Genomic DNA, 72,089 nt, shown 5'->3' on the forward strand with positions numbered 1-72,089 from the left:
AATCCACCAATAATCATAACAGTCTTGAATCCCTTACTCACTTCCAGGAATACAAATCAATGTGGAGGTTTGAGCAAATTAATACTCGGGAAGTGGGTTCTAAACATGAAAAAAGAAAAACACGGTAATAAATTTAACAATTATAACATCACTAACACTTTACTAAGCCTCCATAAAATAAACACCAAATCGGTTACAATTCATACTGTTAAATGTTTCAATACTTTATCAAACTAACAACTAAAAAATTACATCATATCATCTACAAACCTAATACATGTAGATCTAGTATGACTATCATGCTTGATCCTTGATAATGGCTTCGTGAATGGATCAGTTGGATTCTCCTTTGATGATACTTTGTTCATGAGAATGTCTCCATTCTCGACGCATTTCCTTAATACTCGGGAAGTGGGTTCTAAACATAAAAAAAACAAAACACAATAATAAATATAATAGAAATTATAACATCGCTAACACTTTACTAAGTCTCCATAAAATAAACACCAAATCAGTTACAATTCATACTGTTAAATGTTTCAATACTTTATCAAAGTAACAAATAAACAATTACATAATATCATCAACAAATCTAATGCATGCAGATCTAGTATGACTATCAAGCTTGATCCTTGATAATGGCTTCGTGAATGGATCAACTGGTTCTCCTTTGACGATACTTTGTTCACGAGAATGTCTCCATCCTCGACGCGTTTCCTTACATAGTGGTATTTCCTGAGTATATGTCTTTAGTTACCATGGTAATTGGGTTCTTTAGTCAATGTGACTGCACCCTCGTTATCACATGAGATTTCCATAGGATCCTTGATGCTTGGAACGACACCAAGATCATGAATGAAAGTCTTTAACCATGTAGCTTCTTTTGTACCTTTACTAGTTGCTATATACTCTTAGGGGTCGTTTGATTTGCATTCTAACCGGGTCCAAAGTAGGACTGGGTCCTAATTTCTCAATTAACATGTTTGATTTACCATTTAAAACTTTGGATTCCATCCAAAATAGGGACTCGGTCCATTAAAGTTTGTTGGTTCGGTCCTTAACAAATATGTGAAGGACTGGGAACGAAATTTATGATCTCTATTTTGCCCCTATTTTGCTCTCTCTCTCTCTCTCTCTCTCTCTCTCTCTCTCTCTCTCGCTTTATTCAACGGTGATATGCCCCTGTATACTCTCGATCAAGAATCGTAACCACACCACCGCTTTCTTTACGTAAGTAGTTGCCCTGTTTCTTTCAGTCCCACAATAACCCTAAAATTTTCCTCCCATTCCATCTCTATAATGTTGGACGCACGTAGGAGCTATCTACCGGAGTAGTTATGGCTCTAGCGGCAACGAAATAGTTGAATACACCAGAATCTCCAACATGGGGATCCCAAACTGTTGACTATTTTGAGAAATTGGAACAGATCGGTGAAGGAGAGTATCGTTACCGAATCCAAAGACGTTAATACTCAACTCCAATGCAATCTCTGGTCAAATCCCAAATTTAATAGGAAGTCTTTCACATCCAGATACCCATCTAGCGCCATCATCCTTAACGACTGCAATAAGTAGCCACCATAAACACCACCGTGAACAGTGTTCCAAGTGCAAGTACCCACATTAAGAACTTGTTTCTCAGAGGAAATCCGGTGATCAAGATAACAATTCTGCCCAATGAAAAAATCATAGTGATTGTATTATACATCACGAAACTGTAGGACTGATCCATATCTACTTCCGTTTGAACTGCGTTTCCAAGAGAATACCGACCCTTTTGGGTGTTAGTAATTGCCCCTCCGAGAGGATTGATAGCGGAATGGTAAGCCATCGCCACCACCATCAAGGCGACAACTATGAGAATCCAATGTTGCTTTTCTAGCCATTGTTTGTCGTCATTCAATAGGAAGACTTTCGTATGTGTATAACAATCTGTTGACAAATCTTACAACTTTGAAAACTTTAAGGGGTGAGAACAACAAGTTGACACTACAACTGCAACCAAGTGTTAATGAAGACTGGGTTCCCTCTTTCAAACTAAACCTGTTGAGAATTGGGTCTTGGAATTTAGGACAAGGAACTAAGGATGTGATTCACCAATAAGTATCTACAAGTGACGTGCAATACATATTGTCATTAAATACTCTATCTTTTTTGGTACTTTTATAAAAAAAAATTAGGTGTAATTTTTGTTTTTTTTATAAAAATGTTGCTAGGATGTTGATTTTGCTTTTATGTATTTATGTGTTGGGTAAAAATGTAATGTTATAAATTAAATGGTAAATTATAAACGAATTATTATAAAAAAATGTTGTTTGAGGGTAATATAGTCATTTTGTATAGTCAGTCGAATGCAAAATCAAACAACAAGTTTCATTCAGAAGTTAACTCAGTCAGAACTTCTAACCCAGTCAGCTTCTAATCCAGTTAGCTCTAACCCAATTATCAACTATCAAACGACTTACTCGCAATTTGATAATCATTTCCAATAGAGAAAATTACAAAAACGGTCCTTGTGGTATGACATAATAGGCATCTATAGTCCAACTTCAATAAAATGGACAAACTTGGTCCTTGTGTTATTTTAATACTACAAACTTGGTCCCTTTGACGTTAACTCTAACTGCAGAGCGTGTTAAATACAATACAATTAAATTTTTACCCTCACCTTTTTTCATTTATATATTTGTCTTTTTTTAAGATGCCATATAATTACAAAAATGGTCCCTCTCACCCACATCCACCCCACTAATCAAACGACCTTCAAGTCAAAATTCCAGAATTCTTGCCCTAATTAGTCAATCAATGCTTTTTTAGCGTCCTCCCTCCACCATAATTCATCGGAAAATTTATGAATTTCCGATCACAAAACCTTAACTCGATAAATTGTTTGTGAATTCTGAAATTCGGATCACGTTTGTGCTTTTCTTATATATATCGAGTCATCTTTGGTCATCGCGGAGGATGATGTCCAGTGTTTGCGAGGTCTTCAGAATTGATCCACGAACCAGGATCGACGTTCTTTACGTGGAATTTTTCCAACATTGCTATAGGTTTCATCTACAGCTTCCTTGGTGTTACCTGCTGGAACGATTAGAAGAATCGTGTAATTACGCTCACACTTCATGAAATTGGACTTGTCAGATTAGTTCCTTCAAATTTACAGTTCTGTTAGAGCTTACAAACATGGATCTCTCCGGTAATAGTCGCATTGGTTTTATTCCTAGCAAAGTTTGTACCTGGTTGCCTTATTTAGTTAACCTATATTTATCAAACAACAAATTTACCGGAGAAATTCTAGCGAGTCTCAACAATTTCTCGTTTCTGAACACTATAATTCTTTTGGGAAATAAGTTACCTAGCAATATACTAGTTCAGTTCTCCAATTTAGGCAGGTTGAACAAGTTTTCAATTGTCGACAATGATCTTTATAGTTTGATTCCACCGAGGTTGTCAAATTTTGACTCCTCGAATTTTGATGGGAATAATGGACTCTGTGATAAGCCTCTTACCAAGTATGGTAATCTAAGCAAAAAGAATCTTGTAATTATCATTGCGGTCGATGCTTTGCACTTACAATCAAGAGGTTGAACACATGTAAGCTGCACGAGAGGCAATTTCATTGGAGTTGAACAGATTAGGTCGGCTTATACATCCTAATCTGAATCCTCTATTAGGTTATTGCATAGTTGAAGAAGAGAAACTCTTGGTTTACAAGTACTAGCCCAATGGAACTTTATCATCAACATTGCATAAAAATAGGAGCTTATTATTTCTTGCTTCTATGAAAGAATCAAGAGATGTTAAGAGAGGGCCGATAACAGACTGCAACTTATAATTTGTTGGAGGTGATGGTGATTGTCGAAATGCCGGAGGTGATGGTGGTTGCAATATATTTGAACTAGAGATGGTTGGATGAATGTGGGCGAGAGGGACCATTTTTGTAATTATAGGACATCTTAATAAAAGACAAATATATGAATAAAAAAGTGAGGGTAAAAAAGATAATTTTACTGTATTTAACAGACTTTGCAGTTAGAGTTAACGACTTAGGGACCAAGTTTGCAATATCCAAGTAATACATGGACCAAGTTTGTTCATTTTTATTGAATTTGGACTATAGATGCTTATTATGCATACTACACAAACCATTTTTGTAATTTTCACTTTCCAATATATCAATATTTAGGTTGTGCGCTATGGGCCAAAAAATGGTGTTGAGAGGCTGATGTGTCTTTGCTTAATGTCGCTAAGGCCATAGAGACACCACCCCGTCTCATTTGGTGTTAAGCTCCATTGCCCTCTCAACATTTCTCATCACAGGTTAAGAAAAAAAAAAACGACTTCACTTTTTTTTTTAAATAGTGTGGTGGGTAGTTCCTTGTAAAAAATAAAAATAGAATGATGTCAAGAATGACATGACAAATGATTAAAAAAAAATAATGTTAAGAAAAAGACCATACCCATAAGTCTTGTAAAATATCAACCAAAAAAAATGTTTTGGTCATAATACCAACTTGTTTTAGCCTGGCAACCAACATGAGTGTTTCATCGCCAATAGGCAAGGATGTCAACTTGTACACATAGATTGATTGTGTTAAAAAAATCAACCTTAAAAATTTTCTAACGAAAAAGAACAAAGTTTGTCTACTTTTTTTATATATAAAAAACATTGAGAGTGAACATGTTAAAAAACATTGGGAGTAAACTTGTAATAAAACATCGTCTACTCTTATATGAACAAAGTTTGTCTACTTTCATGTTGCACCCATCTCATGGTCACACGAGAGGTTACAACCATGGATCATCCACCAGAATCTTAGTAAATGTGGTAATGTGAAAACTAATTTGCATCTACATTAGCAATACAGTGGATGAGAAAACCGAGTCCAACTTATTTATTCAAGGACAAAAGTACGATTTTTGTTAAATGTAAAATCTAAAATTTTTAAATGATAGTGATTGTTTTGTATAAACACCATGATTTAAACTGTTTTTATTGTTTACCTTTTTTAATTGGCAATGTTGAAAAAAACCACACTTCACCTAAAAAAAAAAGAAAAAAAAAACCTAAAATACTATACGGATCAAACTTAGAGGGGCTTGATTTGCTAAGCTGATATACTTGAGGGACCTGAATAGTTCGACGTATCTTACGATAAGTAACATTGACGAAGACCAAATTGAACTATGGAAGTCAAGTCCTTAGACCTTGGGGTTAGTGATGGCGGATCAGTGTTCCTTTCGTCAAACTTGTTCACTATTATTATATGTTGAACGCACTGAATGAAGAAAAAATCAAACATTTTGAAGTGGTAAAAAAAGAAACTTCTCTGATGCCGACATATGAACTTTTTTCGTCTCTCTCCAACTTCAAGTCAAGTCTTCGTTCTTCAGTCTGGTACCTCATTGTCGATTATCTATTTGATATAGCCGCGTTAAAATTTTCCTACATCATGGCATTTTTAACTAAAACTTCACGCTTCATTTTCATGCAATTATAACGATTACATACTCTGTTTTGTTTTGGGGTAAGCTTCAATTTCGGACTCTTTGAAATGGTCGTTGCATCTTAGATTGCGACATCTTAATATTTTTCGTTTCCCTCAAAGTCAAGTCTCTATTCAATCTGGCACACTTAGTATTGTTTAATTTATTTAATCCAGTGTAGATTTGGTCTCCCTTTCACATTTGATTTTTCATGAAATTGGGAGGACTATATACTCTGTTTCATTTAATCTAAGCTTCAATTTCAGTATATAAGGTTTCTAGTTGAGAAATTTAATTAGATTAGCAAGATGGGTAGCATTTTAAGAAGTATATTACCGATTCGATCTTCAAAACAGGATGAAGATGACGATGAATTCAATCCGGAGTACTCGTTTGCCATGGAGTATACTGGTCCTCCAGTTTCTTACGATATTCCTAGAGCAGTTCCCGTTGATGTTGCGTATATTCCAACCGCTTCAGTTGTCTCCACACCTTTTACTTCTGGTAATCTGTCATTACCAGTTATTCATCCTGTTATTAAAAGAGAGCCTAAATCAATCTCCTCTGAAATCGAAGATACTTCTTTAGTATCTGGTTTGATTGTTCCTGATACACTACCAGAGGGAGAGGGAAGTTCTGCTTCATTAGGGTTTTCTGATAGTCAAGAGAATTCTCAAGAATTCTCCATGAGCTCAGAAGGCGATGGTTTGGATAACTATTGCCATGAGATTGTAGAGTTGTGTAATTCCAGTCAACAAGATGAAAACCAAAACGAAAGCCATGAGGAGATTTCAAGTTACGATAACAGAACTCAGGTTGTCACTTTCGGTGAACCCGAGTCCATTTCCATGGTTGAATCAGAAACTGATTACAGTCAATCTCAGACAGGAGTGGTGGTTCAAGAAAGGCGGCATGCAAGTTCTCAGGTCAAAAAGGGGTTATGCCACCGATGTCTTAAGGGCAACAGGTTCACCAGTAAAGAGTTTTGCATTGTTTGTGATGCGAAATATTGTAGTAAATGTGTGTTGAGAGTAATGGGGTCAATGCCAGAAGGTAGAAAGTGTATTTCTTGTATTGGGTACCCGATTGACGAGTCTAATCGAGGGCATATAGGGAAATGTTCAAAGGTCCTTAAGCAATTGCTCACAGATTTCCAAATTAAACAAGTAATGGATTTTGAAGAAGCCTGTCAGATAAACCAACTCCCGTATTGGCTTGTTATCGTTAATGGAAAACCTCTTTCTTTAGAAGAAGTTGTTCAATTACGATCATGCCCCTACCCACCACAAAGACTTAGACCAGGAAGCTATTGGTATGATAAACTGTCTGGCTATTGGGGAAAGGTAACTTTTTACAAAATCAGATATATGTATGTTCTACATTGTTGAATATGTTTTGGATTTTGGATTTATATTTATAATAATAAATTTGGTAAAATGATGAACAACAGGAAGGGCATAAGCCTAGCCAGATTATTACTCCTCAACTGTCACTTGGTGGTTCAATCATGGAAAATGCTAGCAATGGAAACACAAAAGTAAAGATAAACAATCGGGTGATCACTAAAACGGAGCTCAAAATGTTGAAGGTCAGTGTCCTTAAAAAAATGGTCAACCTTACTTATTCTTTGGTCAATATGTAACTTTCTTGAAATATGCAGTTTGTAGGGATCAATTACAAAGATTGCACTGATTTTTGGTTAGGTCCTGATGGATCAGTTCTAGAAGAGGGACAGAAACAAGTAAAAGGGAATATGTGGGAAAAGGTTTGTAGCTTTTATATAAATATTTAAGCTCTTTATACTTTTTTTTTTTTTTTTTTTTTTTTTTTGTTAAATTCGGATGCTGACTAGGACAAATTGGGTTTCAGCCAGGAATCAAGATGGTGTGTGGTATCTTGTCTTTGCCAATGCCACCCAAATCTTTTATGTCATCCGAGGACGAAACGGTCAACAATGGGAGTAAAATTATGCAGAAAAACATTGATATAAAACCACTAACTAAAATACTTCTAGTTGGTCAAGATCAATCTGGGACAAGTGCTATATATAAACAGGTAAAACAACAGTAAAAATAAATATTTTTTTAAGTATTTTGCATACCCTTTTCATGATAATTGAGTTCTTGAACATAAATATCAGGCCAAGACACTTTACAAAATCCCATTTTTGGAAAATGAGCGTGAAGAACTCAAGTCTTTGATACAAAGAAACTTGTATCTTTATATAAGTATTTTGCTCGAGGGGCTTATAAAATTTGAAGAAGAATATTCAATACAAATCAGGAACAAATTAGTTGATCAACCTTGTACTTCAGGTATGATGAGTGGAATTGATAAAAAAAAAAACATTCAAGAATTAAATATCTACTTCAAGTTTTTTATAATCTGAAGCTTCTTTATTCAGCTGCAGGGGGTTCGATTGAAAACATATATTCCTTAAGTACAAAACTGAAAATTTTCTCGGATTGGCTTCTTGAAATTGTGAAGTCAGGCAATCTAGGAACTGTTTTTCCTGCTGCAACTCGTGAGTATTCAGGGGTAGTTGAGGAATTATGGAAAGATAAAGCATTTCAAGCAGCTTATGCTAGAAGAAGTGAAGTTGGTGCATTCCCAATAGTTGCTGATTATTTCTTACCTCGGGTATATTTTACATTGACAAATCCAATTCAGAAAGATTGGGCTTGTTCAGAACAAAATTTCTAAATCATTGTATTTTTATTTTTTACTTTTTTAGGCTGTTGAAATATCGAGTGCAAATTATGAGCCTTCTGATGTGGACATTTTATATGCTGATGGCATTTCATCTTCAAATGGACTTACTTCAATGGAGTTTTCAGTTCCCTCTTCATTTACAAATACCTACATGGAGGTTACTGAGCACAACCACCCTCCACTGCAAAGGTTAGCAACTTACTTTCTTCAAAAAAAAATTATTATACTTTGATTTCTTCTTATTACACTTTAAAAATCCTAAAAAGAAAGTTGAAACGAAAGTAAATTGTTGTTTTTGCATTTTTACAGGTACGAATTGATCCGAGTGAACTCAAGCAACCTAGGAGATAATTGTAAATGGCTAAGCATGTTTGAAGACGTTGACTTAATCCTCTATTGTGTTGACCTTACTTCCTATGATGAATTTTACACAGACAACAATTTAATCTTGAAGAACAAGATGTTAGAAAGCAAAAGCCTCTTCAAAACCATGGTCACACATCCAAGATTCAAAGACAAAGCATTCCTTTTAATTCTCAACAAATTCGATCTTTTAGAAAACAAGATTAAAACAAGACCACTCACGGAATGTGAATGGTTTCATGATTTCAATCCGTTTATAAGCAACCATACAAACAATAACAATAACAGTAACAATAATAATGATTCGTGTGTAGCACAGTATGGATTTCAGTATGTGGCGGCTAAGTTTAAGAGGTTGTTTGGTGAGTTGACCGGGCGGAAATTGTATGTGACATCGGTGACCGGTTTGGAAGCGGATAGTGTTGATGTGGCGCTTAGGTATGGGGGTGAGGTTTTGAGATGGGTGGATGAAGAGAATAAACCAAAGTCTAGTAATAATGAGTGGTCTTCTGAAAGTGTAGAGACTAGTTCATAAGGAGGTGAGGTTGGTATCACATTTTTTGTTATGTAGATAATGTGATTTACCTATCATTGTATTTATTGTTTTGTTTTTGAAGTAATGGGAAATTGTAAAAAATGATTAATGATAATTTGATAAGTAATTGGTAAAGAAGACAATTTTAAGTTGAGCGGCTAACATGCATGGTTCGATGAATATGATGTATGTTTACTCTTTCGTCAAAAAAGATACGGTGTACAAGCATTCAATGCACAAAACATGCATTAATTGCTTGTCATTGTAGGTTTCTTATGAACCAACGTTTTTTTTACAATGTAATGTGGTGAATTTTGTTACAAAAAAGAAAAGCAAAAAAAAGGGTAAACCATAGGTTTCGTAAGAACCTACAGTATACAAGCAATTAATGCGCGTTTTATGCATTGACTGTTTGTACATCATAACTTTTTTGACGAAAATATAAATCATTTAATATCTACTCTTTGGGGAACCGTAAACTTGTCAGAGCAAACAGGAGACCATTTAGAGGTCTACGGTTTTGTATGTAAATTTGAAAAAAAAAATCTCATGTAGTAAAGGCTAAAAAAATCTCATATAGGAAATTGCTACTTTCTTGCATTATGTTAATAGTTTGTACATAGCGTATGCAAGAAACAAAAAAAAAAAAAAATACAAAAGGTTGTAGCTGCCTGCAAAACGATTGGAAAAAGTTTTAGTTATTGCAACAGGTTTGTGTCTGAGGGTGTTTACCACCAGCCGGAATAAAATTCATGCCACTCCCCTCAGACTCCAAAGTTGATGAATATAAGTAAGTTTGATCATTAAATTCCAATATACTAAATGAGTTATTTTGATCCATTTTTTAGAATCTTGCAACAACTGCAGTTTTTGTAGCCTCAATTGTCTTTCCCCTCTTACTTCCATTTAGATCAACAACAGAAAGCACTTCCTTCTTTATAGTCAATCATGTGAAAACATAAAAAATTAGCATGAAACCATCTAAAAAACAAAACTTAAAACTTAAAAAGCAACCTTTTGCTGTGATTTGCTGTGATCAGGCCTAGAAGTAAGTATAAAGAAAGCAAGCATCTCCCTTTAGTCAACACTAAAGGATGATGGAGATTGCTAAAGGACCCATCAAATGCAGGAGATTGCAAAAGGATCCACCAAATGCACTACTTGTAGAAACCTGAAACATGGTAAATGATCAATTTTAAATATTTTTCTAAGGTAAAATACTACTATTTAAACATGAGCTCATTTTTTCCATGCATAACATATTATAAACTTTAATTCAAGACTGTCATCCACATTTAATGACTTAAATAAATCATACTCATTAAAACAATTGAACAAACATATTACTTATGTTTATGTGTTACTAAGTAGCAACCAATTTCTAAATTTACCAATATTTTAAACATTTGTTTGCTTATCGCATTATGCATACCGTCCCATCTTTTCACCACTATTCATTCCTCACGTTCCATTCTAAATCTGAATAAAGTGATCCAAGAAACACAAAATGTAGTAAGATATTGAAGAACGCTAAATTTAGTTATTAAAATTGTCTATGAAAAACGAAATTATGCAAAAGTCTAATTTTATCCTAAGGTAAGTCAAGGTTACATGTAATAGACTATTTGCACTAGATTTGAAGTAGATAATTTAATTTTGAATGTTTAAAATTCTATCAACTTTCTCCACATTGTAGTAGAGTCAATGTTTTAATTGACGATGAGCTTATCAAAAACTAAGAGAATATTGAAAAAGAAATACCATCACAACGATTTGATGCGTAAACTTGACATAATGAAATGTAGAACCTGATATGAATAAGTTGACGCATCAAAGTGAGACCTCGTATTTACAAATTCCAAAACTTGAGGACAAGTTTTGAACTATTCAAAAACTTTTGGTATCCATAACTTATGAGTTTAATATAGGTTTTATGAAAAGACTCTTGGCATTCCATAACTTGAAGACAAGTTATGGAGTTCATAAAAGCATTTATGTAAAACACGGTTCAAGTTCCATAACTTGAGGACAAGTTATGGAAGAGTTAAAACCATTTTATGATGACATTTAAACTGAGACATTTCACTTTCCATAACTTGAGGACAAGTTATGGATTTCATAAAAAAACAATTAGATCAAAAATTCCAACTAACAAAGTCAAACAATTTCCCTATGATCTAATTATACTCATATGTTAAGATAATTCATATCGAACAAGTTTCAAGAAATTAGGCTAATCATATAAACTAATACAAATCATGAAACTTTGACAATTATCTATTATTTGAATGAGAATCATCATTACCATATCAACAAAATCAGATTTTATGAAGTAAAATATTTTGTGGTAATGATTCTAATCAAAAACAGGCCAAAAAACTCGAAAAACTGCTGTCTGGACAGCCAACTTGTCAATCCCCATACTGGACTCGACGTGTCCAAGACAAAATTCATCTTACTCGTCGAGTCCAAGCATGGACTCGTCGAGTAGGGCAGTCAGACAGGTTTTTTCAACTTTAAAAATAAACACATTGCATCAAATATAAAAGAAAACAACTCATGGCTCTGATACCACTGCTGGGTTTTGGTATACTACAACATCCTATGGTGCGCATACAACCCTAAAAGCTTTGGATCTATGTTTTCTCTAATTATACATGCAATATTGTTTCCAGGGCTTTAAGCCTACAACTAGCATGTAAATGATATAAGCAACATAAAAATGAGTTATAGAATTACCTCTTTGTTGTAGCTTGTAGAACTACTTGAGTTTGGCCTTTAAGAACTTAGTGCCCAAGTGTTACATCTCAAATGGAATCACAACACACCTAAGACAAATGATGACTTTTGAGAGGATATCTTAACACCGAATCGGCTCTATGATTCTCCAAGAATACTAGTGTGTCATTTTGGATGCTAAGGGCTTCTTATTTAGTATGGCAAGATTATGGTTATACCATGTAAACCTTAATGGTCATGACCTTTCATATTCCTTAGGCTCCATGAGTTTAAACCCCCATGGATCACCCATGGGTTGTAACATCGGTTTAGCCCAACCTAAAGAATCATGGATTATTGGCCCACACCATAAGAATGAATGATTTACTAATCAACCCCTTATATTTAATTAGTCTCTTTTGATCACAAAATTAATTCCAAATTAATTCTTGATCAATACTAATTAAATAATATGATTTCATATCAATATATTAGAACTTATAATATATTAATAAATCATAAATAACCTCTTCTCAAAAGTTCATCCTATCAAATTGTCCTGGTGATATTCAACCCCAATGGATCATGCTACTCTCGGTCAAGTACATACCAATTATAGTTATGAGCTTAGACACATAATCCAACAGTAACATCATTCCGAAATATTTCATCGGGTTCCAGACCATGTTCTTCGTTTTCTGGACTTACAGTACCATTCTTGAATCCCTACAAAACCTACTTCCAGACTAATATTACCGATCTGAAACACACTACAATATACTTACATGAGATTCATACACGTACATCGAGAAAAACATAAAAAAGGATAATTTGGATTCAATCATAGTATTCTGGAGTCGTTCCTCGTATTCCGAACCATTCCGGAATACGTAAATCCGTTTATAAAATCAAATGCAAAGTAACTTAAAGAGTAGAACTTACTTGACGAATCCATGCTAAAAATTAGGTCCGAAATGCGGATAGAACGTGCTTCAGATTTGAAAATTACAGAACACGTATTCCGGATTTTTATATATGAGACTCATATATATACCATTGGGGTACAATATTAGATTCGGATCCGTTTTTCATGTCCGAAATAACCCATTTCTGGACCAAATGGTTACCTTAAAAAAATGGTTATTATTATTGAAACACCATTAAAAAGTGATTAGATTACTTAATTTTCCTAAAACATAATTTGATGTGAAAATCAAAATTTTATGATAATACAGTGATTTTCTTGCTATTTGTCCAATTAAAAATTGTTGTTAATAATTGTGAATTTTAAAAAGAAGGCATTTTAGTTTCTATTAGCTGGTCAGCGAGGGAGGTAAATAACCCTTTAAAATATCTGTCCTTAAACAAATTTTTTGAAAATTTAATTCTGATTATGCAAAAAGCCATTGTGAACTTCAAAATAATTTTGAATTCAATAGTATGGAATTTTTTGTTAAGTTTTTTTTTCTGATTTTTATACCAATTTTATGAATTTAATATAGATTTTGAGCTGCTTTCTTCAAATTTGATGAATCGAACACCTAAATCATGAAGATATGTGCGAAACGATCCATCAAATAGAAACGAGATTCACATGAACAAGTTTTATACTAACATATAACACAATAAACACAAACATATACCATCAATATACAATTATACATGAGCAAGGAGGTAGACACTAGACAGTAATTAAGTTTCGCTAGCAAGGTGCGAAACGATCCATCAGCCAAAACACCGTCTCTTCTGATAACGAATCCTCCGTCGCCGGCGATTTCAACAACACTGAAGCAGGTTTTCCCGCCTCAACCAGAGTAAATCCTGATTGCTCTTGTTCTTCGATTCGATCATCAGATTCATTTTGAGATATTTTAGATCTGATGAAGAAACTATGCTGCTGCTGCTGCTGTTGATGATTTTTCTTCAACCGGATCTTATCGGTAAGCTTCGTCAACTCTCCCATCCATAGATTCACCGCCGTCGACATTTTTTCTTTTTCTCTCGGATTTTTTTTTCAAAAATACCTTGATTTTCTTACACGTAAGGTATGATGGATGAATAGAAAAAGGGAATCTATTTATAAAAAGATTAATGGAGAAGAGAAGATATTTCATCGGAGGGAAGGACCCTACGATCATGCGACCCGACGGTCTAGGAAGCGTGTTAGACAGGGACGGTGGCGGTGGTGGCCCATGTTTACGTAGGCGGCCGTAAAATAATGAATAATTTGCAATGCTGACTCTTAATCTGATCCTTATTTCTCCATGATTATCGCATGAATTATTTGTTCTTCTAATTTTATTTTATCTTAGAAAAATTGACGATTTAGGTAGGCAATCATCGTCACGATGATCGTTCTTTTTTTTTTTTCTTTATGTTTTAGATCTTTTCTATTAAATTATTATGGTTTGCATCTACAAGTATGATACTGTTTAAGAAGTTAAAGTTATTCAACTATCCATGTCGACAATAACTTCTTAGTACACACTAACAAGATACTATAAAAACAAAGGATTAGAAGTTCATACAAGGCTATTTAAGCCACTAATGACTTTAATCAACATCAAGTTATAATGAATATGTACAAATGAGACATTGTGAGTAAATTACTAAATTTGGAGTTTAGTTCATTTTGGTATGATATTTCTATCCCGATTCTATCTTATGATTACTATCATGCAAAACATAAAATATCATAGGCAGGATTCCAATCATGACAATCTTGATGCAAACCACTCAAGTTTTCACTGGTTAATTCAATCTGAAGTTTGATTCATGGGACTTTGAGAATACAAGATTAGTTTGATTCAAGGGATTTTGAGAATACAAGATTGTCTGAGTTCTTATCAAACTTCTCAAACCATATGCATGTGATATGTGTATATTAATAATTTTGGGTTATGTTCTCAAATAATAATTTTGGGTTATGTTATCACCGAATATATAATATAACTGATTAGTATTTTAGAGATGCATGAGGGTGTCACATTTTATTTAAGAGATTAATTCAAACTTCAATAGAGCCTCAGTCCATGTTTAAGAAGCGGAATTAGACTCCTGGTAGCAACGCTAAGCACCGAAGCGCAGCCTCACCTCCGGTGTTCACATTGCTTAATTAGGTCCTCGGTGATTACAAGTAGTTCTGGATTTTGAATCTCATATTGACAATAATGTTAAGCACCAATACAATTCATTGCGACTGTTCGCATTGATTCGCATCCAGTTGCAACCTGGATCCCTTTCGCACTCAAAATCTTATTCGCAATCAGGACCCAGACCCGGCTTGGAACTTAGACCAACTTCAGAATAGGAACTCATCTTGGACCGTAACTCAGATTCGTATCACCTACTATCCAAGTGAGATTTTGATTTAGATTTCATCATGTATCCTATTTGTGGATTAAAAATGGAGAACGTGTAGCATGTTATCTTTAGATGTGGTATTTAGATGAAACATCTCTTTATATTAGATCGACATTCTTTACGTATTTTAAACAACACACATATCTTTTAAAAAAATATGTCCTTGTTTTTGTTTTAAAGTTTTCAACTATTTGGATTATCAATAAGTTTTATTGTTAAAGTCTCTTAACTTACATTTTCAACACCACCATTGTTTCTTAAAAACACAATTGACAATTTGAGATCCGTTTGTTTCGTGGACCAATATTATGGGTAGAAATTTAAAGATAATATCTTAGTAATTATTTACCTAAACAAAAATGGGGGTGTAGCTCATATGGTAGAGCGCTCGCTTCGCATGCGAGAGGCACGGGGTTCGATTCCCCGCACCTCCATTTTTATCCCTAATTTTTCACTTTCTAGCACCAAATATATGACTCGTAATCCATAACGAGTTTATTTTTTCCTTAAATTTCCTATTGCTTTGATGATTAAATTAAAATTTTTAACAAAAGTGATTATATCTTTTGGGCCATTAGCTCATTTATAAAAAATAATAATACAATTCGTCGTTATACTAAAAGTTGGTCAAAATGTACAAGTGAGAAAGCAGATGTATAAATAATAGGTGCAAATGGTGAGAAAGGAAAGACCAATAGGTTGGCTTTTTGTGATCCACTTGGGCTCGAACCACGAACGTAAACGTAACCCCTGGTGTGGTCCATTTGGACGCGAGACGAACCTAAACCTAACCCTTGGTGTCGTTATTCGTCCACTTGTCTACTGTGTATACCTTATTTTTTGTTTTTGGGTTTAATGATAATATAATATATAAAAAAAAAAAAAAAAAAAAAAAAAAAAAAACGTGATTATCATTATTATATGTTTTTCGGCTCCAATGATTCTTCAATCACAAATTTATATTTTCAAAATCATATCCGTTGTATATTTATTTTCAACATTCAATGCATAAACTATCAAAGATTAAAAAGCTAATATTGTTTTAATATATTGGTCACAAACTTATACTCTTAAGGTATCGGACGTATCAAGTGCACATTTTCTTTCGATTTTGAATGTTAATATTCCTTTTTACAAAAAAAAATTTATTCTTATTTTGTTTAATATTATATACTTTTGATTAAAATTAAATATATTTTGAAAGAACTGACAGTAATATTTTTTAGGTTATTGTTAGAAAATTTTTATTATTCTGTCTTAGTTTATGGGAATGTCTCAACTATTATTTTTGAACAGAAATATCTTGATTATCTAATCTTACATGATAATCTGTCATTTACGGTTAAAAAACAAAATATGGATTTTCCGTTAATTTGCGCAAAATATTAGATAATCAATATTTTTTTTTTAAAATAACACCTTGTTTCTGAGTTTTATAAAAATAATAATAATAAAAGAATGGGGAAAATATAAGGAGAGAAAAGAAAAGAAGGGGAAGGAGAAGAAAAATATATTTTGTTTTGTAAGTTGAAGAGAATTGAAAAAAAAATCATTATTTCTTTTCAAATCGTTCCAAAGTAGAAAGAAACATTTTATTTTCTTTCGATTCTTTTCATTAAAAAAATATTTCTTTTCATTTTCATCCATTTTTTTCATTCCGCTTGTTGAACTCACGAATAATGTAAAAATTGGAAATTTTCTATAAACTATAACAAAATAATAAAACTTTTGTATGTGTATAAAAAAATTTATAATACAGTCCCATTCCCATTTTGATATTTAAAAAGGAGTGAGATATTTCTTAAAAGGGAATATAATATAAATATCTTGAGAGAGATGTCGATTCTAATTTAAATCAAAAAAAGTATGTATGATTGTTTGGAGTGAAAAAACAAAATTAGGGTGGAAGATCTTCCATTCTAGTGTCCAAATTAGTCCAATTGTGGGTCAGCAAAATTTAAGATTTATGGGCCTACGTGGAGATAACATTTTATATATAACTCATAAATTATCAGAACAAATGAATTTAGGGCTTGTTTGAGACACGGAGTATTTAAAAGTTTTAATTTTTACCGTTTAACAAAACGTTCCGTTTTGAATAGAAGTCACGTTTGGCGCTATAATTTCTAACATTTAGTTTAAACAAAACGTTTTAAATCCAAAAGTTACCACACGTATCGTTTAACAAAACGTTACCCACTACCCGCTAATTTTGTCGAACAGACTCTTAGAACCGCAAGTGTTGTCCAAAAAAATAGAACCACAAGTATTAAATAAATAAAATCATTATCACACGGTTGTCGGTTTATTTGGCACTTGTTTTTGATATGGCATGTTGATTTGTCTTAATTTGGTGACATTTGTCAAAAAATAATAATAAACTACAATAATTTTTATACAATTGGATATCATCATTAAAATAATAAAAATTCAACCAAAACAAATCATCAATGTAATTTTAAATGGTAAACAGTATACACTATAACAATAAATACATTACATATAGGAAGATCATAGTCTAGACGATATGTATGCAGTCTATCAAAAAGATACATTGATGATTTGTTTTGTTGAAATTTTCATTATTATTATAATGAGACCAAAATGCACAAAAGTCAATATATTTTGTATATCGCAAAAGTAACTATATTTCTGTTTTTCTTTTTCTCCGATTTTAACACTTAGAATATGATGTCATCAAATAGTGATACGTTAGTATGTCAGTCAACTGGCATCCGAAAGACCAGGTAATTGGTCAAGAGTGAAACAAATTAGAAAAATAAGTCTTCATTGAACCCAAAAACAAATTATCCAAAAAAAAAACATAATGACTTTTATGTAATTTACCCATTGATTTAAATATAATCTGATTAATCTAACTCATTCAACCAAGTTCATGAATTAATTTTTTAAGAACAATAGGAGTTGTATAAAAAGAAAAAAATGAACTTGTACAAAGCTAATGGGTTAATACAAAATCACACATAAATCAATATATCCATATAATATTCAAAAATAAGTATTTGCTTAAAGAATATGCTTTAATAAGCATATATATATATATATATATATATATATATATATATATATATATATATATATACCGGATTCACATATAAATATTACTTGAATACTAAGGGTGAACAGTTAGTACTAAATCTCGATCATGTATCGATAACGAATTGAACATATAGGATGATTCTTAAAACTCTAAAATCACAAAATTAAGGATTTGGTACATATGCTAATACCCGAAAATTGGTACCCTTCCCGGTACCGATAATGTTAGTTCGGTTCGATACTCAATATCATTTTTCATCCATTTTGGTATGTGAGATCCTTAAGCCCGGTTACGTCTCATGCTCATCCCTAGTGGATACATTCACATAATCACAGGTGAAAGCATATGTATGGATAAACATATACTGATTCACATGTGAATATTATTTGTTTTGAAAATTATACGTTGGTAAGATTGATATGTTGGGTTGACATAGATGGCTGACACTAACAAATAGAAAAACCATGAAGATAATATATTTGTTTTTATGTATTTTTAATGTATTCAACCTTTTTTATCATGTGAATGGTTATATATATACAATTACAACTCTTTATTTCTTAATGGAAAGTCGATCAAACTGTAACATTGGTTCATCTTCACCATCTAACTATTGAAAAGATTACAAAGATATTTGTAAATTAAAGACGTGGAGTGGATATATTTGATCGCCTTGATATCATTGTAAAAAATGAGAAAGAGTATGTTTTATGTCATGAATGCATGTGGAAAGAAATTGCATCTCTTTGAAGCATGCAGAAATGTAGTTACCACATAACACACAAGAAACTTGCCAACATGTACATGCAATTATAAATAAGTTGTGGGCCCCGCCCCATGTTTACCAATCTTTCGCTTTCCGAGAAACCTAGAGACAGTTAGTTTGTCAAAAAGATTCTCGTCTCAAACCTCCAAAACTGCAAAACCATAACCATAACTGCCAACATGAGGAAATAATTAAAGAGCAAGATTGAATTAGAATAAAAAAAGCTGATAAAGATTTTACAAATATTTTTCTGTAATTCTTGATTGTACCTTAGAATTGTACCTTAGATGTGCCCGAGGGCGAGGGCGAGGGCGAGGGCAAGGAAGGTGATGTCCAGACTAGCCTTGAACCAGAGATGTTACTTATGAAGGTGATTCTCAAATCTCAATCAGCATGTATCATGTTTGGACGAATTTGCCCCTGTTTGAAATGGTGCGTGGACCATAGTTGCCCTAGTTTTGGAATCCGGGAGTAGGGCACATAGACATTGTTTGCATAGTGTTTGTAGTTTTCAAATCCATGGTGTCCAACCTTCGTACATATTGCAGAGATTATCCACATTTGTTGCTTGCCTAACCAAATAATCAACTTGCTCTGCAATACTTATATCTCTGCACCCATGAAATTTTAAATTCTTTTTATATTTATTTGTGATAAATAAATTTCAGGTAGAAGTACAACACATATATACATATGTATGTACCTGTTATCAGTGATATCTCGACCTTCTATTTTCAGTTCTACTCGCCTTAAAACTGACACGGCATATGCATTTTTACCTACTCAAACATCAAAAACCAATAACCAAACCAGATGAGTTTCAAGTTTCAACAGATTACATGCAAAGTTTGGACCATAAAAATGGTCAGATGGAATAAATAGATTACATTCAATGATATTGTTTGGTTAGCCTGCAGGAATGGAATCAGCTTTCAAATGATTTTTCTTTAAATTTTATGTTTTATGTAAATGGTGAATACTGTTTGTGATTATAATACTCTATAAATTACTATAATTATAACTAACGAATTTTTGTTCATAAAATAAAATATCAAACATAATGAAAGCTTGTTATAACCAAAGGTCATAAACAAAATAACTTTTTTAGTTATTTAAAAAAAAAAAAAAAAAAAAAAGCAATTTAATTAGAATAAGAAATTTTAGATATGGATGAATCTTTTGTAGTTTATATTTTACAGTGTACTCTATAGATTATTTTTAAATACAATTAATGAACTTTTATTTACAAAAATAAAAATTAAAAATATTAATAAAAGCTTGTTAAAGCCCAAATAAGCTGTAATAAAAGATAATATCTTTTAGTTACTTTTTTTTTCTAAAAGTAAAATAGTAATTTAATTAAAATAATGATTTTTAAATTTCCATTTCATTGAAGAAACACCTCACGGCTAAGTAAAAAAATAAAATTTAACAAAATAAGAAAAAGAAACAGTTTTAGTTTTCATTCAACTGGAATGAAGTCATAAACCATTCCTTTCCTTAGCCAATTCCATTATATCAAACACTAACTAAATCTAAAAGAATTAAAGTTGACAAGATTTGAGGAATTATTTTCTTTAAATTACCTTTTACCCTGCTGCTGGCTTGGCCTGTAACATCTACATTTTGCATAGGTGATTTACGGGTTTCCTCTTGATCCAATAAAGATTCTTGATGTTGCTTACCAATTTTTATATTTTCAACTCCTATATTCATTTCAGAGAGACTTGATACAGAAGTACCAGAACGCACTAATGCCACATCTTTCAAATCATCATCTTTTTCTCTAGATTCTGATTCCACGGAATCAGAACCAGATACATTGTTGTTTTCTTTGGAATCATGTCCATCTGGATGCGGTTCGGTTACTTCTGAACCAGTGAAACTATTGGAAGTGGATATAGGACCAGAGACAGAGTCTGCTGAGCTGGCATCATAAATAGAGTCTGGTGGAGATATCCATCCTTTATCTTGCAAACTCAATCCAGTGGTTTGAGGCAAGTCTTCATCACATTCTGTATCGGATCTTGACAAAGTGTCGTTATCTTTGTTGTTGGTGTTGTTGTATTCAGTGTCATCAGCTACAAGATCTGGCCTTGATGATAAGTTTAAGTCTTGTGACCTTATTTCTTGGCTTTCACCTAATCCTTCAAGAGCCTAGTACAGACATAGTCATATAAATCCCAAAACCAAATGTACAAGTATTTGGCATGAAAAACATAGACATACCTTGTGAAGATTTCCAGCATGGATATTTGCAGTTCGTGCCAATCTTGTAAGCATGGAATGGAGTCCTTTGACTGAAAATGTAAGTGATGGAACCAAAGGTTTAATCACATGACATGCATCCTTAATTTTTGCATGGTAAGAATGGTAAATGGCCTGTCCATGAATAGGAGATATTTCCATTTTTGTCTCTCTTTCTTTGTTCATAGCTTCAGTCATTGCATCAACATCTTTAGTCAACACCGATTCCAGTGGAAGTACAATGCTATTTGCCTATCAAAAACACAAATCTCAGCAAAACTCAAAGTAAATGGATATCTTGACGAGAGCAGAGTAAATTTCAGGAGTTAAAAAAAACCTTTGAAAGGTCTCCCATAAGAGAAGAGTGTAATGCAGAAGCCTCTTTTCCCAGAGTGTGAACATCGTGTAGACCTTCTGTTATTGCCAAAACCTACAACAAAGAAAATAAAGATTCAATTTATGAAATGATGTTTCCTATATACAAAGAGCATACTAAGATGTAATGTAACCCTGTTCTACTTATATCTTAACAATATGTAATGTATCATACCTCTTCAAGCATGGAACCACACTCAGAAGTGAGAGCAGTGTGACCCCTAGTAATGGATCCAAAAGCAGACAATGCAATGCTGGCTTCATAAGCACAGTCTCTCATAGCAACAAAAGTCTCCTGTAAATCACCTGATGCAAACAACAACCAAAATCATCATGACATTTGTAAGTAAAACGGTCTTCTGTTTGGTTGGATGGAATGGATTGAGACATTACATTCCATAATGATGTCTCTAGGAAAGGATTGGATTTCATATGCAATAAGAACATACCAGATGAAGACTTTGCTTTAGCAGAAGCAACACGCAGTTCATTGCTTGCCACAAGCAAACCATTTGAAGCAGCTTCCATATCACTCTGTGCTAACTCCCACTCATGCTCTGTACCTGATCAACTCACAAGTCACAACCACCAAGACTTTATCAGACTTACAAATCATCAACTATAGTACTCAATAAATTAAAGCTTACGTGTGAAGGAATGATAAGTGGCATCCAAATTTGTTAACGCATTAAAGTAAGCTTGTTGCCATGCCCTCCCACTGCCATCTGCCCCTAGTACCCCATCTCTAGATGCTTCAAAATCCAATATTGACATACAGATTTTGATAATATCTGATGCCTTTTCTCGTGCACCCCATAACAGCTGTCGTCTCTTTGCTAAATGATCATGAAACTCAGGTGGAATCCCAGAGGAGGTCCTTCCAGAGTTTGAGTTTGAGTTTGACCCGGTCAAACCTGAATTAGGACCACCACAGGCCCACCCCATGGCTCTCTCAAGCTGCCCTTCTGCTGTAATTGAAGTCTGTTCACAAGCTTGTAGGCAGTCTAGTGATCGAACTACTTTACCTACTGAAGACCGTATAGTTTCCAATAATCTAGGTCTGCTTAGGTTTAGAATAACTGGAAGTGTGTTGTCCTCACTTGAAAGAAACTTGTGACATATGAGTCTGCAGTTATGTAATGGACTCAAGGTGACATCATGCATCCATTCCAGCTGGACAATATCTAGACACGTTTTATATAAACCATCTTTAAGTTCTTTCACTTGTCTTTTCATGAGTGATGCAGCTGACATTCCTGCTCTTACTGTTTCGTGTGCGTTGCAGTATTCTTCAAGCATTTGTTTCACTCTGTCAACACCACCCGTATCTCGTATCTCTTCAAATTCGTTTTGAGTCATAGTTGGTTGCTTTAAAAGTTCGATTTCTGAATTCAGCATGGTCAACAAAAGAGGGGCGATTTTGTCCTTTAGATATTGACCGATATGTTCTTGGAGTTGGATTGATAACTTTTTCTTGACAGCATTTAGAATCTGGTCAAATCCCAAATTTTGATCCCGGGATGAAGCTGCTACACGTATGCAAGAATCAAGAAACGAATCCATAACAGCCACTTTCCACATAAAAAACAAATGGTTTTCCAGTATACCCGAGAATTTCCAAATAAACCCTGGTACTGCACTACCATAGGTAATCATATCAGTAACTTGGGTGATCATTCCATTTGAAGAATCTGATGAATATGATGATAATGTCTTATCAACTGATTCCAATTCAAAGAACGGCTGGACTAATGCTAAAAGGAGAGCTTTGCTTCTTGAATATTGTGGTTCCTTTTCTTGTTCTTGACCAATTAAAGACTGAAAATGATTTTCAGCAGAGATTAAACCGTTTCGGATACTTGCTTCCCTTTTCATTAAAGAAGAAGTTCGAATGTCTTTCTGATTCCATGTTTGATGTAGTTCTTCAAGCTGTGCTCTACAAGCTTCTTCTTGAGATGCCAACTCTTCAGCTTCCTCCCATGAAAGATGATCTCTACCTTTAACAGCAGCCTCTTCAAGAGCTAACTGTTGTTCAGTAATGAAACCCACTTTCACAAAATAGCTCTGTTCTAACTCCATTAAAGACCCTCTCTCTATTTGAACCTCAATTAATTGTTCCAATGCTGTATCGATCGACCCCCTGATTTGTGAAAGAGATCCAAATGCATCCATGATTTCCGAATCATATGAAATCACAGATCTTACGATGTTTGGTAGAACATTTTCAATCATTTGAGCAACCAAGTTTTTACATGAAAGTAAATTGGTTTTGAAAATTGAAGCCCAGTTTGTCTCAAAAGAATCTTCTTCTCTATTGAAAGTAGACTGCTTTATTTCATTCACCCAACCTGCTACAAGAACACATTTCTCTATCTTCTCTTCAAACTCGCATAAAAGGGTTGCCAGATCAGCTCTTGTCCCACTTGAATGATTCAATACCTCGAGTAACCTAACCTTAACCTCATTATAAACAGAACTTACAGCTAACCCAACCATGGTTAAAATTTCCTCATTCTTGTTGAAATCACTTTGTAAAAACTTTGTGAAAGCAGCCATGAGACGATCTTTAGCTCGTGACTCGGTTTCTGAACCAATCGAATTCACCAATTCTTGATACTCTTTTTCAACTCTCTCAATCTCATCTGCATACTTTTCCACTTGAACACAAAGATCATTATGAAGGCTCTTCACTGTGTCAAAACCATCTTCACGAACATTTGCAACAAGTTCAGCACCTTGTCTTCTGGTAATGGACAGAACATCTGACGAAATTGTACTGACAGAAAGTTTCAGAATTTGTGCCCAACTGTTGACTGGACTGGTTGTAAGGTAATTTAATGGAAGAATTCTTTGTAAAGCTAAAGAATATGTTTGGAGAGATGTAACAGAAGATGTAATCCCATGATCTAAATCAGAAATTAACTGAGAAACTTCTCTGTCTATATCATGGCATTGGACTTGTGTAGGCTCTGGGACAACAGTAAATGGAACCCCTGCTACTAGGACAGCAGATGTAAGAGATAAAGATTTTTCGTTTCCAATTAAATTTATGTGGGATTTTATCTCTGGGATTGAACTGCTTCTTAGAGCTTCAATGATTCTTCCATGTTGTTCGATCCAGGCAGCTGCCTCTAAGGCTTTTTCAGCTACAGAAGCTTTAGTTTGAGAAAATTCACGACCCTGTAACTCGTACAATGTGCGTGTTTTTTCAAGATTATTAGTTGCTTCAGCAACAATGGTTTTAGCTGACGTTTCGTGGAGAATAAGGTTAGATCTTTCTTGTTCTGTGCGATTGTATATGGAAGATACAATCTCATATTGACTTAGGATGTCTGCAAAACGCTGTTACAACATTCTTGAAGTCAGATAAAGATCCGGATAAAAACAAGAATGCCCCCTCTGGTTTTGTCACTTTTGCTAGGTTCAGTGCATAAAAGAATCTTTTTCCTAAAAAATGTCCTTATTAGAGGGTTTCGTTTTACATATTTGGTCACTTCCCTTAACACCGTTTTTTATCAGCCAAGTCCTTGTAAAATGACTATTTTGCCCCTACTCACAAAATAGGGGCAAAATGGCAATTTGGCAGTGAGTTAACAGACCTAAACTAACGGTGTTAACCGGAGGGCCCAAAAATGGAACAAAACGTGCGAATAAGGACCGGTTTTAGAAAAAGATTTATTTTTGGTCCAAACCTAGCAGAAGTGACAATCAACAGGGACCATTCTTGAGGTTTACTCTAAAAACAACCATAAGTTGCAAACGAATTGTAACGCCTTCAACCTACCTGAAGAGCAGATTCCACAGCTGGTAGTGTAGCCAATAAGAGATCATGATGTTCCTGAAAATTTTGAAAAAAAAAATGATTAAAAATAGTACACTAAAACTAAAAGAACACGTTCATTGGAAGAAGAAGAAAATGTGTGAGTACCTGCAAAGGTACACGAATTTCTTGCACACGAGAAGCAAAGAGACTCAAGCTAACTGCAAGTTCCATTCCTTTTCTTTCTTCACCAACAATGGCAGCATCATCGTGAAAATCGCCACGTGTCCACTCCACAAGAGGATCCCACACAAAAACCTCTAACAACATCAAGACTACATCTTTGTTCTTTTTCAAGATACCAAGAACTGCTTCACAGTTTTTCTTGAAGGAGCCTTCAGTGCCCATTAATCCTAAAGCTGCCTCAAGTGTTTGAGTCAGACGGAAGGGGACAATTTCTGGAACTTTTAACCTTTGTCCTTTGTCAAAGCACACGTTATAATCAATGTGAACAATATCACCACTATGGAAGTCCAAAAGAATATTATCCAAATGCCTGTCCCCAAGACCCAATATGTGCCCTACCATGCTCATGGCTGCTACACTTCCAGAATACCTGAAAGCAAATAAAATTATCAAGTAGACATCATAAAAAATGCAAAAAGTAAATTACATTTTTGGTCCTAAAAGTTTTATCTTGCAAATTTTGATCTTTATTTTGTAGTGTCCTAACTCCAAACTATTTTGGTCCATGTGTCATCTACATTAAGAGCCTAGCTGTTAATTTTTTTAAATGACCATTTTGCCATTGACCAAAACTGAAAGACGGTATCAATTCAAAAATGTTGCAATAAATAAAAGTACTTAAGTACGAAATCAAAAACATTACAATACACACTAAAGTATTATAAATTTAAAAAATCATATGCACATATAAAATGCTAGACGTTAATTAAAAAATAAGAGAAAATTACAAATTTGTTCCCTGTTGTATACTGTTTTCATTCAGTTTTGGTCCAAGGGGAAAATGGTCATTTAAAAAAATAACAAGTGTTAACTTAGATGACATAGGGGAAAAAATTGTTAGGAAAACTCATAATATTAGACCAAATTTACAAGAGAAAACTTTTTGGGACCAAATTTGAATATATCAGCTATACTCTGGGACCAAAAATGTAATTTACTCTAATCCAAATCCGAAAACTATTAACATGCTTTTTTAGCTATATAAAGAACCTTTTCAATTTTGAGCGGAAGGCTTTGAAACCTTCACTTGCACACCATATTTCTTGATGAAGAAGCTGTTTAGGAGTCTCCTGCATAAGGTCCAAAAGAACTTTTCTCTTAACTTCATGAGGCCAATCTTTTCTAGAAATCACTCTTCTTATGCCTTTTTCCTTTAATGCTGGTATAATTTTACCATAAAACATATCAGTAGGCCGAGGTACATGCGATTGCACCGAGTTCTTTGTATTGGTAGAAGCAACCCCTGAAAGCTGTGCCACCTGGACGCGATTCTGCCAAGACTTGTACACACTATAAATACTTGTTACATTTTCCACCCATTGAATTAAACCAGCTCGACCACTAATAGGTGTCACTGAATAATGGCGAATGCCAATAGGAGACGAATGCAGAAAACCATTTATGGCTTGCAAAAGTTGCATTATTCTAGCATCAAGTCGAAGGTCTTCCCGGCCTTTTAACAGATAAGGGTATTTCTGACCATCTGAGCCCATTATAACAAGCTTTTTCGGTTTCGTCTTTGTTGGCAAGATAACTACTTGTTCAGAGAAAGATGTAATTGTGACAATATTACCCTGACCTGGCATTGGGACATCAGATGATGAAAGTAGAGCCAATTGAGGTGCGACTTCTGACAATGATATTGATGATTTTCTTTGATAGGATGCTAAAGATGCAACAATGGTGTCAAATGGTCTCCAAACTTCCCCTAGTGTGACAGCAGATGGTGGAGTTTTGAAGTTTGAAATGGCTGACTTGATTTGTCCCATGTACTCATTGTGGAACCATATTTCATGAGGTGTTTCAGGTTTACGTGAGGTGGAAGCTAAACGACGCTCCAGGGTAACAACAATGGGTGCCATCATAGCAGAGTATTTTGCTGCGTTTATCTTGCTTTTTTCAGTATGACTAAGAGTCACATTCTCTGCAATACGTGATGCCTCCTCTTTCAGCAAATTTATCCGTCCGATTACATCTAAAAGTGTATAAAAATGATATTAGGTAAGTGTAGGACAATAAAACCATTTTCTAAATTCAAGATACCTGAGTGAAGATCTTGCAGTGTGCTGAGCCACAATTCTTCCCAAAGAATGGTTACATTTTCTAGCTCTTTAATCATGAGTTGGACATCCTGGACTAATCTTGGATATTGCTTGTTCTGCATATACAATGGTTAATATTGGGTTAGTCATCATCACATCCTAACAAATAGATTGTCAGAGAGCACATAAAATATATATATATATATATATATATATATATATATATATATAATATGGCACACATACCAAACATGCCAATATTCGTGTAAGCTCCATTGAAGGATCCTCTTCACTTGTGTTAATATCAACGAGGGTTGGATAAATTATCGCCCATGGAGATTGTTTTGCCAGCATGACCAAAATGCCCTCGAGCTGTTTCCTAACATCTTCTTCAGGGTGAGAGCTTAACCGAGCAAATAGTTGAGGAGTTACTTCCTGCAGAAAGGGAAAAAAAATACTAGTTAGAACAGAACTGGTTAGGTTACTGTGATATAAAACTGGCAAAAGGGGTCCCACCCACCTGCCATGCCAACAAAGGAACTGTTGAAAGTGCAGGTTCAAGAGTAACTTTTAACTCCACCCCATAGTTAAGGAGAATATGCAGGACATGAAGTGTAGCTTTCAAGGTATAACTAGAATTCTTTTGACCTTCTCTTTGACTACCCCATAACTTGGAAGATGAATGTGAGAGGTAATTTATATAAGCTTGAGCTGCATGCCCAAATAGAGATACCCTTCTCTTTCTCAAACACCACCAAACATCAACCAACTCGTTAAAAAACGCACTTCCCTCAACATCAATATTGGCAAAAAGAAAGAATTTCTGCAACTTGGAGGCAACAACAACAGAAAGGCATTCAAGTTCTCCAGCTGCAGCTTCTATTATATTCACTACTTGCTGCACCACCGCATGAACATTGTTGCTATCTAAGTCTTTAACATCTCTTGCTTTCTGAAGAAGCTCTGAAACAACATGTTTGACTCTTGAGACCTCTTCTTCAGTTAACCTAAACCTGTCTGGTACAAGTTCTGAATCAAGAATTGGAGAAAATGAGCAGGATTGAAGGGTGGTGTCGCTTGTCTCCTTAGCTTGAGCATAACACCAAGAAGCATAAGAGATCCATGACTTTCCCATAGTGGGACAAAGTCGTGAAGAGAGCTTAGTAGCTGTCCCTACAAGTTCCTCAACAATGAGATCCATCCTAGGTCGATAGTTGGTAGTATCATCACTGTATTCTGATCGTATCTTTAGAATAATGTTCTCCAAATTGGCATCCAAGTGGTCCTTTTCTAACCATTTTGAAAGTTTTAAGCAGGCTTTCGCCTTTAAAACACCATCAGGGATAACTGAAACAATAGGTGAGGAGTGAAGCATGAAAGGACTAACAAATGACCATAGACCTGTGTATGCCTCTTCAAGCCTGTTCTCAGCATGCATCAAGAGTATGCCTTCATATTGTAAACTTGAGAGGATGGATTTATGAAAACTTTCTTCACCTAAATGACACTTCAAATGGTCATTGAGACGATTTGCCAAAATCAGGTTCTTTTGTTTTCGAGCTAAACGCAGTAAATTTAAGCTGAGATTTAGAGTCACTGGAGAGTTGGAATGAATGCTTTGATAAACACGGAGAGTTTTCATCCATGGTTTGCAATCTTGATAAATGTGATTGCTTGGGAACTGCACTTCTCGAATATATGAACTTAAAACGTCTTGGGTGCCTGAAATCTTGCAACTCTCTTCAAATGCAGATATGCAATGCAACTGATGAACATGTTCTGCTGCTTCTGTTAACCCATCAAGTGGCAAAGTGGTAAATGTTTCATTAAGCATTAATTTCGCCTTCTGTAGTTCATGCTGCACTTTATCCAAATTTCCTTCAATATTGTAAAGCATTGCTTGTAAAAGCATCTGCTCACTCCTTTGCAAAGCTACTTTCGGGTCTAGTGCAAGTTCATTGCTACTTTTAGGCGTCAAGTCAAGGCAACCCCATGCTGACTTATAATCACCATCATCAAAATGAGCAAGGGCATGAATGGCATTTAACTCGTTTCCTGCCATTGTTAGAACACCAGAATAGCTTTTACCAGCATGCTTAGCACGAAGAAGTTGCAACTCTGATAGCCAAGATTCAAGGGATTTCCAATCCGAAACTGCACTGTAACTTTCAATTATACGAGTTATGGCAAATTGTACACCTTCAGAGCCCATTGAGCCAAGTGACTCTTCAGTTTGTAACAAATGAGTGAAGTGAGCAGCAGCCTTTTCGTATTGACCTTGTGCTTGATAGACAAGCCCTGTGATCCAGGACAAAGGTCCAATCATACTTTGGTTTTCTTCCATAAACAAAGGAAAAAATGCAGCCGATACCCATTTTTGCAACCCGATTAAAGCCTCTGGCTCATGATTCTTACATAAAGACAAGGTCATATGCCGTAAGACCCTCAAGATATCTCCCAAGAACCTAGATTTCATATTTTGAAGATTTTCAATGACTTGGGTCCTTGACTTGTCCTTCATAGATGAACCCAATAAACTTTTGAGCTCTTGCAGACGCAAACTACAGTAATGAATTGTAGCATCATGACACTGAAGTGCGAGACCTGCATTCATCATTGGCTCACATATACGAGAAAACCATTCTTCACAGACTTTTTTATTTGCTTTAAAGAAAACAAAACTCTGGCGAGATGGAGATGGTAAAACAGTTGATCCATCATAAGCATTGTACACATTTTTCTTCAAAGACTCGACAAAATCAAGTAATAACCTCAATGGTAACAAGTGAGCATGAGAATAAGAAGAACCTAAAATATTTAGGTTTGCATCACTTTGGTCGGTATTCGCCTGTAATACATGTGCAACATCCACAAGCATTCGCTCCAAAGCAGCAAAAGTTTGTGAGGGCCCACCAAGATTGGTCCGAAGGCGTGTAGTAATACAGTATCTAGCTGCTTCATGTATGGCCCACCATGCTCCAGCAAGGAGATTGACTGAACATGTTCTTTCTAGAAGATCTTCCTCCATGTTCATGTCCAAAAACAAGCTAATCACATGCAGGTTTCCTGTGTCTTCTTGTTGGGCTAAAGCAAAATCTTTTGAATTGTGACAAGTATGGACAAGTCGCTGGATCCAAGAAGAAAGAGGCACCTTCCATCTTTGTGAAATGTAACTTAGGATGGAAACAAGCTGCTTTGAGTGAAGCTGATGTGGCAGTTGCTTCAAGGCAAAAATTTGCTTCCACTGCATGATTGATCGCCTGTATTTTGTAACTGTCACATCATCATGTATGCCACATACAAGTACTGTGATGGGCAATGCATGAGAAAGCAACTTCAAAAATAATTCTTTGATATCTTCATCTGGGTCTCCAAGCTTTTCAAGAATAACTTCAGTTAATGCGTACATTTGTGAGGGGTGTATAAGTTTTGAGTGCAGAAACATTTCCAATACCAATGCAACCTGACACCTCACTTTTGGTTCCCTATCAGATGCAGCATCAAGAACAGAGAACACAATCTCACCAAAAAACTCAAGATACCCAATAGCCTCAGAATCATAATCTGCACACTTTGACTTGTCATGCATACGTTTAACAGTCTGACAGTATGTATGTATCCATTGTAATGCTTCTAACTTCACTGCTAAAGGAGATGAAACATTAAGAGCTTTCGTGAGGAGCTGACTGTACTTCCTGAAATGCTCCAACATCAACATTGAAGGTCCAACCCCATTGTTATGTTTCCTCAATGAGAACTTACTGAGAAATTCCACTATACTTAGCCTATTTAGCATCTTGAAAATGGTTACTTGTAACTCCATATATCCTTGAATAGGTAATTCAAAAGGATTCAGATTGTCAATGACATGATATATCATTTTCTTTGATCTATTAACATATAAAGTATCGATCTCTGGTTGGCCTATCAAACTACTACCACCACCCAAAGAAACACAACTCAGGAGAACTTTCATATCAAACTTAAAGAGTGCAAAAAGCTCGGTTTTGGAAAATACTTTAGGAGCCACAACGCCCCCAAGCATGCTTTTTAACATGTTTAGCTCTTCAAGTAATGAATTCATTGCACATTCAACAACTTCATTGTTTCCATGTTGCAGTAAGAAGACATATGTAGCAGCAGAACTTGAGGTCACCAGGTGATTTGGATGCAGACGAAGCTGGGAAACAGGTGAATCAAACTGTAATATTTTATTTACTGATGAAGATAGAAGACCAAGCTTCTGAAGTGAAAGTAACTGAAGATTGGTCTTGAGAACCCCATGAACCTGAAAAGAAGTCAGTTTCTCAGCATTCAAAGTTTTAGCAGTGTTCCTCATATCCAAGCTTTGAAACAGGATGTCAACTGCAATACTGTAGAAAGATGAAAATCTCTCACTCAGAATTTCTGCCAAAAGAGTCAAACACTTCCAGGAGTCCACTATCCATTTTGACCAGCCGTATTTCCTTCCGACCATTAACAAACATTGTAACAATTGAGGAAGCATTCTAGTGAGGGGGTCTTTAATTTCTTCCAGTAAATTTATCTCCAGCAACCCAGAAGCTGTAGATTGTAAAACTGTAGAAAAACAAGACAACAAAGCAAGCAATCTTTGACGTTGTTGTGGAGTCCCAGGGCTTCCATCTTGAAGTAGTACATCCATGTCACCCAAAAACTTTGAAAGCAATCCCAAGGAGAATTGTAAGTTGTTGACCCAATGTTTTTGAAATTGCAAAAAGCTATCCATAATGACACTCCTATCAGATTCAGCAAGGTCAGGTATCATTGCCCACCCAAGAAGCAAATCAACTATGTCGACAAAATGGGCCTGGAAACAGATGAAGAACTTCAAAGAAATCAAAGTCAACACAGTCAAAAGGCGATGCAGTAAGCTTAAGGAGGTTCTTTCATCCTCAAGAAGCTCTTGACATGCTTTGAGAATTGGTAATGCGTATCTCTCAGTAGCTCCAATGTCTGCAACATTGAGGAATTCATGAAGACCTTCTGCTGCAATTTCCACTGTCCCATCACCAGCATTAATATTGCTAAACAATGGCAATGCCCATCCTATAAATCTATCAACTAAATTTCCAAGAATTACATGATTTTGCCTTCCATTTGATCCAATAGGGAGTGAACATAAGACTGCACACAAGGCACCATAGGCTGTTGCAGCAGCTTGACGTACAGTATATGATCTACATAAAGTAAACACAATAAGTATAATGATTACCGAAAAAAAGGAAATATAAGTGTGCATCTTGCCCAATGTGTTCCATCACAGATCAGAAAACATTCCAGAAAGTGAAAATCAGATCTATAGCATAGGGAAAATAAAAGTATACAGCATAACATGTCTTTCACTGATGATGAACTATGAGTTCACAGATCACAATTACATATATCCTTGAACCTCATGGATATGGCATACTTAACACCAAGCGATTAGGTTTAGCACAAAGCATGGTTGATTCGTGCACACACATAATAGCGATTGTTTACCCACTAGCAACACCTAAATGAACTCATAACCTAAAAATTTAATCAAACTTAACACATACGAATTTAATTAGCAATCATAAAATGTTTATCGGTCACTATATCCAGCAACAAAGATAAATAAGCACGCGTATATAATTAAGAGTTACTTACTTGTCTGCAATGAGTTGCGAAAACCCCTGAGCGAGAAACGAGGCAGAGTGAGTGACAAGGAGTGAGTTATGAGGATAAACAATGGCGCGGTGAAGTGAGTTAATGGCTGCCAATCGAGAAGCGTCGTCTTCTCCACCTTCAGACGATGGATTGTTATGTTGCGATGAGGATGAAGATGAAGAATCCTTGTCTTTGGGGAGAGCAACGGAGAGCAGAGCTGCCAACTGTTGTTGTTGATGATGAAGGCCTTGCATATTCATGGCTCCTTTCAATTCGCATCTCCCCTCTTGAATTCTCTGGTTTGTTTCTTTGAGTTTGGCAATGAGAATGACGAACTCATGGCTGAAGAACAGCAGGGTGAAGAAGTTTCAAAAATTGCAATTGTCTCCCACGTCTTTTCACATTTGGCAACCAACATCTAAAAATAAGATGATAATCAAAGTAAAGTGAATAGATAAATTTTCGGAGAGAAAACAAATCAATTTAGGGGTGTTTGGCTAAGCTTGTGACTTTTCATAAGCACTTTTTAACTTATAGCTTGTAACTTATAAGCTGATAAGTCAGGGAGACTTATTTATAGATTTTGACTTATTTCCGGTATGGCACCTAGATAAGCTATTCATATCCAAACACTCCTTTTAACGTATACCGGTGTGGAATTGGTAATAAGCTAAAAAGGAGCTTAAATAAGTTTAGTCAAACACCCTATTAAACCTATTAGCCATTAGTGTATACGATTAGGATTATATAGGCTTAGAATGACTGATTTTGCATTATTTCATGTTCCTTGTTTGATTGTGGTCTTAGGGTAGAGTCTTTTATTCGACAGTCTATTTGATCATGTATTATGTATAATTTGCATGTATAAGGCAACTGACAGTGAGAGTGGAAGTTCCTAGCATGGGTTGTAGTAAGTAAGCTCGAGGAGTCCTTTGATTGATTTGTGTCTTGGAGTGTTACTGCACGAATGTTGCTTGCTCTGTGCTTTGTGCTTTGTGCTTCGTGGGACTCTTGATGATGAAGGTTAACTATTAAGTGAATATGTTAAGCAACACGTTGCATAGGTTAAATAATCTCAGAGTGGTGAATTTGACCCTACTGCACAACTCTCGTTTGAGTCTAACCGTTGTAAGGGTGAGTCTTTTACTCGAATGATTATCTAAGCTTTGTTTCATGTGATTGTATTCATGAAGTAGTTAACTGACATTATTGAGAGTTGTTCATCAGCTGATGGCAGGGTGAGGTCGGAACCTAGGAGAGCCTGGGATATGTTGTAGTGAGTTGTTTGTGTTGTTTAGCAGGTACTTGGAGTACCAATTTGAGAAGGTGACTTAGGGGATTCGGGATAACTCTTAAGGAAAGTATGGATAGGTGTTGAAGGTAGTATTGGGCCTATACTACTGAAAGCACAAGACCTATACTCGAATCGAGGGAAGTCACGGATAATCTAGGAAGCATGTTGGATGAGGATTCTTTGAGTATGTTCTGGTTATTGCTTGGTTTCTTTTTGGTGTGGTGATGAGCACTCATGGTTCAGCATTTGGTTTAGGCTCAGGTGCAGACACTGAGTCGATTCATAGGTGGATGCTAGAGTTCATATCGTCGGAGATCACCCACGGTATTTTGGAGCAGACTCCTGTGATATTTGGTATGATCAAGGAAGGGATCATAGAGATTTTAGATGAGCATCTAGGCACGTTTCGCACTGAAATTATGACTATTGTGGGAGCTTGTACTCTTTCCTTCCGTGAGTTCAGTGCTTTTGGAGCTCCTAAGTTCTTCGGGGAGAAGGACCCCATTGCTAGTAAGAAGTGGTTAGCAAATATGGTGAACACTTTTTGGACGAGCGTCTGTCCTGAGGGGTCGAAGGTCGGATTTGCTTCCTGTCTTCTGAAAGGCAGAGCTCAAGATTGGTGGGAAGATGTAGATTTCGCTTTAGGAGGGAAATGCATTAAGACGATGGCTTGGGATGAGTTTGCTACCCAGTTTAGGACGGAGTTTCCCACGGTCACTAAGGTGAAACAGTTGGCGAAGGAGTTTCAGGACCTTAGCCAGATGACTGAGACTGTGGCAGAGATAACTGCCAAGTTTCGAGAAAAGGCTTTGTTGGTTCCGTAGTATGCAACGGACGATAAAATGAAGAATGTGAGGTATCATGATATACTAGGTGATGACATCAGGGAGTTTGTGAGCTTGTCAGGGTACAATACCCTGAATGATATGATTGCTAGAGCTCAGGAACAGAAGAATGATTTGGAGCACCTCAGGAAGAGGAAGTGTAACAGCCCAATTTTCACGCCCAACAATTTCATTTTTATAAATTACTTTAATTAAAACATCCATAGGAAAACATTGTCAAATCATAACATCTCATAAAACTGTATATAATGTCTGAAAATCCAAATCATAAAATAGTGATAATATCAGAGTACAATCCCAAGGAAAACTCATATTACGGAATCTGAGGTGTGTGTATGATGTGCAGCTACCGCGTCGGCTCCTTCCCCTTCGCTGAAGAGGTACCTGAAACAAAACTGAAAATTGTAAGCACGAAGCTTAGTGAGTTCCCCCACCGTACCACATACCATAAAATCACATATCACGCATATACTGTCAAGCATATCTGGGTGCCCGACCTACCCCTTCGGCCCTGTCGACCGGATAATGCCTATCATATATGGGTGTTGGCCTCCCCTTCGGTCCTATCGACCGGATGTTTCCTAGCATATTTGGGTGCTGGCCTCCCCTTCGGTCATGTCGACCGGATACTACCTAGCATATCTGGGTACTGGCCTCCCCTTCGGTCCTGTCGATCGGATACTATGGACTATTTCACCCCTCTACTACTACCACATAACATGTATCACATAATCATATTCTATGTAGTATGATTGGGTATCACCACCCCTCTTTGGCCCTATCGACCGAAAATCTTAGGGACTATCTCCCCTACTGTTACTGGCATATAACATCATATCATATTAGCACATAACGTATCAGGTAGTAGCAAAACTAGATGAATATCACAAAGACAATCATCTAATATACAACTCCTACTGGTGGGTCGGGACCCACCGCTACTGGAACGTAACTCACCTCGTAAGGCTGACTGCTGGAAAACTGCTCGGCAACCAAGGACGGATCTAGTATGGTGCCACCGGTGGCACCGGCAACACCTAGTTTTTCCCGACGTAGTACAAAATTTTCGATTTTTTTCTTTTTTCTACTATAAAATGTGCCACCGGCAACACCTACTATGGATCGGCAACACCTATTACGGACTGGCAACACCTACTACAAAATCTTGCGTCTGTCCCTGTCGGCAACTGTCTGTCTGCTGCTCCTGTAACCCTCCGCCTATAATCCCACAAAACACTCAGTTAGAACCTGATATCTACTCTTAGGGTAAAATGACTATTTTAACCCTCACCAAGTCCCAGTCAAAGTCAATTTCCAGTTGACCCGACTCACCGAGTTGGGCCGCCAACTCGTCGAGTCCCTAACTCATTACCCGTCCTTATCCACGACTTTACTCGTCGAGTTCAGCAACAAATCGACGAGCTCCCCTTTCTTTATAAACATCGAATGAATCTCCATCCGACTCGCCGAGTCGTATGAACAACTCGTCGAGTTCTCCTTCCTCTGATAAACAAGTCATGTCCTTGACTCACCGAGTTGTATGATGTGACAACCCGGAATTTCTATTTTGTACAAAACAATATCACTTCAATAGAAGTTATATCAGTCACAGTAAACTTTCAGACTTTTCCGTATAAGTTTGAGTAATTCAGGGTTTACACTTCAGAAAATATCAGGAGAGTGGATGCACTAGGGTTTTGTGCAACACTGTTATCCCAACACTCTAGGATATTAGAGTTCATTCCAAGAATAAAATATTTTCTGCCAAAAATCTCAGGACTATAAATAGAAATCTGAACCAAATAATTCATTAATTACATTTCCAATTAGAGAAAAGCCAAATTCTCTCTCACGTATCTTCGGGTTTTTATCCCAAATTGTGAGTACTTTGATCTAGTTATATTATATAGCTTAGATTGTGTTTAGAAACATCAAAATCGGACCAAAACCCCAAGATTTGGGAGTTTACCGCCCAAGAACACTTGGGGAGTAAACTACATTTTAAGGGCCAAAAGAGTCCTAATGACCCTCAAAGCCTTGGAACTCAAACAAGAAGCCTCCATTACATGTTTAGGACACCAAAATCAATTAGAAACAAGGATGAAAGTGAGTTCACGGCCAAGGAGGTTCTTGGGCCGTGAACTCCATGTTTAAGTGTTAAAATGGCCGAAAATGCCTTCATTTAGCCAAGAGACTAGCATAGCACATTACCTTTATGTGTCTAAGACCCAAAACAATCAAAATACCAACACCTAGGGGTGTTCACGGCCGCAAACACATGGCCAAATGGTTCATGGGCCGAAAACTCTAATTAGGGGTGTTTTGATGCCACAAACACTTCCTAAGGCTTAGGCTTGAATTTAGACATGTACCCTAAAGTGTTTGTAACCTAGAAAACATAAGGAATCACAAGGATAAAGGAGTTTATGTCCAAGACAAGTTCTTGGGCCGTAAACCCCTATAAATGGGACAAATGGCACCCTAACTCCTTCCTTATGCCTAGAATCCAACATAACTCATATCCTTGAAGTGTTAGGAACCTCAAAAACATCAAATGGTACTCCTTACCATGAGTTTACGGCCGTAAACTCATGGGGGAGTGGTCCCAAGGTCGTGAACTCCTAAAGGGAGTTAAAAAGAGGCCCAAACACTTGTTTAAGACTAGAAGCTCTTCACCACTTAAGTTGTATTAATGTTAAGCTTATGTAGATACATTTACCTGTATACACTTACATGGATACTTGTACCTAGAGTTACGAGGATGATTTATTAGTACCTTCTATGTAAATTGTCCTGCCTATCCCAGTTCAATGGGATATCTAGACAGGACTAACCATTCTGAATCCCAGCTGATTAGCACCAGTGGTTGATGAACATCTACGGATGCCTATGGTTACTACATATATTAGGAGTCAGTTACGGGACTAACCATTCCTCGAGCCTACTGTTCGCTACAAAGGTTGATGACCATCTACAGAGGTCTAAGGTTGATACTTATATTAGGAACATCGATTACGGGACTAACCCTTCCTACCCCCTGCTGCTGCTACAGAGGACAATTGGACAATCTTCGGATGTTCATTAGGTTATACATTTCGCTTACCGCGATGGCGTGTTAGTCCTAGTACCAAAGGATAACACTTAGATTAGTACATTTTCCTATTTACTTTATTTTGTGATACATTCACATAAACGAGGAGTTAGACTAAGTACTTTGAGTACTAGTCAATAGAAATGAAAAGCTATCATTTTTACTTACAAAACATTCAGGTCTTGGTAGAAGACTACATTATCATAACAAAACATTAGGGTCTTGGTAGAAGACTACATTATCATAACAAAACATTCGGGTCTTGGTAGAAGACTACATTATCATAACAAAACAGCCGGGTCTTGGTAGAAGATTACATTATCATAACAAAACATTCAGGTCTTGGTAGAAGACTACATTATCATAACAAAACATTCGGGTCTTGGTAGAAGACTACATTATCATAACAAAACATTCAGGTCTTGGTAGAAGACTACATTATCATAACAAAACATTCAGGTCTTGGTAGAAGACTACATTATCATAACAAAACATTCAGGTCTTGGTAAAAGACTACATTATCATAACAAAACATTCGGGTCTTGGTAGAAGACTACATTATCATAACAAAACATTCGGGTCTTGGTAGAAGACTACATTTCATACTAGTAGGAAATAAGGGATTTCTTAGAGTTTTTCATACTTAAATCAACAGTCTTACTTAAAGGTTTTACATGGCATTCATAACATTTTTTCAAAACAAGACAAGGACGCTTAAATACTTATGAATTCACCTGCTTTAAGCTGATACTCTCTTTCAAAATAACTTGTATTCTCAGGTCACCAGTAGACAGGTACGATGGCCAGGTTTTGAGAAGACGGAGCACAGACAAGACTCGTCTTTTATCTTGATTGTATTTTTGGTGTCTTATTACATTGAAAGAACACACATGTATTAAAACTTTACTTTTAATGCAATGGATGATGTTGTTGCTTGTTTACTACTTTACATTGTTTATGATACTATACATGACGTCCTCCACCCCGGAACGTTTCCGCCGTTCTTGGTTTTGGGGTGTGACAGATTGGTATCAGAGCTTTGTTTATAGTGAATATAGTATATCAACCCATAAAAGATATACTAACTATAAATACATAGGGATTAAAGCACTCTGTCTAAGAGTTATACTTCTAAATAATAAAATATTTAAGTAAGTATACGTGCCTGCATTCATACTAAAACCAGTGTCACAATGACAAGAACAAAAGTATTACGATTGTTGAATATCACAAGTGAGCCTGGGGATATATGGTCAGTCTTAGGAATGGCATAACCTGATCAACTATGTTGGTCCAAGGAGTGATTAGCATATTCCCAAGAATGGTTGTGATGTGGCAACAAGTCTAAAAACTTACCAACACAACCATAAAGAAATACCGTAGGGGTATTTGGTCTTACTGTAATTATCTTAGTCAGTTCGTCTATTTAGCTATTTCTTATATCCCTTTTCTCGCGTAGATATTAATGGTTGGATTTCACCACGGCGATCCGTACTTCCCAAACCAAGGCAACGTTGGATGGCTAGAGGAAGAACCAGAAGATGATCACCCAATCCCTTTGGATGATCACCATGCTGAGGGTTTTTCCGATAGTTCTGACTCGGAGCCTGAAGTCAACAACCTACCCCCAGATGCTCAAGACCCAAACCTGAACCCCTGTCCCGCATTTCAAGGACCCACACCTCTGTGGGCCACTAACTTGAATAGATGGAGTCAGGAACAGGGTCAACCCATTCCCTACAACGGAGATAGAAGTTTCTACAACCTCACTGAAGGAGGGTCTGCTGACAGGGTCCTACCCATCATGGTTCATAGGATTTCTAGGAACACGATACTGGGTCAATCATCTATCGAACGAGTCTTAGAGATTGATGCCAACTCTGGCGTCAACACCGTCCGTATTCGCCAACTAGAGTCCGCTCATGAAAGGACTCTGGTCCACAATGCGGCTCTGCAAAGAGAACTTGCTGAAACTCAAGCTGAAGTTAGGGAACTTCGAGCTCAGCAAGTGAGAGCTGACAGGCGTATGAGGGACATGAATCGCTTACTGTCGGGATCAAGAACTCATGCTAGCAGTTCTCGTCGCCGATAGAATCTCGACGACTCATCTTTTGGATATAACCTAGTTTATGTAAAACTATGGTCTAATTTCCTATCTTTATAAATCTTAGACCTGTTAGGTCTTGATCTATTCATAGTTCTGTCAAAAATTTCCTATCTTGGTTGATGTAAGGCCTACTTTTAGGCCATTTTTCCCGAACTCGTTACATCTATAATCCCCGTATTATTGACGGATATCTAATCATATGGAAATTATTATCCATATGTTGTCATCTTCAGTTAGTCATGCTATTCATTTTGTTGTTGGACTATGGGGAGTTAGTCCATGAGACACATTCATTATTCATTACTCTTATTCATGTCGCCATCTTTTAAACGTATAGTTAAAGATGTCGCCACGTAGAAATCCCAGGCGTAACCCAAACAACGAAGCACCGATACCACCACCTCAACCTCCTCAACCACCTTCTCCCTTCGATGCCACTATGTTCCAGGTGGCTTTCACAGCAGCAGTTGCAGCTGTTGTGTCAGCCATCAACGCTCCTGTCCCTAGTGGATCGGAAACAGGTGTACCTCCCTCGAACCATGGCGAAAGCCATGGACACCCTCGGGAATGCACCTACAAGGACTTCACGAACGCCAAACCCCGCAGCTTCAATGGAACTGGGGGTGTTATGGTGTTGAGACAATGGATTGAAAAGATGGAATCCGTCTTTGAAATCTGTGCTTGCCAGGAGGGCAACAAGGTCAAGTTTGCAGCTTGTACCTTCTCTGACAGAGCACTAACATGGTGGAACGGCCATGTTAAGTATATGACTTTGGTGGTGGCGTATTCCATCAGCTGGGAAAAGTTGAAGGACATGCTGATGAAAGAGTACTGTCCTCGAGGCGAAGTACAAAAACTCGACCAGGAATTTTGGGGTCTACAAGTGGTTGGATCCGACATCACAACCTACACAAATAGGTTCTATGATCTGGCAAACCTATGCCATGATATGGTTGCTCTCGAGAGCAAGAAGGTAGAGATAGATATCTGGGGGCTGTCGCCCCATATCCAGTCAAGTGTGTTAGCTTCCAGGCCTATCACTTTCGATAGTGCCAAGGAACTGGCACAATCCCTCATATACCACAGGAAACCTCAGAACCCAACAATCCCTGCACCAGTACCACAAAAGGTCAAAAACAACAAGAAGGGGTGGAACAAGAGGAAAATAGGGGCTTCGCAAGAATCCTCCAGGAAACAACAACTTGTGGCAATCAATGCTGCCACGGTAACTCCCGTTGTCCCTGCGAACCCCTTACCAGCAAAAACTTATGCTAGAACTCTCCCGAAATGCACCAAGTGCAGTTTCCACCACCACGGACCTTGCAGAGAGATGCAGTGCTCTAACTGCAATAGGAAGGGGCACACAGTCCGTTTCTGCAAGACTCCAACAGCTCAGGCTGCCTAGGTTCCTAATGCCTGTATGGGCCAAACTTGCTACGATTGTGGCGAGGTGGACCATTACAAGAGGAACTGCCCTAAAGCAGGGATGGTTGGAGGAGTAGGAAGAGTTATGGCCCTAGGCCACGAGGAAGCGGTAGCTGATCCTACGATAGTTACTGGTACGTTTCTCCTCGATAACTCATATGCTTGCATACTTTTCGACAGTGGAGCTGAGAAAAGTTTCGTAAGTCATAAATTTGCACACCTGCTTAAACAAAAATCATGTGCATTAGATAATACATTCACGGTAGAAATGGCTAACGGGAAAACGGAGAGTAATAACTACATATACGTAGGTTGTACTTTAACTTTAGATGGCCATACTTTCAAGATAGACCTTATGCCGGTCCCAATTAAATGTTTCGACGTTATCAACGGCATGGATTGGTTGAGTCTTCTTCGCGCCGACATCACGTGCTTTGAAAAAGCAGTTCGTCCTAACCTTCCTAACAACGAAACTTTAGTTATCTATGGCGACAAACCTAGTGCGAGCCTTCGCATCATTTCGTGCATTCAAGCCCAGAAGTGCTTGCGAAAGTAATATCATGCATTCCTCACACACGTCGTCGATACAAGTCAAGAAATGAAAGACATTCAGAACATCCCAGAAGTACGCGACTTTCCCGACATCTTCCCAGAAGAACTTCCCGGTTTACCACCACAACGCCAAGTCGAGTTCAGAATCGACTTAGTGCCAGAAGCTACCCCCGTAGCCAAATCTCCTTATCGTCTGGCACCGGCCAAGATGCAGGAACTTTCCAGTCAGCTTAACGAACTTCTCAAGAAAGGATTCATTCGACCAAGATTCTCACCATGCGGAGCACCGGTCTTGTTCGTCAAGAAGAAGGATGGATCGTTTCGCATGTACATCGACTATAGAGAACTCAACAAGCTTACCATTAAAAATCGTTATCCTTTTCCCCGCATTGACGATTTATTTGATCAACTTCAAGGAGCTAACTACTTCTCGAAGATAGATCTACGATCCGGATATCACTAACTACGAGTGTTAGAGGAGGATGTTCCCAAGACAGCCTTCCGAACCCGTTATGGGCACTACGAGTTTGTAGTGATGCCGTTCGGATTAACCAATGCGCCCGCAGTATTCATGGATCTGATGAATAGGGTGTGTCGTCCTTACTTGGATCAGTTTGTAATTGTCTTCATAGATGACATACTTATCTATTCTCGAAGTAAGGAGGAACATAGTCAACATCTCCGTATAGTCTTAGAAACATTGCGATCGGAGAAGCTCTATGTGAAGTTCTCCAAGTGTGAATTTTGGATTCGACGAGTCGAATTTTTGGGCCATGTTGTAACAGCCCGAAATCTCAGGTATTGTTTAATTATGTTTTTGGGGTGAGTTAAGAGGGGACTCGGCGAGTTGGAGCCTAGACTCGCCGAGTAGGATCGCAGACTTGGTCGCGGGTCCGCGACTGGACTCGACGAGTCCAGATATGGACTCGGCGAGTCGATGCTGTTCAGCAGAAACCCTAACCGTTCGGTTTTGGATCGTATATAATGCTCTTATATGCCGTCATTGTCCGTCTTTAGTCGATTGAGAGGAACCCTAAACGGCTGTGGGCATCTAGAGCAAGATTGGAGGATATTAGGGCTTGAAGAGATTGTTGGGCAAAGAGGAGAAGGGTTTTGGCTAAAGGAACAACAAGGGATTCGAGTTCTGCGGTTTGGAGACTCAGAGAGGGCATATTCCAGGTAATATTTCGGATTCCAATTCTGTTATTTGATGTGTATGCGAAATTAGGGTTTATGAAACCCATTTAGTGATTAGATGGGTTACTATGTTATTACCCGAACGTTTATACCCCAGTAATAAGATGTTTAGAAGTCCAGAAAGTCCCATGATTGTATATCTCGGGATCATACGTAATTTAGAAAGCAGTTGCTCGTCTGCATGGCATGGACTCGCCGAGTTGTTCTTCAGACTCGGCGAGTAGCTTGAAGATTTACTGGGACTCGCCGAGTTGTTCTTCAGACTCGGCGAGTGGAGTCGGGGTGGCCCCGCGATTCTTCCAGGGGTAACTCGTCGGGTCGAGGAGGATACTCGTCGAGTAGATAATGAATCTCAGAAAGTTGGAGGACGTCTAGACTCGCCGAGTCGCCATGGTACTCGCCGAGTCCGGTCAAGTTGACCGTTGACCGTTGACCAGAGTTGACCTAAGTCTGACTTCTTAGGGATAGTCACACTTAGAAGATATAAGTATTAATGAGATATGTGATGTTATAGGGAGGTTGTAGCTCGTCGGGTTGTGCACGAGTGATTTCAGGATTTGCTAGCTTTCAGCTTTTACGAGGTGAGTCTTCTCACTATACTGTACCTGGAAGGGTTTGACTGTGTGACCGGAAGGTCGGATATGATATGTGATATGTATGCTATATGTGGTAAGTTATTTGTTATATGTGCTATGTATGCTATGGGCCGGAAGGCAATATGTTATGGGCCGGAAGGCGATATGTTGTGTGATGGACCGGAAGGTCGGCGTGGGTAGGACCGGAAGGTTTACCCAACAGGGACGGAAGTCCCCTGAGACACATGGACCGGAAGGTCGGGCCTGGAAAGGCGTATGTGCGTAAGTTGTATATTGGGGAACTCACTAAGCATTTATGCTTACAGTTGTTGCACATGTATTTCAGGTACTAGCGAGGACCGTGGGAAGGCGCCGGCGTGATCGATACACACTGAAGACTACTTTTATGATCTTGGGATTTTGATTATTTGTATTTGACAGAATACTTAAACTATTTATGCTTTGTTCTGAATGGAAATAAATACATTTTTAAAATGAAAAATTTGTTTGAAAATTTGAGTTGTTACAATTGGTATCAGAGCCTTGGTTTGAGGGATTCGGGTGCACCTTCGGGAGTAGCTGAACTCAAACCGAGGATTTGAGGGAAACTTTTTAAATAAAGGCATAAACTTTTGTAAATGGTTTTGTGGTAAGCAAGAAAGAAGCAGTGTGTACGATCAGTCAGCGCCCGAACGGTAAAGATCCCCAAAATACCTTACAATATTATATGATATGAATTGTTATGCATGCTAGAAGACTAGGTATCCATGATAGGACTAGAGTGGCCTGATTTGTGATGCCTTAGTCTAGGGAAATTTGCCTATATGAGATGTGTTGCTAGCATGCGGGTAGATAGTGCATATCAGCAGTAGAGTACTCACTAACCGGAGTTTGGGGAGGAGGACTTGGGATGAACACTGATGCGGTGTGGTCGGTAGTATTGGGCCCGTACTACCGAGGACACCGGGTCAGTGGGAGACCCAAGTAAGAATCCCTGGATATCGGGGACTGAGTAGGGTTGTGTATCGAGTGCGATTATACTCGGTGGAGTCTCTGATAGTTTTATGTTGTATTTCAGAGACATCATGGTTAGACCGCGCCACGGAGCGAGTACGAGCGGTGTGAGTGACGAGGATATTCGTCAGATGATTCACGAGGAGGTGGCGGCAGCGATCCGGGCTGAGATCCCGGAGATGTTTGGGTCTATTAAGACCACCCTGATGGAGACATTCGATGAGCGGTACGCCGCGTTGACTGAGGCTGCAACCGCTGCAGCTACCGCAGCTGTGGCCGCTGCTAGGCCACAGGGAGGTGACTCGTTGCTGTTCCGAGAGTTCAGCAACACGAAGCCACCGGAGTTCGATGGGACGCAGGATCCGATTGCTGCGATGAGGTGGATCGCGGACATAGAGGGGTGCTTCTACACGTGTTCATGCACGGAGCACCTGAGGGTACGGTTCGCTTTGAACCAGCTCCGCCTGGGAGTGAAGGACTGGTGGAAGTTCGTGACGGCGAACTTCACTTTGGCAGAGACTACAGCGGTGACATGGGAGGGATTTACTGCCATGTTCAGGGATGAGTACGTTCCCCCGGTGGAGAGGGAACGATTGGTGCAGGAGTTCTTAACCCTCAAGCAGGGTACTGATTATGTTGCGGTGATTACGCGGAAGTTTCATGAGAGGGCGATGTTCTGCCCCGAGCTGGTGTCCTCTGATCAGGCTCGGATGAGCCGGTACTTGGGAGTGTTGAGGAGGGATATCCGGGAGTTCGTGTCGAACTCCACCTACCATACTTTTGCTGAGCTTCAGGCGAATGCCAGGAAGCGCGAGATCGAGTTGGAGACCCAGGCCAGGGAGGAGGCCGAGTCTCAGCGGGTGGACCGGCGACCGGCTCAGTTCCAGCCGGCAGCCAAGCGGACCAAGTCCGCCGATGCGAGGACGGGAGGTTCGAAGAGCCGCACTTGCGGAAAGTGCGGCAAGGGTCATGAGGGGGCGTGTCGATCTGGTGCTTGCTACAAGTGTGGCAAGGAGGGGCACATTGCTAGGGAGTGTCCCAAGGGATTTACGGTTTGCTTTCATTGCAACCAGACTGGCCATAGGAAGGCCGAGTGCCCTCAGCTTCTTCAGGGAACTGCACCTGCTGCCGGAGCTACTGCGACTCGACCGGTGAAGGCCGAGGCCCCGAGGGCTCGGGGGAGAGCCTTTCAGCTGACTGCGGAAGAGGTCCGCACTGCGCCCGATGTTGTGGCAGGTACTTTTCTTGTGAACTCTGTGCCTGCCTTAGTGTTATTTGACTCGGGTGCGAGTAGGTCCTTTGTGTCCTTAGCCTTTAGTCAGCATATCAGCGTCAGTCGTGAGTCGTTGAGTCGACCTTTGAGAGTTTCTATAGCTGACGAGAAAGTGATTTGTGCCACGGAGGTTTTTCGGGGATGTGTACTAGAGATGTTCGGGGTGGAATTCCCGATTTACCTAATCCCTATTGCGATGGGTGATGTCTGTGTCATCGTAGGCATGGACTGGTTGAGCCGATTCGGCGCTGTCATCGACTGTGAGCGTCAGCTGGTGACCACACGAGACCATAGTGGGGGAGTCCTTTCGGTGTACGGCGAGGGTACCCGTTCGGGATCAGCTTTTTGTTCGGCCGCTAGGGCGAGGCAGTGTCTACAGCAGGGCTGTAAGGGTTTTGTGGCATATGTGATGGATACGCGGGAGGTTCCCGAGAGACCGAAATCAGTTGGGGAGGTCCCTGTGGTGCGTGAGTTTCCAGATGTTTTCCCCGAGGAGCTGCCGGGAGTACCTCCTGTGAGGCAAGTAGAGTTTGGTATCGATCTGGTTCCGGGGGCCGCGCCTATTGCTAAGGTGCCTTATCGTCTTGCACCTCCAGAGATGCAAGAGTTGTCCTCGCAGCTCCAGGAGCTGTTGGGGAAGGGATTCATTCGGCCGAGCAGCTCGCCGTGGGGAGCACCTATTCTGTTCGTCAAGAAGAAGGATGGTTCACACCGGATGTGTATTGATTACCGGGAGTTGAACAAGTTGACGGTCAAGAACCGTTACCCGTTACCGAGGATCGATGATTTATTCGATCAGTTGCAGGGAGCGTCTTGGTTTTCCAAGATCGATCTGAGGTCAGGGTACCATCAGGTGAGAGTGCGGGAGGAGGATGTCCAGAAGACAGCGTTTAGGACGCGATATGGGCATTATGAGTTTGTGGTGATGCCTTTCGGACTCACCAATGCCCCGGCGGTGTTCATGGATCTCATGAACAGGGTATGCAGACCGATGTTGGATCGGTCAGTGATTGTATTCATTGACGACATTCTGGTGTATTCTAGATCTAGAGAGCAGCATGAGGAGCATTTGAGGGAGGTCCTTGAGGTATTGAGGTCGGAGAAGCTTTATGCAAAGTTCTCCAAATGTGACTTCTAGCTGCGAGAGGTCCAATTTCTAGGACATGTTGTCAATCAGAAAGGGATATTGGTCGATCCGACCTAGGTTGAGGCGGTGATGAGTTGGGAGGTGCCGAAGTCACCTTCTGAGATCAGGAGCTTCCTTGGGTTGGCAGGGTATTACCGGAGATTCATCAAGGATTTCTCCAAGATCGCAGTGCCACTCACCAGATTGACCCGGAAGGGTGTTGCATTCTCATGGGGGCCCGAGCAGCAGACCTCCTTTGAGACACTTCGCCAGAGGTTGTGCGAAGCCCCGGTATTAGCTCTTCCAGAAGGGATGGAAGATTTTGTGGTATATTGCGACGCATCGATTTCGGGATTGGGTGCAGTGTTTATGCAGAGGGGTCATGTGATAGCTTATGCGTCGAGGCAGCTGAAGCCTCATGATGCGAGATACCCCACGCATGATTTAGAGTTGGGAGCAGTAGTGTTCGCTCTCAAGATTTGGCGTCACTACCTGTATGGGGTTCAATGTACGATCTATACGGATCATAAGAGCTTGAAGTATTTGATGGATCAGCCCAACCTAAATATGCGTCAGAGGAGGTGGTTGGATGTGGTCAAGGATTACGATTGTGAGATCCTGTACCACCCAGGCAAGGCTAATGTGGTAGCCGACGCATTGAGCCGCAGGGCGGAGAGCACTCCATTGCGAGATGTATGCTTGAGACTGACTGTGATGACTCCAGTATTGGACGCTATTCGTGGGGCACAGGCAGAGGCTGTGCGACCAGAAATGCAGAAGAAAGAGCGGGTTGTGGGGTTAATTTCAGAGTTTGTTAAGGATAGTCGAGGGCTTAAGACGTTTCAGGGTCGGATCTGGGTACCGTTCGTGGGCGGTACGCGTATTACTTTGATGGAAGAGGCTCATAGATCGAAATTCTCGATCCATCCCGGTGCTACAAAGATGTATTTGGATTTGAGGAAGGAGTATTGGTGGCCCTGTATGAAGAGGGACGTGGCATGGTTCGTTGAGAGGTGCTTGACCTGCCGTAGGACTGCCAGGGAAGTTGATGCTATTTGGGTGATTGTGGATAGGTTGACGAAAAGTGCACACTTCCTTGCCATCAGCGAGAGTTCTTCAGCGGAGAAGTTGGCAGAGATATATGTGAGAGAAGTGGTATCTCGGCATGGGGTGCCGATCTCGATTGTGTCAGACCGTGATGTGCGCTTCACTTCCAGATTCTGGAAGAAATTCCATGAGGAGCTGGGTACTAAATTGCATTTTAGTACCGCATACCATCCCCAGACAGACGGTCAGAGCGAGCGGACGATTCAGACGCTGGAGGACATGCTTCGAGCGTGTGTGTTAGACTTCGGGGGTAGCTGGGATGCATATTTACCATTGGCAGAGTTTTCCTACAACAACAGCCATCATTCGAGCATTGGTATGCCACCTTTTGAGCTGTTGTATGGTAGGAGGTGTCGGACCCCATTTGCTGGGGAGAGGTGGGAGAGAGAGTAATGGGCAGCACGGAGATCGTGCTCCAGACGACAGAGCAGATTCAGCAAGTGAGACAAAGGTTATTGACTGCCCAGAGCCGACAGAAGAGTTATGCAGACAGGCGCCGATCCGAGCTTGAATTTCAGGTCGGCGACTTCGTTCTCCTGAAGGTCTCTCCTTGGAAAGGGGTGATTCGATTCAGGAAGAGGGGCAAATTGGGGCCCCGGTATATTGGGCCATTTCGTGTGATTGCAAGGATAGGCCGGGTAGCCTATCGGTTGGAGTTGCCAGCGGAGTTGGGTCAGATCCACGACACTTTTCATGTGTCGCAGTTGAGGAAGTGCATAGCCGATGAGTCGGCAGTGGTTCCATTGGAGGATATTCAGGTGGATGCGAGCCTGAATTACGCGGAGAGACCAGTGGCTATCAGAGATCGGAAGATCAAGGTTCTGAGGAACAAGGAGGTACCTCTGGTGTTGGTTCAATGGCAACACCGTAAGGGATCGGAAATGACTTGGGAACCGGAACGCGAGATGCGGGAGCAGCATCCGGAACTATTTGCAGAGTGAGACTTCGAGGGCGAAGTCTAATCCAAGTGGGGGAGAGTTGTAACAGCCCGAAATCTCAGGTATTGTTTAATTATGTTTTTGGGGTGAGTTAAGAGGGGACTCGGCGAGTTGGAGCCTAGACTCGCCGAGTAGGATCGCAGACTTGGTCGCGGGTCCGCGACTGGACTCGACGAGTCCAGATATGGACTCGGCGAGTCGACGCTGTTCAGCAGAAACCCTAACCGTTCGGTTTTGGATCGTATATAATGCTCTTATATGCCGTCATTGTCCGTCTTTAGTCGATTGAGAGGAACCCTAAACGGTTGTGGGCATCTAGAGCAAGATTGGAGGATATTAGGGCTTGAAGAGATTGTTGGGCAAAGAGGAGAAGGGTTTTGGCTAAAGGAACAGCAAGGGATTCGAGTTCTGCGGTTTGGAGACTCAGAGAGGGCATATTCCAGGTAATATTTCGGATTCCAATTCTGTTATTTGATGTGTATGCGAAATTAGGGTTTATGAAACCTATTTAGTGATTAGATGGGTTATTATGTTATTACCCGAACGTTTATACCCCAGTAATAAGATGTTTAGAAGTCCAGAAAGTCCCATGATTGTATATCTCGGGATCATACGTAATTTAGAAAGCAGTTGCTCGTCTGCATGGCATGGACTCGCCGAGTTGTTCTTCAGACTCGGCGAGTAGCTTGAAGATTTATTGGGACTCGCCGAGTTGTTCTTCAGACTCGGCGAGTGGAGTCGGGGTGGCCCCGCGATTCTTCCAGGGGTAACTCGTCGGGTCGAGGAGGATACTCGTCGAGTAGATAATGAATCTCAGAAAGTTGGAGGACGTCTAGACTCGCCGAGTCGCCATGGTACTCGCCGAGTCCGGTCAAGTTGACCGTTGACCGTTGACCAGAGTTGACCTAAGTCTGACTTCTTAGGGATAGTCACACTTAGAAGATATAAGTATTAATGAGATATGTGATGTTATAGGGAGGTTGTAGCTCGTCAGGTTGTGCACGAGTGATTTCAGGATTTGCTAGCTTTCAGCTTTTACGAGGTGAGTCTTCTCACTATACTGTACCCGGAAGGGTTTGACTGTGTGACCGGAAGGTCGGATATGATATGTGATATGTATGCTATATGTGGTAAGTTATTTGTTATATGTGCTATGTATGCTATGGGCCGGAAGGCAATATGTTATGGGCCGGAAGGCGATATGTTGTGTGATGGACCGGAAGGTCGGCGTGGGTAGGACCGGAAGGTTTACCCAGCAGGGACGGAAGTCCCCTGAGACACATGGACCGGAAGGTCGGGCCTGGAAAGGCGTATGTGCGTAAGTTGTATATTGGGGAACTCACTAAGCATTTATGCTTACAGTTGTTGCACATGTATTTCAGGTACTAGCGAGGACCGTGGGAAGGCGCCGGCGTGATCGATACACACTGAAGACTACTTTTATGATCTTGGGATTTTGATTATTTGTATTTGACAGAATACTTAAACTATTTATGCTTTGTTCTGAATGGAAATAAATACATTTTTAAAATGAAAAATTTGTTTGAAAATTTGAGTTGTTACACATGTTGTTAGCGAAGAGGGAATACACGTGGACCCTTCCAAAATCAAGGCCATTGAGAACTGGTCAGCACCAAAGACACCTACATAAATTCGTCAATTTCTAGGTCTCGCTGGCTACTATCGCAGGTTCATTCAGAACTTCTCCAGCATAGTGAAACCTCTTACAACCCTGCCCAAAAAGACATGGCCTTTGACTGGGAAGAGAAACAGGAAAGAGCGTTCCAAACGCTCAAACGAGCCTTGTGCACTGCACCGATACTATCCCTCCCTAAAGGGATAGAAGACTTCATTGTCTATTGCGATGCATCCAATCAAGGACTCGGATGTGTTCTGATGCAACGAGGTAAAGTCATAGCCTATGCCTCGAGACAGCTGAAGACACATGAGGTTAACTACACCACCCATGATCTTGAACTAGGAGCAGTCGTATTTGCTCTGAAGATCTTGAGACACTACCTGTATGGTACAAAAAGCACGATCTTTACAGACCACAAGAGTTTACAACACATCTTCGACCAGAAAGAGCTCAACATGAGACAACGACGGTGGGTAGAGCTACTCAGTGATTACGAGTGTGAAATTCGTTATCATCCGGGTAAAGCCAATATAGTAGTTGACGCCCTGAGTCGGAAAGAATATATTGGTCGTAGAGTCAAATCTTTGACTCTAACTATCCATTCACACTTGTCCACGAAAATTAAGAAGGCTCGGCTCAACGTTTTGAAACCTGAAAATGTGGCTGGTGAATCCCTTAGAGGGATGGATAAGAACCTGGAAGTCAAGGGTGGTGGAGCCTTATACCTCATGGATCAGATCTGGACACCGAAACACGGTGGCTTCAGAGACTTGGTCATGACGGAAGCTCATAACACTCGTTATTCTGTCCACCCGGGTTTAGATAAGATGTATCTGGATCTTAAAAAGTTATACTAGTGGCCTAACATGAAAGCAGATATTGCTACCTTCGTAAGTAAGTGCCTTACTTGTGCGAAGGTGAAGGTCGAATACCAGAAACCCTCCAGTCTTCTACAACAACCGGAGATACTAGAATGGAAGTGGGAGCAGATCACTATGGACTTCATAACCAAGTTGCCCAAGACGACGGGTGGACTTGATTCCATATGGGTCATCGTCGATAGACTGACCAAGTCTGCACACTTCTTGCCAATCAAAGAAACGGACAAGATGGAGAAACTTACACGAACATACATTAGGGAGATTGTAAGACTACACGGTGTTCCTATATCTATTATCTCATATAGAGATAGTAGATTCACTTCGAGGTTATGGCAGTCATTACAAAGTTCCCTAGGAACTAGGCTGGACATGAGTACGGCCTACCATCCACAGACCGACGCGCAAAGTGAGAGGATTATCCAGACCTTAGAAGATATGTTGCGTGCCTGTGTGATTGACTTTGGAAAAGCTTGGGATACCCATTTACCCCTTGTCTAATTTTCCTACAACAACAGTTATCACACGAGCATAAAGGCAGCTCCATTCAAGGCCCTCTATGGCCGAAAGTACAAATCCCCTCTATGCTGGGCTGAGGTGTGTGATACCCAGTTAGCTAAGGGACGAGTTCCCGAAAGCACTCTCACGGGTCCGGAGATCATTCGAGAAACGACAAAGAAGATCGTTCAAATTCGTGAGCGATTGAAAGCCTCTAGAGACCGACAGAAAAGCTACGCTGACAAGCGAAGGAAACCGTTGGAATTCCAGGTGGGCGACCAAGTCCTACTAAAGGTCTCAACCTAGAAGGGCTTAATACGCTTTGGAAAGCGTGGGAAGCTCAATCCAAGATACATAGGGCCTTTCGAGATTCTCGCAAGAATCGGCCCTGTAGCTTACAAACTCAACCTACCGCACGAACTCAGTAACGTACATCCTACCTTCCATGTCTCGAACTTGAAAAAGTGTCTGTCCGACGAGACTCTTGTTATTCCACTCGACGAGATCGAGATCAACGAGAGCCTCAACTTCGTGGAGGAACCAATAGAGATCATGGACCGAGAGGTCAAGCAAACAAAGCAGAGCCGTATCCCGGTAGTGAAGGTACGCTGGAACGCAAAGCGTGGACCTGAATTCACTTGGGAACAAGTGGATCAGATGAAACTGAAATACCCTCATCTTTTCGCTTAGTTATTTGTAACTTCTTATTTGCTTACATTCTAATTTCGAGGCGAAATTCCTTCTAACGGGGGGGATGATGTGACAACCCGAAATTTCCATTTTGTACAAACAATATCACTTCAATAGAAGTTATATCAGTCACAGTAAACTTTCAAACTTTTTCGTATAAGTTTGAGTAATTCAGGGTTTACACTTCAGGAAATATCAGGATAGTGGATGCACTAGGGTTTTGTGCAACACTGTTATCCTAATACTCTAGATATTATAGTTCATTCCAGGAATAAAATATTTTCTGCCAAAAATCTCAGGACTATAAATAGAAATCTGAAACAAATAATTCATTAGTTACATTTCCAATTAGAGAAAAGCCAAATTCTCTCTCACGGATCTTCGTGTTTTTATCCCAAATTGTGAGTACTTCGATCTAGTTATATTATATAGCTTAGATTGTGTTTAGAAACATCAAAATCGGACCAAAACCCCAAGATTTGGGAGTTTACCGCCCAAGAACACTTGGGGAGTAAACTACATTTTAAGGGCCAAAAGAGTCCTAATGACCCTCAAAGCCTTGGAACTCAAACAAGAAGCCTCCATTACATGTTTAGGACACCAAAATCAATTAGAAACAAGGATGAAAGTGAGTTCACGGCCAAGGAGGTTCTTGGGCCGTGAACTCCATGTTTAAGTGTTAAAATGGCCGAAAATGCCTTCATTTAGCCAAGAGACTAGCATAGCACATTACCTTTATGTGTCTAAGACCCAAAACAATCAAAATACCAACACCTAGGGGTGTTCACAGCCGCAAACACATGGCCAAATGGTTCATGGGCCGAAAACTCTAGTTAGGGGTGTTTTGATGCCACAAACACTTCCTAAGGCTTAGGCTTGAATTTAGACATGTGCCCTAAAGTGTTTGTAACATAGCTCATATCCTTGAAGTGTTAGGAACCTCAAAAACATCAAATGGTACTCCTTACCATGAGTTTACGGCCGTAAACTCATGGGGGAGTGGTCCCAAGGCCGTGAACTCCTAAAGGGAGTTAAAAAGAGGCCCAAACACTTGTTTAAGACTAGAAGCTCTTCACCACTTAAGTTGTATTAATGTTAAGCTTACGGCCAGGAGTTTACTCCCCTGGGCCGTAAACTCCAAAACATATGGTCATTTGGCCATAAACTCCCATTAGAGGTCTTGCACTCCCTTGTCGCAACCCATTAGCCTCCTAACACTTGACCAAAAGTGTTTTCCTCGCATTAGGATTTTTATACATGTTTAATTAGTGTTATAATCACTAATTGTTTATGTACATATGTCTTCATATGTAATTAGGACCATTGTGTGTGTCTAAAGTTTCCACTTGACACCTAGCAGTCCTACCTTTTCAGTTCATCCGTATCACCCACAACAGGTGAGTTCATACCCCTTAATCAACCTTTTAAATGATTTTAAATGCTTTAATGGGGGGAATACAAGTAGAAAACAACATGTTATTAAATCATTCATATGTATTTTATAACTGTGTTTTCATTCAGCAGATTTCACATACTACAAAATGTGATGCAAGAAATGGTTTTCTATCTTAAAAATACTTTGTTATCAAATGTATTACTTTTGAAATGTTTATTAAAAGGACATCAAGTCATTGTTAATTATTGTTCCAAACTCTTAGATGTCTTACAAAACCATTTTTACTTTCTTGAACAAAACTATACTTATACAAATATGATCTTATATATGTATTGATGTTATAGTTTTCATCCTTCATTCAGTTTCCCACACTCTTGTGTAGCAAGGGTGTGTAAACCTGTTTGGACAATCAATTACCTTCCAGTTAATTATCATAGGGATAATTAGTAGATACAAAACATTATTCCTATTACAAGGGATTACATCAGAGTCAGTTCATTCATGAGTCTATGCTATACATTACATGTTACATGAATACATTCACATGAGTACGCTTACATGGATACACTTACATGAATACCTTACATGAATACACTTACATGAGTACGCTTACATGTATACAATTAGATGAATACCTTACATGAATACACTTACATGAGTACGCTTACATGGATACACTTAGATGAATACCTTACATGAATACACTTACATGAGTACGCTTACATGGATACACTTAGATGAATACCTTACATGAATACATTACATGAGTAACTTTATGTAGATACATTTACATGTATACACTTACATGGATACTTGTACCTAGAGTTACGAGGATGATTTATTAGTACCTTCTATGTAAATTGTCCTGCCTATCCCAGTTCAACAGGATATCTAGACGGGACTAACCATTCCGAATCCCAGCCGATTAGCACCAGTGGTTGATGAACATATACGGATGCCTACGGTTACTACATATATTAGGAGTCAGTTACGGGACTAACCATTCCTCGAGCCTACTGTTCGCTACAAAGGTTGATGACCATCTACAGAGGTCTAAGGTTGATACTTATATTAGGAACATCGATTACGGGACTAACCCTTCCTACCCCCTGCTGCTGCTACAGAGGACAATTGGACAATCTTCGGATGTTCATTAGGTTATACATTTCGCTTACCGCGATGGCGTGTTAGTCCTAGTACCAAAGGATAACACTTAGATTAGTACATTTTCCTATTTACTTTATTTTGTGATACATTCACATAAACGAGGAGTTAGACTAAGTACCTTGAGTACTAGTCAATAGAAATGAAAAGCTATCATTTTTACTTACAAAACATTCAGGTCTTGGTAGAAGACTACATTATCATAACAAAACATTAGGGTCTTGGTAGAAGACTACATTATCATAACAAAACATTCGGGTCTTGGTAGAAGACTACATTATCATAACAAAACAGTCAGGTCTTGGTAGAAGACTACATTATCATAACAAAACATTCAGGTCTTGGTAGAAGACTACATTATCATAACAAAACATTCGGGTCTTGGTAGAAGACTACATTATCATAACAAAACATTCAGGTCTTGGTAGAAGACTACATTATCATAACAAAACATTAAGGTCTTGGTAGAAGACTACATTATCATAACAAAACATTCGGGTCTTGGTAGAAGACTACATTATCATAACAAAACATTCGGGTCTTGGTAGAAGACTACATTATCATAACAAAACATTCGGGTCTTGGTAGAAGACTACATTTCATACTAGTAGGAAATAAGGGATTTCTTAGAGTTTTTCATACTTAAATCAACAGTCTTACTTAAAGGTTTTACATGACATTCATAACATTTTTTCAAAACAAGACAAGGACGCTTAAATACTTATGAATTCACCTGCTTTAAGCTGATACTCTCTTTCAAAATAACTTGTATTCTCAGGTCACCAGTAGACATGTACGATGGCCAGGTTTTGAGAAGACGGAGCATAGACAAGACTCGTCTTTTATCTTGATTGTATTTTTGGTGTCTTATTACATTGAAAGAACACACATGTATTAAAAACTTTACTTTTAATGTAATGGATGATGTTGTTGCTTGTTTACTACTTTACATTGTTTATGATACTGTACATGACGTCCTCCACCCCGGAACGTTTCCGCCGTTCTTGGTTTTGGGGCGTGACATATGAACAACTCGTCGAGTTCATCTTCAACTGTAAGGAGATTGCCTTGGACTCGCCGAGTCCGTTCTTGCACTCGTCGAGTCCCATGAACTCCAGATCTAAGGCTAAGTACAATACGTTGGGTCACTCCCTTGGACCCTCTAAAAACCCTTCTAGAGCTGAACTGAGTTCCTTCAAACCTTAACAGAAAAGGGGAGTTTTGCCTCGGACTCGCCGAGTCCCAAGAACGACTCGTCGATTCGGGCATGTCCATGTCTCATTTCTCGATTTCCAGCATACACCTCTTGACCAAGTGTAACACCCTGATCCTCAGGTATTAATAATGATATTTTGGTTTAGACTTTTGAGAGCCTACTCGGCGAGTTGGCCTCCCTACTCGTCGAGTAGTAGCGGGTTGTCCGCGAAGTTTAATGATCTACTCGCCAAGTCCATTATGGTACTCGACGAGTAGATGCTGGTAGATGAAACCCTAGATTTCGGGGCCTTGCACCCTATTTAAAGGGTCATTATCCTCCCCTTTACATCTCTTTACCTCCCAAAAACCTTGTTTTGAGTGTGATTGTGTTTCTTAGTGATTTAAAGCTTGAAGGAGGGATTTGGTGAAGAAATCACTTACAGTTGAAGACCATATGAACTCGTGGGGATTCAAGATCTACTTATGTGGAGCACTTTATGAAGGTATTAAGTTGTCTCTTGGCTCATTTCCACCCAAAACCCTCTTATGCATGGATTCTAAGAAAGGGCTTTTGTGTTTAAGCCAAGATCTGAAGTTGTAACTTCAGATCTGAACTCCTTTTGGCCTTGAGATGCATAAAGTTATCAGTTGAGCTTAGCATGTGCCTTCCCTCAAGTGTATGACTCCATTCCAAGCTTAGATTTGCTATTTTAGGGCCTTAAAGCCTTGCATGCACGTAAAGTTTGCAACTTTACGTGGAAAGCATGCCTCAGGAGCCTAGATCTATAGTTTGGAAGCATTGCATGGCTTAAAAGAGTATGTATGGCTTGAGACCTGTTAGGACTCGGCGAGTCTCAAGGGGGGACTCGGCGAGTCATATGAAGGCAGGCATGGACTGAACGAGTAGGATGAACAACTCGGCGAGCCCGATGAATATTGCTATGAACTCGACGCGTTGGATGAACAACTCGGCGAGCCGGATGAAGATTACCTAGGACTCGACGAGTTGAAGGAACAACTCGGTGAGTCGAGTAAAATTTTCCCCAAATTGTTGGATGTTCGTAGACGTGTCGAGTGTCAAGCAAGGGAATTCGACGAATGACTTTAGATTATCAATCAAGACCATATGAACTCGACGAGTCACCTCGATGACTCGGCGAGTAGATGTTATTCCGGGAAATTCGGCGAGTCACTAGTTGTACTCGGCGAGTTAGGGTCAACATGGACTGTTAACTTGACCCTGGCTGTAGTTGACCAGGATGGACTTTGGGTAAATGACTAGATATTGTATGACACTTTTTAGGCAGTTGCGTGGAGCAGCCCGTAGGGTATATTTGGTCGCAAAGTGTCAGTTCAGCATTCATGACAGGTGTGTCTTCTCACCATACCTATGGGTCTAAGGCACCAAGGCCGGCCCATTATGTGATTACGATATATGTGTTAGATATTCTGTGTTTTGTGATTACATGGTTGTATGAAGACCCCGGGGGGAGCCCGTGACATTGGACGCAAGACCATGTGGGGTAGCCCATGGCAGTCCTAGGTGAAGACCATGTGGGGTAGCCTATGGCATTGGATGTAAGGCCATGTGGGGGAGCCCATGGCAATCCTAGGAAAAGACCATGTGGGGTAGCCCATGGCAGGTTTCATGTATGCATGGCTTACATGATATGTGTGTAGCTTTTATAGCTAACAGGATATATGATATGTGGTTTGTGTGTATGTGGTATGCTCTGGGAAACTCACTAAGCATTTCGCTTACAGGTTGTTGATTGTTTCAGATACTTCAAAGCCTAAGGGCAAAGGCAAGGCGTGACGACGTGGCGTGCACTCTACCTCTCTTTTTGTGTGTTGGGACCCTCTGATGTTTCAAAAGTACAATGAATTTGTAATAATTGTGAATTGGAAGACAAATGGTTTGGAAATTTATGGATTATGGGAATTGTTTGAATAATTAAAAATGAAATTTTTCTTGGTAAAAATTGGGTCGTTACACCAAAAGGTAGATCTAAGCTCCTTCAATCGTTCTAGCACGTAAAGTTACAAACTTTACGTGCATGCATGGGACTTTGAGCTCAAAAGGTCATAAAATAAGTTCTTAGGATGCATGGGACCTTATACGGGTGCAAAAGCAACCCCTAACTGCCTTGTGACTCCCTTAATGGTTTGATTCTGAAGTCTCAACCCCCAACCATGCTTGCAATCATGGTTGGTCACCAAAAATGGCTTATAAAAGCCCTAAATGTCCCCAAAAGGGATCTAACAAATGAAAGAGCAAGGTTACAACTTTATACCTCCAATGAACTGTGGAAGATGCACAAACTCGAGTTCCCTTGGTCTTCACTTGTTTCCTCAAGCCTTTCCCTTCCTCCTTATGGTCACAACTAGCAAGATCCACCAAAAATGCCTTAGTTCTTCTCAAAAACGGTTAGGGTTTGCTTAAGGGGAGTTATGGAAGCGTTGGGGATGAAAGGGAGGCTGAACAAGTGGTTTAAATAGGATGCAAACCCTCATCTAGGGTTTTATCCGGACAGCGCCTACTCGCCGAGTCCGGACGCGGACTCGACGAGTAGGTCATTAAACTTATGTGTCCAATACACTCTGACTCGACGAGTTGGACCTCAACTCGCCGAGTCTAAGGCTAAAATGCAAAATACTAGAATAAAATACATACCAGGAACCAGGTGCTACAAATCTCCCCCGCTTATTTTAGACTTCGTCCTTAAAGTCTGTTGTTCGATCCTAGAAGAGTTCTGGATAATGCTCCATCATCTCGTCTACCGGCTCCCACATCCATTCCGAGCCCTTCCGATCCTGCCATTGCACCTTCACCAGCTCGACCTTCTTGTTCCTCGGATCCTTTGACTTCCGGTCGAGGATCGCCACATGCCGCTCAATGTAGTTCAGGTTGTCATCAACTTGAATATCCTCTAGGGGCACCACTGTTGAGTCGTCCACCAAGCATTACTGTAGCTGAGAGACATGGAAGGTGCTTTTGAATCTGACTGAGTTTGGCTGGCAGGTCCAGCCGATACGCCACCTTGCCCACCCGGGCTATGACATTGAAAGGCCCAATATACCTGGGGCCCAACTTGCCCCGCTTCCTGAATCAGATGACGCCTTTCCAAGGAGACACCTTCAGGAGAACCATATCCCCGACCTGGAACTCTAGGTCTGAATGACGCTTATCGGCATAGCTTTTCTGCCGACTCTATGCAGTCTGAAGTCTGCTCCTGACCTGGTGAATCCTTTCTGTCATCTTGAGCACTACTTTAGTGCTCCCCATGACCCTCAGGCCAACCTCACCCCTATATAACATCTCAAAGGGAGGACGATCAATACTCGCGTGGTAGCTGTTGTTGTAGGAGAACTCAGCCAACGGAAGGTAAGTATCCCACCTACCACCAAAATCTAACACACACTCCCGCAACATATCTTCCAGAGTCTGGATGGTCCACTCGCTCTGGCCATCTGTCTGCGGGTGAAAGGCTGTGCTGAAATGCAGACGAGTACCCAACCCGTCGTAGAATTTCTTCCAAAATCTGGAAGTGAAACGAACATCCCTGTCAGAAATCACGGAGATCGGCACCCCGTGTCGAGCCACCACCCTCTCGAATACAAATATCGACCAACTTCTCGGCCGATATGCAATCCTGGATCAGTATAAAATGGTCACTCTTGGTCAACCGATCCACGATGACCCATATGGAATCCACTCCCCACGCGGTCCTGGGAAGCTTGGTGATGAAATCCATAGTAATATCTTCGCACTTCCACAGGGGAATATCCAACGGCTACATCTTGCCATGTGGCCTCTGGTGCTCAGCCTTGACCTTCCTGAAGGTCAAGCACTGCTCCACATACCATGCTACATCTCGCTTCATGCAGGGCCACCAATAATCAAGACGAAGGTCCCTATACATCTTCGTCGCCCTGGGATGAATGGAGAATTGGGATTTGTGCGCCTCCTCCATCAGAACCTGGCGCACGCCTCCGAGGTATAGAACCCACACCCTGCGTGTAGTGTCAATAATCCCCTGCTGTCATAGTCGAAGGAGGAAACCTGACCCACTATACGCTCACTCTTTCGACGTTCCTCCTTCATATCCTCCTGTTGGGCCTCTCGGATCTGCTCCAACAATGGGGTCACTACTTCCATCCGCATGCAGATATCTCTGATTGGCGCGGCCTTGCGGCTAAGTGCATCAACCGCCACATTGGCCTTCCCCGGGTGGTAAAGGATTTTGCAATCATAATCCTTCACCACGTCCAACCACTGACGCTGTCTCATGTTCAGATTCGGCTGATCCATGAGATACCTCAGCCTTTTGTGGTCCGTGTAAATGGTACAACGAACCCTATAGAGGTAATGACGCCAAATCTTGAGGGCAAAAATAACAGCCCCCGGTTCCAAATCATGCGTCGGATAATTCGCCTCGTGAGGCTTTAGCTGCCTTGAAGCGTATGCAATAACGTGCCCTCTCTGCATCAAAACCACGCCCAAACCCGAAAAAGACGTGTCACAATAAACCACAAAGTCCTCTACGCCCTCAGGCAGGGCTAGGATCGGTTCCTCGCACAATCTTTGTCTCAAAGTCTCGAATGCGGCCTGCTGCTCGGTTCCCTAACGGAAAACTACGGCCTTCTTCGTAAGCTGAGTCAAGGCACGACTATCTTGGAGAAATCCTGGATGAATCTCCGATAGTAGCCGGCTAATCCCAGGAAACTCCGAATCTCAGATGGAGACTTTGAAACCTCCCATCTCATCACGGCCTCCACCTTGGCCGGGTCGACTAGAATCCCGTTCTGATTGACAAGGTACCCAAGAAACTGCACCTCGCGCAACCAGAACTCACACTTGGAGAACTTGGCATACAAGCTCTCCCTCCTCGGAGTATCCAAAACCTCTCGCAGGTGATCCGCATGTTGCTCCTGCGTCTTGGAGTAAACCAAGATATCATCAATAAATACTATCACGGACCGATCCAACATCGACCTACATACGTGGTTCATGAGATCCATGAACGCGACAGGAGCATTGGTGAGTTCGAAGGGCATCACCACGAACTCATAATGGCCATAGCGAGTCCGAAACACAGTCTTCTGCACATCCTCCTCCCTGACCCTCATCTGATGGTATCCGAAGCGCAGATCAATATTGGAAAACCAAGATGCTCCCTAAAGTTGGTCAAAAAGGTCGTCGATCCTCGGGAGTGGATAACGGTTCTTCACCGTTACCTTGTTCAGCTCCCGGTAGTCTATGCACATGCAATGTGACCCGTCCTTCTTCTTGACAAACAGAATCGGGGCTCCCCAAGGCGAACTACTCGGCCTGATAAACCCTTTGTCTAGCAACTCCTCTAGCTGCATAGACAACTCCTGCATATCGGGAGGAGCCAGTTGATATGGTGCCTTGGCTATCGGAGCCGCACCAGGGACTAGGTCGATCCTGAACTCCACCTATCGCTCTGGATGTATCCCAAGAAGCTCCTCTAGGAACATATCTGCGTAGTCTCACACCACCGGAACGTCACTCACCATCGCCTCACCCGCCTCCCGGGTATCCATGACATAGGCGACATATCCTACGCAACCCTGTTGAAGGTAACGTCTGGCCCTCACTGTCGAACATAAGGCTGGTCCTCGTTGTGGCCTCTCGCCCTGAATCACCAGCTCTCCCCCACTTGGGGTCCTAATCCGCACCAACTGCTGCGCACAGTCAATCACCGCCCCATTGGGGCTTAGCCAATCTATGCCGTTAATAACCTTGTTCCCCCGAAAAAGGTATGGGAACCAAGTCTACTAGGTAGCGCTCCTCGAATAATCTCAACACACAATCTCGGAATACTGCTGATGTTCGCACCGATCAATCATCGGCAATCTCTACCTCTAAAAGGCAATCCAACCTGCCCGGAGACTCGGGAAACCTCTTTCTAAGCGCAAGAGAAACAAAAGATCGAGTGGCAACTGAATCAAATAACACATGTACAGGAATTCCGTTCACATGGAACGACCCTAAACATGCATATACAAAGCATATATCAATATCATGAACGTCATATAAATAGATCAGTGGGGAAGAATCATACATGTCACCACATCGGGTGCGGCGCGTGCCTCCTTGGTAGTCAAATGGAAAGCCCGACTCCTCACCACTAGAGCCTCCGCCTTGCCCTACCGGCCATCAGTAATCCGCAGGGTCGCTAAAGTTGGCGCCTTCACTAGCGCTGCTGCTGCTGCTGTCAACTGGGGACAATTGGCCTTCTTGTGGCCCCTGTGGTTGCAGTGGAAACACAACAACTCTGATGTCTGAAAAGTGGGTGCAGGGGCGGTACAATCCCTATTGAAGTGCCCCGTCTTGCCGCACTTGAAGCAGCCAGACGCTCCCAACCTACAAACTGCCTCATGCGACTTGCCGCATTTCCTACAACGGCTTTGGCTCTGTTGGCCTTTCGGCCCAACATCTGATCCCTTGGGCTTATTCCCTGAAGCCCCAGTCACCTGCCCCTCCTCTGCCTTCCTTTTCCGGATGTGCTCCAAATCAATCTCCCTCTCCCTAGCCCCGACAATCATGGAATCCAGGGTAGGGCAAGCTGAAAAACTAACATGCTCCCGAATGTCGGCTCGCAGCATGTCATGGTAGCGGGTCCTCCTCATATCCTCATCTCCCGCTTATTGGGGCACCAACAACGCCCTCTCCCGGAACTTGGCGGTGATCTCCGCCACTGACTCAGACGTCTATCTCATATCCAGGAACTCCCGGGACAACTGCTGGAGCTCCACCGCAGGCGCGAACTCAACTCTGAACCGGGTCACAAAATCTGACCATGTCATAGCCTCAATAGTCGAGTCTCCCAGAGAGTCACCAACCGACTCCCACCAATCTCTGGCCCTGTCCCTCAAGCACCCTGCGACGTATCTCACCTTCGACCCCTCGGGACAGAAGCTAGTCAGCTATGCAAACTCAATGTTTGCAATCCATTTTCTGGTAGCAATGAGGTCCTTCACCCCATGGAAATTCGGCGCACCACCGCCCCTGAAGTCCTTAAAGGACAGTGTGCGTGATCCTGACTGGGTGGTAGCCATGTCACTCCTGAACGCCCGGAGGCGATCCTCCATCAGCTCGACAATCCCTTCCTTAATCGAACCAAAGATGATCGGTGTCACATCAAGGATGCCTCTAGTGATCTCGGACGCGATGAACTCGCGTAGCCTCTCATCCACTGGTTTGGAGCCTGAATCCGAACCCGATCCCTCTCCTGAGCTGCCAACTGCTGGTCTCGGCTGCAATAATGATAAGCGTCAGTGATACTAATATATCTTGAGGGATCACATCTATCACAAGTTCCTTGGTCTTGCCTCATCCTTCCTTGATTCAAGTACGGACCCTCTGCTTTCAATAGTACGGGCCCATACTACCTTCCACATATATCCGTACTTTCCTCAAGAACCGCCTTGACTCCACCAAGTCCCTTCTACTGCTACTGATGTTTGCTATTCCCATCCTAGGCTTGCCCTAGGGTACCTCTAACCCCACCCAAACCAGTCCTCAGCTACTTAAGGCCTCTTTGTAATGCCAATCAGCCATTACTTGAATACAATCACATGCAACGAGGATCGGATAATCCTTTAAGTAAGGGACTCATCCCTACAACCGTTAGGACTCAAACAAGAGCTGTGAAATAGGGTCAAATCTAATCCTCTCATATTATTCAGCCCTGATCACATGTAAATTTAGTGTATTCACCTAGTAGCTATCTCCCATCACTCAGAGTTCCACAAAAGCACAAAGAAAGCAACATTCAGACAAAAAGGGAACGATCTCAAGCAACCATATCCTCATAACAGGAAATTGTACTAGCATACAATGCTATCCTCATACTATCAGGCATAACCTAACAGGCTATCCTACTGTTGTCTACTCAATACTAGCATGCAATTCACATAAGCTGAAACACATAAAGCATGCACATAAGGCATCATCCCTAGATCCTTAGTCCTATTCTAGCAAGTTGTTCTACTGAAGCTGATAAATATAACATAAACTTGTATGGTTACTTTGGGAAAACTTACTTGAGCTCGACCGGTCGCGCACATCACACACTTCGTTCTTTCTCAAAACTCTTTATCTTATTCTTTAGAAAACCATTTTCTTGTAAAAGCTTTTAATCCCTCTATTTGAGTCCAGACACCCCCAAGGGTGTGTCCGAATCCCTCAAACCAGGGCTCTGATACCAACATGTAACAGCCTAATTTTCACGTCCAAAAATTTCATTTTTATAAATTACTTTAATTAAAACATTCGTAGGAAAACATTGTCAAATCATAACATCTCATAAAACTGTATATAATGTCTGAAAATCCAAATCATAAAATAGTGATAATATCATAGTACAATCCCAAGGAAAACTCATATTGCGGAATCTGAGGTGTGTGTATGATGTGCAGTTACCGTGCCGGCTCCTTCCCCTTCGCTGAAGAGGTACCTGAAACAAAACTGAAAATTGTAAGCACGAAGCTTAGTGAGTTCCCCCACCGTACCACATACCATAAAATCACATATCACGCATATACTGTCAAGCATATTTGGGTGTCCGACCTAGCCCTTCGGCCCTGTCGACCGGATAATGCCTATCATATCTGGGTGCTGGCCTCCCCTTTGGTCCGGTCGACCGGATGTTGCCTAGCATATCTGGGTGCTGGCCTCCCCTTCGATCCTGTCGATCGGATACTGCCTAGCATATCTGGGTGTTGGCCTCCCCTTCGGTCCTGTCGACCGGATACTATGGACTATTTCACCCCTCTACTACTACCACATAACATGTATCACATAATCATATTCTATCTAGTATGACTGGGTATCACCACCCCTCTTTGGCCCTATCGACCGAAAATCTTAGGGACTATCTCCCCTACTGTTACTGGCATATAACATCATATCATACTAGCACATAATGTATCAGGTAGTAGCAAACCTAGATGAATATCACAAAGACAATCATCTAATATTCAAATCCTACTGGTGGGCCGGGACCCACCGCTACTGGAAGGTAACTCACCTCATAAGGCTGACTGCTGGAAAACTGCTCGGCAACCAAGGACGGATCTAGTATGGTGCCAACGGTGGCACCGACAACACCTAGTTTTTCCCGACGTAGTACAAAATTTTCGATTTCTTTTTCTTTTTTCTACTATAAAATGTGCCACCGGCAACACCTACTATGGATCGGCAACACCTATTACGGACCGACAACACCTACTACAGAATCTTGCGTCCGTCCCTGTCGGCAACTGTCTGACTGCTGCTCCTGTAACCCTCCGCCTATAATCCCACAAAACACTCAGTTAGAACCTGATATCTACTCTTAGGGTAAAATGACTATTTTACCCCTCACCAAGTCAAAGTCAAAGTCAATTTCCAATTGACCCGACTCGCCGAGTTGGGCCGCCAACTCGTCGAGTCCCTAACTCATTACCCGTCCTTATCCACGACTCTACTCGTCGAGTTCAGCAACGACTCGATGAGTTCCCCTTTCTTTATGAACATCGAATGAATCTCCATCCGACTCGCCGAGTTCTCCTTCCTCTGATAAACAAGTCATGTCCTTGACTCGCCAAGTTGTATGAACAATTTGTCGAGTTCATCTTCAACTGTAAGGAGATTGCCTTGGACTCGCCGAGTCCGTTCTTGCATTCGTCGAGTCCCATGAACTCCAGTTCTAAGGCTAAGTCTAATACGTTGGGTCACTCCCTTGGACCCTCTAAAAACCCTTCTAAAGCTCAACCGGGTTCCTTCAAACCTTAACAGAAAAAGGGAGTTTTGCCTTGGACTCGCCAAGTCCCAAGAATGACTCGTCGATTCGGGCATGTCCATGTCTCGTTTCTTGATTTCCAGCGTACAACTCTTGACCAAAAGGTATATCTAAGCTCCTTCAATCGTTCTAGCACGTAAAGTTACAAACTTTACGTGCATGCATGGGACTTTGAGCTCAAAAGGTCATAAAATAAGTTCTTATGATGCATGGGACCTTAGATGGGTGCAAAAGCAACCCCTAACTGCCTTGTGACTCCCTTAATGGTTTGATTCTGAAGTCTCAACCCCCAACCATGCTTGCAATCATGGTTGGTCACCAAAAATGGCTTATAAAAGCCCTAAATGTCCCCAAAAGGGTTCTAACAAATGAAAGAGCAAGGTCACAACTTTATACCTCTAATGAACTGTGGAAGATGCACAAACCCGGGTTCCCTTGGTCTTCACTTGTTTCCTCAAGCCTTTCGCTTCCTCCTTATGGTCACAACTAGCAAGATCCACCAAAAATGCCTTAGTTCTTCTCAAAAACGGTTAGGGTTTTCTTAAGGGGAGTTATGGAAGCATTGGGGATGAAAGGGAGGCTGAACAAGTGGTTTAAATAGGATGAAAACCCTCATATAGGGTTTTGTCCGGACAGCGTCTACTCGCCGAGTCCGGACGCGGACTCGTCGAGTAGGTTATTAAACTTTTGTGTCCAATACGCTCCGAATCGACGAGTTGGACCTCAACTCGCCGAGTCCAAGGCCAAAATGCAAGATACTAGAATAAAATACATACCAGGAACCAGGTGCTACAGGAAGCCAGAGCAGATTCAAGTCGCAGTAGGCCAGGCGAAGAAGCCCAATGTAAGATCCCAAAATTCAAGGCCAAAAATTTCATTTTTAAATAAGTTATTACATAAAACCATCAGTATAAAAACATTCATAGTAATATCTCGTGTCAAACCAAAGTATCAGTAATCAAAACATATTATATTAAAACCATATCAGAGTGTAATCCCCAAAGATCTCATGTACGGCAAACATAATGTGATGCGCTGTGATCAAGCCGGCTCCTTTGCTTTAGACACGAAGTACGTGAAACCAAAACTGAAAACCGTAAGCATGAAGCTTAGTGAGTTCCCTCATAATACCACATACCATACAATCACAAGGCATACATACTGCCGGGCAATTCTGGGGTGTCCGGCGTACCCGATACGACCACTCTAGGGTGCCGACCTACCCGGTACGACCATTCTGGGGTGCCGACCTACCCGTGTCAAGCCATTCTGGGGTGTTGACCTACCCATGTCAAGCCATTATTGGGTGCTGACTTACCCGTGTCAAGCCATTCTAGGGTGCTGACCTACCCGTCGGTCCTAACAACCGACCCTCGGGGACTATTCCACCCCTACTGCTACTATCACATATATCATAACATAAACATACTATCAAACATATATGGGGTGTCCGAACTACCCTTCGGTCCTAACAACCGAACTTGGGGACTATTCCCTTCCTACTACCACTATCACATATAACATATCATGCCAGCATATAAACATATCATCACATACTGTTAGACATATATGGGGTGTCTGACCTACCCTTCGGTCCTAACAACCGAACTCTACTACTATCACATATAACTATCATGCCAGCATATAACATATCAGGTAGTAGCAAACCTAGATGATATCACAAATACAATCATCTAACATACAACTCCTACTGGTGGGTCGGCATTGTGGCCGTAAACCCACCGCTACTTGATGGTAACTCACCTCACACTGCTGAAGTCCCGTAGACACAATCCCACACTGCTGAAGTCCCGCAGACTCAACCCCAGCTGCTAGATGACAGATTCCCGAACTGTCAACACCAAAATAACACCCAATTAATAATTGGGTTCCACTACATAACCATAAGTACGTACTTGGGGTCATTACTACATTACCCCATGCTTGGCTTTATTCAAGCCCAAGGCCCAATCCATAGGTCTAAAAGTCAACTATGAGTCAAAGCCCATCATATGGCCCAATTTTCTAAATTGGGCCCAAACCCTTACAAGGTCTTACCATAAGGCCCAACCATTTAGTCCAGTCCAACATTCAACATTCTAATGGCCCAATATCACATAATCATAAAGGCCCAAACTATGGCCCAATTTTCCAAATTGGGCCCAACTCCTCATATGGGCCTTACTACAAAGCCCATTAATTATTCTAGTCCATTTGCTTGATCTTGGATGGCCTATTAATAACCCAATCATCAAGGCCCAAATGAAAGGTCCAATAATAAATCCAAGTGAAATTAGGGTTTCACGTAAAATGATGATTAGGGTTAAGTTTCCTACTTAACCCATTAAGGACTTAATCCTCTAAGGACTTAATCCATTAAGTCCACTATCGCTTAGATTAATCTTGCTAATGATTATTATTTATTATTCCACGTTATTAATAATTCCCATGTGTTCCGATTAAATTCCCCAAAATTAGGGTTTTGATGGCATTAGGGTTTTCCAAACCCTAATAAGGGTTTCCAACCCAAATACTAGCCCATTTATTAATTTGTTGGGCTTTTAGGTCATTTAGGGCTTTATTGAGCCTATTAAGGTCTCTTTGGGTCAATTAGGGTCCATTAGACCCATTAGGGTCTCCTTAAGCCCATTGATCATATGTTTGGGCTTTATGTCCATTAAGCCTCATTGGGCCCATTAGGGTTTCAAGGCCCATTAGGGTTTTAGTCCTTTGTCCAAACATCCCAAACTAGCAATCCCAATACAACTAAGCGCACCGCCACCCGACACGGCGGCCGGTGGCAGAAGGAGGTGGCAGCCACCACCATACGGTGGTGGTTTGATTTTTCCTTTTCATTATTTCGTGATGGTTACAATTTACAATGCTAACTCTCAAAATAAACACACACAGCCACCCTATGGTGGCCGGTGGTGGGCTTTCTCATAATTTCTGGCCAAATAAAGTCACACACTACAATCAGAACATACACACCCACACGTTCCTGCTTGCAAAGTGAATCCAACACCTACCTGTGGTGGGTGGCGACGACAGTAGCACCCTAACGGCAACATTGGCGTGATAGTGACGGTGGTAGGAAGCATATCGCGATAACAGCCACCACCGTGAGGTGGTGGCGAGTCTCCTTGATTCCCTTCCCAGCAACCTACATCCACAGATCACCAACTCGTCGCGAGCTCGACCTGGTAATGCACTCCGATCTCAACCACTTCTCATGGTGGCGTAGGTCAGTCGGGAAAGAAACCAGTCGCAACAGTGGCATTCGCGACGTCAAACACCTCAAGGAGCACAGATAAGCGAGACGAGGTGGTCTAACCGAGAGGTTATGGTTGTTCGCGACCTGCCCCTCTTCGTTCACATTCACACTCCGATCTCAGGGGGGTTTCTCCGGCCATTTTCGACTGAACCACGCTCCTTCGCCGGTCTCCTTCTCCAGTAGCAACAGGAACAACGACAGTGGCGCTTGACTCGATGGGTTGCATCCTCCACACGGTGGTGCACGACGACTATGAGAGAGATGGTGGCGGCTGAAGTTTCAAGGGCGATGACGGCTGCAACACTTGAGGCTAGGGTTACTTGTGTCTCAACGGGAGGGAAGGAGTGACGGGTTTTTAAGTCCCGTGCTCCTTTCAAACTTATAGCCCCTTATTCCACTTTTGATCCCTCCTCCATAAAGATTTTTCAAAACAAGTCCAATATTTACCAAATAACCATTATCTTAAATCATTCCATACAATTCAAGTCCTAATAGTTACCATGCAGCCCCCGCCTTCATAAATTTTGTGACAGTTAGCTCTTCGAGACCATCCTTTCATATATAATTATTTGTTTTAGGGTTGCGAGCCATTCATTAATTTTTTTTATTTATTTAATAAACAAACGGGGTTTTACAACTCTCCCCCACTTAAATTAGATTTCGTCCTCAAAATCATTCCTTGCCAATCCTTACATACCAAGCCACTATAGTAACATAGTCATCATCCTGGGCATGCCCTAGCCTTCCCAGGGTAGCTGTGACCAATTTTTGCAAATCCCTAAAATCCGCAGGCGAACTAATTCCTCGCAACAAGATCACATCTACTCATCTGAATTATGTTGTCTCGAGATGGCCTGGATCCCTAAAAGACCACTCTTACTGAATCATTATTGCTAAATCTAGTCCACTTGTCTCTTAGCTGCCTACTCATCTCCTAATAACTCAGGGCTCCCACTAGAAAAACAGAATCACAATTCCACTTATCCCCGTGGTTCACTTATACTCGGCCAAAACTCAGATAATCCTGTTGTAAGTGACTTACCACTTCCCAATCAACCAACTATTTCTTCTGTATTTGCAACCTGAAATGCAAATACTAATGCTGCCCAAACGATGAAACTGTCCGAACATTGAACTGCCTGAAGCAGTATGATGCTACATGGCTGCTTCCCACAAGCTACCGAGACCTCTTGGGTCTCAATTCGCTCGCCAATCATCTAAAATATCGGGTTCCGACCCAGCTACGGAGCCAAAGGACTCCCACTTAGTCGCTTCACACGACTTCTGAACGAAATCCTCCTCTGGAACTAGTTGCAACTAGTTATCATGCCACTGTGACTAACAACTTTCTGATCTAACCGATCAGATCCATACGTCGAATCCTGTCATCATCAAATCCAAGGCTGGAAGTGGTTGCTACCTGACCAATGGTAGCCTTATCTCACATGCAATCTTATACAATCCATTGCTTTCCTGATCCCATAACTGTAGTGGCGCTCCTACAGTCCTATCACTAGCTCAACCATATCTAATCCATCTGGGTAATTCTGAAATCCAGTCTGTGGATTTCCTTATCCTTACTGCTACACCTAAACTGGTGGGTACTACTTCCTTCTGCGTCCTAACAACGCGCTCACACTATCTACTAACCTAGTGAATGTTGCAGC

The 72,089-nt window shown here is 40.4% G+C and overlaps 2 protein-coding genes and 1 non-coding gene across 6 annotated transcripts; 2 read left to right on the plus strand and 1 right to left on the minus strand.

The window, feature by feature from the left end:
- The first annotated feature begins 5,271 nt into the window (after positions 1-5,271).
- Positions 5,272-9,243, plus strand: LOC145072792 (extra-large guanine nucleotide-binding protein 1-like). 3 transcript variants are annotated; one of them, XM_079019268.1, is made up of 9 exons: positions 5,272-5,401; positions 5,847-6,833; positions 6,941-7,078; positions 7,151-7,255; positions 7,360-7,545; positions 7,631-7,805; positions 7,895-8,130; positions 8,225-8,391; positions 8,512-9,243. In XM_079019268.1, the coding sequence occupies exons 2-9, from the start codon at positions 5,889-5,891 to the stop codon at positions 9,098-9,100; spliced, it is 2,541 nt and encodes an 846-aa protein (XP_078875394.1). In that variant the 5' UTR covers positions 5,272-5,401; positions 5,847-5,888; the 3' UTR covers positions 9,101-9,243. The 3 variants fall into 3 exon arrangements, with proteins under 3 accessions (XP_078875394.1, XP_078875395.1, XP_078875393.1); XM_079019269.1 differs by having other exon boundaries at positions 5,387-5,531; XM_079019267.1 differs by lacking the exon at positions 5,272-5,401 and having other exon boundaries at positions 5,422-6,833.
- Positions 9,244-15,542: 6,299 nt separating this feature from the next.
- On the plus strand, positions 15,543-15,615 carry TRNAA-CGC (transfer RNA alanine (anticodon CGC)). Its single transcript has one exon. It is a non-coding gene; the product is annotated as a tRNA-Ala (tRNA).
- Positions 15,616-18,875: 3,260 nt separating this feature from the next.
- On the minus strand, positions 18,876-33,668 carry LOC145072092 (uncharacterized). Of its 2 annotated transcripts, none has more exons than XM_079018463.1 (16): positions 33,331-33,668; positions 28,199-32,876; positions 27,925-28,113; positions 27,680-27,794; positions 26,627-27,611; positions 25,559-26,006; positions 25,415-25,468; positions 22,278-24,972; positions 22,080-22,193; positions 21,806-21,936; positions 21,593-21,685; positions 21,238-21,507; positions 20,595-21,165; positions 19,712-19,787; positions 19,291-19,619; positions 18,876-19,159 (listed from the first exon to the last, which is right to left on the minus strand). In XM_079018463.1, exons 1-15 carry the CDS (start codon positions 33,588-33,590, stop codon positions 19,520-19,522), a joined length of 10,779 nt encoding a protein of 3,592 aa, XP_078874589.1. In that variant the 5' UTR covers positions 33,591-33,668; the 3' UTR covers positions 18,876-19,159; positions 19,291-19,519. The 2 variants fall into 2 exon arrangements, with proteins under 2 accessions (XP_078874589.1, XP_078874590.1); XM_079018464.1 differs by having other exon boundaries at positions 19,278-19,619.
- Between the last annotated feature and the right edge of the window lie 38,421 nt (positions 33,669-72,089).

The sequence above is a fragment of the Lactuca serriola genome, chromosome 9 (genome assembly GCF_051521515.1).
Source record: "Lactuca serriola cultivar US96UC23 chromosome 9, Lser_US96UC23_V15, whole genome shotgun sequence".
Classification (NCBI taxonomy): domain Eukaryota; kingdom Viridiplantae; phylum Streptophyta; class Magnoliopsida; order Asterales; family Asteraceae; genus Lactuca; species Lactuca serriola.

Coding starts and splice junctions, on each gene's coding strand:
- LOC145072792 (XM_079019267.1), top strand. CDS start 5,799: ATGGGTAGCATTTTAAGAAGTATATTACCGATTCGATCTTCAAAACAG. Junction 7,546..7,630: donor CAAGTGCTATATATAAACAG/GTAAAACAACAG, acceptor CATAAATATCAG/GCCAAGACACTTTACAAAAT. Junction 7,806..7,894: donor TGATCAACCTTGTACTTCAG/GTATGATGAGTG, acceptor TTCTTTATTCAG/CTGCAGGGGGTTCGATTGAA.
- LOC145072092 (XM_079018463.1), bottom strand. CDS start 33,590: ATGAATATGCAAGGCCTTCATCATCAACAACAACAGTTGGCAGCTCTG. Junction 21,508..21,592: donor TTATGGGAGACCTTTCAAAG/GTTTTTTTTAAC, acceptor TGTTTTTGATAG/GCAAATAGCATTGTACTTCC. Junction 19,788..20,594: donor AGCCAGCAGCAGGGTAAAAG/GTAATTTAAAGA, acceptor ATGTTTGAGTAG/GTAAAAATGCATATGCCGTG.